General features: G+C 39.5%; 1 protein-coding gene across 4 annotated transcripts; it reads left to right on the top strand.

The window, feature by feature from the left end:
* Positions 1–3,491: 3,491 nt before the first annotated feature.
* Positions 3,492–50,141, top strand: NCOA7 (nuclear receptor coactivator 7). 4 transcript variants are annotated; one of them, XM_010707331.3, is made up of 14 exons: positions 3,492–3,741; positions 23,698–23,777; positions 24,637–24,744; positions 25,671–25,772; positions 26,858–26,983; positions 28,592–28,776; positions 30,214–31,247; positions 32,772–32,940; positions 41,223–41,370; positions 45,703–45,831; positions 45,955–46,107; positions 46,599–46,694; positions 47,408–47,481; positions 48,361–48,496. In XM_010707331.3, the coding sequence occupies exons 2-14, from the start codon at positions 23,739–23,741 to the stop codon at positions 48,494–48,496; spliced, it is 2,499 nt and encodes an 832-aa protein (XP_010705633.1). In that variant the 5' UTR covers positions 3,492–3,741; positions 23,698–23,738. The 4 variants fall into 4 exon arrangements, with proteins under 4 accessions (XP_010705633.1, XP_010705632.1, XP_010705634.1 ...); XM_010707330.3 differs by having other exon boundaries at positions 30,181–31,247; XM_010707332.3 differs by having other exon boundaries at positions 3,617–3,741; positions 30,181–30,833; positions 48,361–50,141.
* The last annotated feature ends 2,030 nt before the right edge of the window (positions 50,142–52,171 follow it).

Below are 52,171 nucleotides of genomic sequence, written 5' to 3'. Positions count from 1 at the left end.
TTCTTTCTCATAATGTAGAATAAAATAATTCAGCTGGAAAGGAGCTTCAGAGATCAAGTCCAACTGTTTGACCTCTAACCAAAAGTTTCACTGCATTATTGAGGGTGTTGTCTAAATGCTTCTCGAGCACTGACAGGCATGGGGCATCAACCAAATCTCTAGGAAGCCTGTTCCAGTGTTAGACTACCCTCATGGTAAGGAAATATCTCCAATGCCCATTCAACCCTCCTCTGCTGCACTCTGTGTTATTTCTGCCCTGCCATAGGTGACCTGGATCAAAGCCCAGCACCTCCTTCTGCTTCCCCTCCTCAGGGAGCTGCAGGGAGCAGTGAGGTTGCCTCTCAGCTTACTCTTCTCCACACTGGGCAGCCTAAGTGTTCTCAGCCTCTCCTCACAGGACACTGAATTTTAGTTGGGTTCAGAGAACTGTCCTTCAGAATGGAACAAGACCACTAGAAAACTTCTGAGATGGTTGAAAAAGGAAATAGCTTGATAAATGATATTCTTAAATTGATTATTTTCCATTTTGCCAGAAACGGTGGAAGATAACAGAGTTGGAAGGAGCAGATAAGACCTCCAGTCTCTAGCCTGATCAGGAGATGATGAGTTTGAAACCTTAGCATCAGCAGGAGGAATGAGCAGCTTGCTTGCCTTTCTGTGTTGTGGCCCTGGTGCTCTTTGTGGTTGGTTATTCACTAATACCAAATGAGTTCCCATTCAGCTGTTTGTTGGGCACTTCAATTGAGTTAGTGTTCAGCAGCCTTGCTGGGTGGTGCAGCTCAGTGTGAGTGACAAATGGGTGGAGGCTGAACAGTGTGCCATAAGGGGATGCAGTTTGGCTAAATGTGCAGCAGGCATCTCCATGCTGTTCACTGCCTTGTCTCTGCAGTGCTCTACCAATGCATGTTAATAATGAATTGCCTTGTGTATATGCAGGGCTTTATATTTGCTATTCTGACAGAGTGTACTTAGTAAAGTTAAAAAGCATAGTGAGTTTGAGGATGTTCTTATAGTGTTAAATGGCATTGCAAGTTTGTTTCAGTTCATTGGGATATTTTAGTCAAGATCTTGCGTGTGTGCGGAAGTAGTTTTGGCCCAACTTTAGAGACCTTTAAAAACAGTATTTTTTAAGTACAGAGCATTTCCTCAAGTGGAGTTGCTGCAACTCCAGCTTCTCAGATGAGCATTGTGGGTGCTTAGTCCTCATATGGTGTTTATTCTAGTGCCAAGATTACCTCTTTGAAAGCTCAGTGGTTACCTCAAAACAGAGAATTGGGCAGGAGTAGTCTAGGCATTACTGGAAAATGTGTTGTGTGTCCTGAGGACAGAGTAGGACTTAGGGAGCACCCAGATCATTAACTGAGGAGTGTGCTGGTGGCTTTGCCTATTCACAGCTACTGCAGGTTTTGTGATAAGCTCTTGGTGAGCTGCGCAGCCCGGGAGTTAGGCAAGGTTAAATGTTGTGATGAAGAGCATTAGTTGATGATGTTACCATTGGTCAGTCCTGTCTTTTTTCTGCCTTCCTCCTTCCTGTCACTAATGGACCAGGTCTTTCATAGCTCCTTTTTCTTCAAGTTGCCTAGGGCAACTTTGAAAACTCTAGTTAAAGTGTGCTTTAAGAGAAGTACTGATGAAGCTGTTGGAGTCACTGTGAGGACTATTGACCTCTAGAGAGGGTTGTGGGTATTTTCCTTCAAAAAAGGATTGTTTCCATTATAGCTGCTTTTCTGCTGGTTGGTTGGTTGTTTTGAAATAATGCATCCATACTACATTAAACTTACTTAACAAGATTGGTGATCAAAATGCATTAGAAATGTGAAACGGAAGGCTCTGGTGCAATGTGGATAGAAATGGAAATGCTGGTGGCTTACCAGTTCCAGCCTGTTAAAGCAGATGATTTGGATAGTCTGTGACAGGCACATATGCAGGAAGGTCATTGTGTCACTAGAGTAAAAAGTCAGGGACGTCTCATTTACAAGTCTGGAACCATGTTCAGTCAAAAAGTAAGGATATGCCATTTTAGTGAAGCAGGCTGCTTTATGAAGATACTCACCAGGGCTAAATATAGACATTATTATGTGCAGTCTGACTGTAGTGTTTTGCAGTTGTTACAGCAGCCTTTGATCAGGTTTGTGGCTTATTAGTTAAAAATAAGTTTCCTTTGCATACTCAAATTTTCTGAAATCCAAACAAAACATTTAATTTGTTATATAGATGTATTCACTTTTATCTTTTTAGAGATATGTGTAGGTTGTTTTTATATGCAGTCAAGACCTAGTCTGTAAAGCTTTATGCATATAAAATCTATTTTGCTGTGCAGAGCATGAACTACCACAATTGCTTTATGAGTCAGTGGGTGTGAATGAATGGGGGACCACTGCAGGGGCAGAACTCATCCTCACTGAGTTGGCTGCAGAGTGGAGATCTCCTGCTATGATACTGGGGAAGCATTTAAGAAGTATGTATGCAGATGAGTACAACAGACGCGAGGCTTTTGTGAGTCAATCTGTTCTTCACTGTAAAATGTTGGTTGCATGTGGTCTGAAAAACTGACCTTTGTAACCAAGAGGTCAGTGTAGGAGAGAGAAGTATCATTAGATCAATTTTTTGTTCTGTGCGATATATAAATATAAATTCTTAAATTAGTGGTACTTGGGGGCAATTCTTGTGACTCTGACTCTTGGGCCATAAAGTGAGCTTTGAAAGGTAAAGACGGTGACTTAGCAGAAAATGGTGTTAGGATTCCTGAAGCATATTTTTTACTTAGGCTGCTTTAAGGCTTCTAAAAAGAAAATGCTCTTGTTGTTATAGTGATAAGCTGACAGATTTATAGGCAGGCCATTAACATTTTTTGTCAGAAGAGCATAAAAATCTGGGAAGTGTTCCTGCACAAACAGTCTGTAGCCACATCAATCTTTTTGCTGAACAAGCAATGGGTGATGCTTGGGGGCACAAGGTGTCACAGGCTGTGCAAAAAGCAGATGTAGGTTAGCATGGGTAGAGAATGTTGGACAAAGTGGAAATAAATAACAAGTTTATGTCAAAACAAATAGCTTTCTATTATGCAGGAGCAGTTGACTGTGAAATTGTTGTGTTGTATGATAGTATATTAGGATCTGAGCCTTGATTTTTATCCTAAGTTTCATCTTGGAAACATGTTTCTGTTTTCAAAATTCATTATGTAGTGATTTAAAAACAAAACATTTGGATGTTTCTGTTTCTTTTATGGGGAAGAGGAACAAGGAAAACAATAGTAAAAACATTCTTTTTTTAATTATTATTGCTCTTGAGAAGATAATCTCAAGGTGATGGGTGATACAATGATTGAAGAATATGCCTTAGGATAATGTTAGGTACTGATGAGAAATCTGGTTTTTACAGGGTTTTAAGGAATTTTGATGTTGAATTAACTTTAAAAATCAAAAAAGAAAGTGAACTAACTGGTATCATCTTCATGTTGTTTTTTTTTTCTCCCCTTTATGTATAGTTTGAAAAAGAAAAGGCAAGCCAAACAAAACACTGAGACCATCTCTGCTAGTTCTCCTGGATCTCCTGTTTCCAAAACTCCAGCTGAGAAAGATGATGAAAGTAAAGTTATTTTGGAGCAAATCAGTTCCTCTGAAGACAATTGTAAATTTGTTGGGGAAAAGGAAACTGCTCCAGACAAAGAAAAGAGAAAAAAAAAATACAATCAACTGAAAGACATCAGGCGCACAGAACTTAAAAGATACTATAGTACTGGTGAGTTATGTTGATGTTAGTGTTTTTTAATGTTTGTTTTGATGGCTAGTTAATGTGCTTTTCTGATATTTTATAGAGTTTCCTTTAAGAGGTGATTGACTCTGCATATCCTTTCTGTAAAAACAAATAAGATTATGTAGCCCTGTATATCCTCTAATTTTATCCTTCGGTTTCTTTAAAACCATGTTGGTTTTTTTCGTTTGTCAAAAACACATTTCTTGTTTCTCTGTTCTAAAATACAGCGTTATAGGCAACTGTTAACTTCTTTGCAATTCTTTTTTTTGAGTTTTTCTTCTTTATGAAATTGAAGTTTATTTTTGGTAGGGTTATTTGTTTCATAAATGATGCACACTATTTAAGACTTCAGTCTCAATTCATACAATTTTATCTGCTCAAGTGTGAACAAGTAAGGAAATTAATGACATAATTTTAAACAAAATGTCAAAAGACCTATGTGGTTGAAAATTTATCATGTTCACGCCCTTCCCTTCCTCTGTGTAATCAGTACCTCAGTTAATTATTTATACCTTTTTTTGAAAAAAACATTTTTTTCTTGCAAGTAATTTAGTCAAAACTAAGCATAAATATATGTGAGAAGAGACATACAGATGTGTTTGTGTTTCTAGATTATAATTTGTTAAATACTCTAAGTAGTTCTATATTTAATTAATGAAATACTCCTTTCAAATTCTCTCTTGGTATTTTGAAGGAGCTCTTAAGTTAAGAGAAGTAGGTGTTTTTTGTGTTTGTGTGTCTTAGAGGAAACTGTAGATATCCTAGAAGCGGACTTCTTTCCTGCTCATGCAGTGTGAGTGAGCAGTTGACTTCTGAGGATTTCTATCTAGGAGAAGGAAATGAATCAGCAGTAAAAATACTGTTATGCATTGACTGGCACGTGTAAACTAGTCTGTGCTTGTCTTTTATGAGGCAATTGGGCCTTTCCAAAAGGATGGTAAGTCTTAAGTAACATTTCCTAGCAAGCACAAGAGTTTACAAGAGTCAGACCATAAATTTTGGCAGGCTTGAATTTAATAAGATGAATAATTTGGAAACTGAAAGAACACTTGTTTTGCTTTTTGTCTTACATTCTAGCCACACTGTTTTTGAGGTCAAATTAGGAGGAATTTTTCAGGAATGAATCTGTGAACTATTTCTGTTTTGTTGGTACATCATTTTTAAAAATGAAACAAAGCTTACAACTCTGGCACAGCAATGTATAAACTCTTGCTGTATTGCTAACAAAATGCTTCAGCTAAAAGCTGTTGGTTTGTCCAGGTCTGTGTAAGGTAGCTAGATTTAATTTTTCTGGTGTTTCAGGACTTCTGTGAAAACCTTTTGCTCCAGTTGGTGCTTGGTGTGGAGCAGTGGGGGATGGCATGCCTCTAGCAAGGGTCCTTCTGAACTGGTGAGGGAGAACAGGAAGCTCTGCAGATCTTGGCTGGTGATCCAGCAGTCAGTACAAGCTCAGGTTTTACTCATATTTGTTTTGTAAGCATTCTGATGTTCTGCATGGAGTGACATTGTGACTCAGTACACCAGTAGCTGTTGTGTGGATGGGCAGAGTTCTGCAGTGTTTTGAGAAATGCAAGAATTTAATTCTGCTGTTGAGCTGAGCACAGATCAGACTGACAAAAACCCACAGAGAGACTGCTTTGTTATTTTAGTGCCTGCTTTGTCATTCCTACAGACTTTTCCCCAGCTGGAGCATCAAAATTGTGGAAGTGAAACTTTAGAGAGAGGTGGAAGATTGTTGATTGTGAAATGAGTGTAATAGCTCTGTGTTTCCTGTTCAAGTCTCAAAATGCAGTAGTTTCACTTGAGACATTGGTTGCCATCTAATTAGTCTGCGTGTTACACTTACCTTCTTCTGCTGCAGCTGTACCTGTTAAGGAGTTTGCAGTCCTCAGGCACTTGTCCCCGCAGTTCTCTTAACAGCTTCTACCTTTGCTGTCCTGCTGTGCTGACTGAGCAGTTCCTGAGAGCTCTCCTGAAACCTGTAACAGCCTCTGTGGGAGTGGGATTATTTAAGTAGTTAGCCTTTGCCTGCATGTGGAAGATGACTAAAAAAAAATATCCATCTGGCTGGGCTGAGCTTTGTAGGAAGTATGAATTCAGCAGGTCCCTGGTGAAAGATGTTAGCTGTAGTGGTCAGAATCGTAGAATCACCAAGGTTGGAAAAGACCTCCAAGATCATCCATGCCAAATGTCCACTTATCACCAATATTTCCCACTAAACCATGTCCCTTAGTACAACATCTAAATGTTTCTTGAACACCTCCAGTGACAGTGACTTCACCACCTCCCTGGGCAGCCCGTTCCAGTGCCTGAGCACTCTTTCAGAAAAGTGTTTCCTAACATCCAACATGAATCTCCCCTGTTGCAATGTGAGGCTATTCCCTCTAGTCCTATCGACAGTTACGTGGGAAAAGAGGCTGACCACCAGCTCACTACAACCTCCTTTCAGGCAGTTGTATAGACAGCAATAAGGTCTCCCCTGAGCCTCTTCTTCTCCAGACTAAACAATCCCAGTTCTTTCTGCCACTCCTCACAAGACTTGCGCTCCAGACCTCTCTCCAGTTTTGTTGTCTTTCTCTGAACATGTTCCAGAACCTCAGTGTCTTTCTTTTAGTGCCAATCTCTAAAGACCAGTTTAGAAATGTTGATACACTTTCGTATGAAACTGGCTAAGAGAGACCCTCATGTCATATGCATATGTTTTTGTTATTTAATGTTATGGGTATAGATACCTCATTTTTTGTTCTTTCACATGATTTCTTTTGAGTTGTCACTTCCATGGTGTTTCAGACCAAAGGAATGTCTGTCTCATACCTACAGTTAACCATTTTTCTGGATTTGCTTTTTTTGTTGTTGTTTTTGTTTAGTAGTTGTTATTTTGCAATTTCTTGCTTTGGCTTAATGTCTAGAACTTTTTAAGAAAATCTGATATAAGACTTATTGTTTTTTTTTTTAATCCTTTCTGTACTTTACCAAAATGTATTAGGTGTAGCAACATTCTTATAGATTCTCATCTGCAGGTTGATATGATGAGGCATATGTGAGTTTTTTTTTGTGGCTTAATGGAGGTCCTTCCTTAATTGAAGTTTCCTTGAGCCCAGAAGGGTTGTGTTTCTTAGCGTAAGTGACTGAAGACCTCTGTTCTCTAAATAAATCTCCCTTCCATATTTTGCATGACTACAGGTGCTTCTTTCTTTATTTTTGATTGTGAAACAGGAAAGGGATATTATATCTCACAGTAATTTGTTTCTCATATACCATGCTGCCTCCTTAGAAGCCTGTGAATATGTTTGCTTTCATGAATTTGCGAACGTTAATGATGGCAACCTCACTCAAATGTGATTCTGCTGATTAGATAAATCCCTTTTCCCCAGAAGAATAGCTGTAGTGCAGTTTCTTTGAAGGCTGCAGAGAACAGGAGGTGATGGCACACTCTGCCCCACTCTGTAGAAAGAGAGTGTTTAAAGCAAAGAGATGTGTGGCTGGTGAAGTGTTGTCGTGTGGTGGTGTCTGTAGCCAGTGGGTGGCATCGCAGAGCCAAGGAGGAAGAAGATCATCCCGCAGAAGTGAGTCCTCCAGCATCTCTCCCCATCTCCTGGCATTGTGGTATTGATCACTTCTCTTGAGACATTGCTAAATGACTGAGCAGTTGCCAGTAAGAGATGATTTCTCCTGTGTAAGCTTATACTTTGTTTCTTTATTTGTACTTGCGTTGTTCTCCAATGACTGTATAATTTTACAACATATTTGTACCATTCAGTCTCCAAATGTCACACTATAAGATGTTGCTTTGTAGATATGCCCTTGTTGTCATGCCTTAAAACAACAGAGGCACCAATACTACTCCTCTTTCTGAGGACCAATGGAAGTATCGCTTTCTCCTTATTTCTGCTTCATCTCTTGACAATCAGCTTCCTAACATTGTTTTACTCTTTTGCTATCAATGCTGCAGTAATCTTCTAAGGAATGTATTTGTCTGGCACAGTGTAGTATTAGCTTAGGCACTCTGGCTGATCCTTCTTCCCAGGATGCTCTACACTTCTTGAGATAGCGTCAGTGATGTGCTTCTGCAGCTGCTTAGTTATCCATATTTTTGGGGGGAAGCCAGTTCTTTTGAAAGATATTGACTTCCTGAGCTTCAAGATATGAACTATTGTTTTTTATTTGCTTTGCTTTTTGTTTTGTTTTCCCTAAGTGTCAGAGGTTCTAAAACACTTTCAAAGCATGAGGGTGAATTTCAGGAACTCTGTGCTGCAACAGTAACAGCTTGGAAGCACTGATTCCTCCGCTCTAGAGCAGAACTTACATCTCAGGAACAGAGAGCACTCAGATGGACTGCTGTGCGACTAGAAAGCCAGGGTTTGTGTTGGGAATTATAAAAGCACATGAAGATGAGTGTTTGTGCTTTGCCACTGAAGGCTGTTGGGGGTGGGAGGGGAGGAGGAGAGTGACCTTGTCAAAACAGACAGCGTGACAGTGATGTAAGTTAGGACTGAGTTCACCCTTCTGAATTTTGTTCATATATTTACTCCATAAGAATATAACTTGCCTTTCTAGCAGTTGTGCTGTGTATTCCCAGATTCCACTGATTTTTGCTTGAAATTGTAAGCAGTTGGCATATGTGAGGAGTTGGTCACTATTCAAGAAAGCATCATAAAGAAGAACTTGGTTTAGACTGCTTGCCCCACATCACACATTTTTATCAGCAAACTAAAATCTAGTTCACTAGCTTATCATTGTGCCCTCTAGTCATAAATCCATCTTTTATTTTCATGTGCCATGCTGTCTCATTCAGTGAGTACCGCTCAGTTTCTGCAGTGTGTGGGAGATGACTCTAACAGAGCTTGATCCTATTGCATCTCTGATTTCTGGCCAAAGCAAGTAGGAATCCTAAATGCCGTGACAAGAGTCCCAAGAGGGAAAAATGGTACATGCCCATGTAATGAGACAGCATAGTATATGTTGAGAAGGAGGTGCCAAAGTATGTCCCCATAGTCCAGAGGCATACAATAAATTATTTTATGGTCCATCCTCCCTGGCATAACTTGAGCAGGGGTGATATGGGAGCAGCATGGTCCACGTGCAGTAACAAAACTTCTGAACCTTCTGAGTGGCTGGCCAAGAGCAGATGTTAGTCAATAAAACAGAGAGGATATAGCATTTTCATCACTTATAGATGTGGTGAGATTTACTTTGACTGGCACCAGATCAACAGAAGCAGCTCCTCTGGTACCAGCTGTACTTAATGTCACTTTCAGAGTTGAAAGCTATATGCGATGCAGTGAGAATCATTTTACAGTTTAAATTATTAAAAAGATGGAACACTTACTGAACCCACTTTGCACAGTGGTTTCTAATCATTAGGCTATTTGTTAAATGGGCTTAATCTGAAGTATATTTTGAGTTTGAGCTTGACACTTTATGTGTGTTGAGAGAACGAATGAACACAATTGTCATGTTTCTGGCAGAGATAATGAAGGGGTATGCTTCTGAATGGTAGTGAGGCCTTTACCTCTAGGACACACTGGATAGCAGGTGTTGGCTGCCCAAACTTGCTGGGCCTGCCCCAGCTGCCTGCGGCTCTATTGCTTGTGAAGACATAAGCCATAGGAGCTGCTCCGAATGTGCCTGCAGGGACATGTGGCAAGTCGGGCTGTGTGGGCAGTATGTCTTGTCCTGGGGAAAAAACTGGGCTCCCAAGTTCTTCCTTCAGTTCTTCCTGGAACAGCAGAAACTCTAGGAGGTGTCCAAAGCCTTTATTTATATTTCTGACTGATGGAGGGTGTTGGTATACAGAACCTGGTGCATGAGCTCCTTCAGGCCATGTGGTGTCAGCAGGGCTGCTCCCCCTTGTCTCTACATGGCCAGTCTGGGAGTGTGTTTGAATGCACTTGTAATCGTGGTGCTCATCTTGTAGTCTTTGGAAAGGTGTGAGGGGCTCATTCTTGGCGACTGCCCAACTTAAGCCTGGTGTCTTCAAGGTAGATGTTTAGTTTCTCCTCTTAAGCAACTTAATCTTCTCCATCAGAAGAGGGGTGGCCAGCAGGGACAGGGAGGTGATTGTCCCTCTCTACTCTGCCCTCGTGAGGCCCCATCTGGAGTACTGTGTCCAAGTCTGGAGCCCCCAGTACAAGAAAGACAGAGAGCTGTTGGAGAGGGTCCAGAGGAGAGCCACAAAGATGATCATGGGACTGTCCCACCTCCCCTACGAAGACAGGCTGAGGGAGAGGGGCTTGTTCAGCCTGGAGAAAAGAAGGCTGCAAGGTGACCTCATTGCAGCCTTCCAGTACCTAAAGAGAGCCTATAAACAAACAGGAGGGGAATCAACTCTGAAAGAGCAGATAACTGCAAGAACAAGGGGAAAATGGTTTGAAGTTGAGGGAGGGAAGATTTAGGTTGGATGTCAGGGGGAAGTTCTTTACAGAGAATGGTGAGGTGCTGGAACAGGCTGCCCAGAGAGGTTGTGGATGCCCCGTCCCTGGAGGTGTTCAAGGCCAAATTGGATGGGGCCCTGGGCAGCCTGGTCCAGTATTAAATGTGGAGGTTGGTGGCCCTGAATGTGGCAGAGGGGTTAGAGATTCATGAGCCTTGAGGTTCCTTCCAACCCTGGCCATTCTGTGATTCTGTAATCGTATTTTGCTTGAAACACACTATAGGAAGTTTACCTAAATACTCTGAGATGTAGAACTCCATCCATGTGTGCTGAGGGAGCTGGCGGAGGTCATTGCCAAACCGCTCTCCACCCTTTTTGAGAGGTCTTGGATAACAAGGGAGATCCCTGAAGACTGGAGGATAGCCAATGTCACTCCGGTCTTCAGAAAGCATGAACCCATGCTGACTACTCCTGATAACCTCCTTTTCTCCCCGTTATCTGGAGATGGTATCCAGCACAAGCTGTTCCATCACCTTTCCAGGGACAGAGGTGAGGCTGACAGGCCTATAATTACCCGGATCTTCCTTCTTGCCCTTTCTGAAGACTGGAGTGACATTGGCTATCCTCCAGTCTTCAGGGACCTCCCCTGTTATCCAAGACCTCTCAAAAATGATGGAGAGCGGTTCGGCAATGACCTCCGCCAGCTCCCTCAGCACACGTGGATGCACCCCATCAGGTCCCATGGACTTGTGGACCTTAGTACTGCCTAGGCGCTCACGCACGTCCTCTTTCCTGACTAACGGGAAGTCTCCCATTCCCCAGACACTCTCACTAACCTCCAGTGTGTGGGAAATCTGAGGGAGAGCCTTTTCACTGAAGACGGAAGTAAAGAAGGCATTCAGTATCTCTGCCTTCTCAGCATCCCCTGTTACCAGAACCCCTCCCTCACTTAGTAAGGGGCTCACCAATTCTCTCTAGTTTTTCTTTTGCTGTTAGCATACTTGAAGAAGCCTTTCTTATTATCCTTTATCAAGAATGCAACTTGGTTTGTATGGATCCTGAAGCTGTGCATGAGTGGTGATGGCCAGCATCAGACAGTAAAAGTACACTGAACCTTCTTTTTATGCATCCCCCAATTTCTTTAAATAATTGCTGAACCTTTTTACAACTCCCATTGTATTAGAAAACAGGAATTAGCTCTGATTATTGCTGTATCCCTTCCAGAGTCCGCCTAAGGCTGTGTGAGGTTGTGCTGCCCTTCCTGCTCCTGAGCTGAGTGGTCCTAGTCCCTGCACCCTGCTGACACCAGCCACCAGTCAGTGAGCTGCAAACAGAAATGCTTTGGCTGGGGCTGGCATCCAGCAGGTTCTATAAGCTGAGGGCTAGTATCAGTAATATGAGAAAGGAGAGGGCTGGGCAATCACTTTTTTGGCAGCTTCATCTTAGACCAGTTCAAGCTGCTTGTGAAGCTGTACCCAAGTCCATTACTGTTCCAGAGTGACTAATCTTAGGTTTCTTCAGGGAGGAGCTGTGCATTGAGTTTTTATCATTGCCAGGGTAAATACAGCAAAGAAAGTTAAGTCCCTTTGTGTGAAACGGTTTATTTTTAAGCATTGTTTTGTCTGACAAGTGTATTGGAAATAATAATTTTTTAAAAAAGTAGTGACTTGCGATTTAAATTTTATGTGGTTTTTTTTGGTTTTAGGTTTTGGTGGTTTGTTTGTTTGTTTGGAGGGAGATATGTTTGCTGAGTGATTCCTATTGAAAATTCTTGCCTTTTCTCATTCATATAATTTGTTTTTTAACTTAACCTGAATGAGTTCATCTAGCAGAGCCCTGACATGGCAGTAGGAATTTTTTTCTTCCCATACTTGGATTTTCCTCAGTAAATGAAAACAATTTAGAAAGTACATAAAAATTGGTGTCTGACTTCTATATATACACCAAGTAACAGAAAATCTGATACACCTTATTTATTTGATCTCAGGATATGAGTGGCTTTTTCTTGCAGTTCTCAGTAATACTGTATATTTCTGTAGTGTACTCAGAGATCAACATAATTCATCTACACAATGCAATTTGGTCTAGTTTGTGAGTTGAAGTCACAGAGACCTGCATGAATTGTACATCCTCACGTAAAAAATTTAGCCAAAAAAGCTCTTTCACATCCCATGAAAAATGGAGAATAAAAGGTATCCAATGGTGCCTGCTAACCATGGAATCACTTACTGGTATCTTTGTTGCTGTCTTTATTAAACTGAAAATGTAGAGAGTTTTTTCTTTGAAATCAGGGAAAAAGTTAGAACATGCATGTAGGGGATGCATATTTTTCAGAGGAAAAGTAGCTTGCTTTATTTATTTATTTATTCTCTCTCATTTGATTCATCTTGCTTGTTTTCAACGTGCAGACTTCTCTTTTAAGTCTGTGGTCACTGTTGCACTGCTGTAAGATGGCTAATACCCTGCTGTCTGGTAAATGGGGAAAACCACAAAATTCAGTTTTTCCTGCAGCTTTACCCAGCTTTATCAATGCCTCCAAGAGGACCTTTTTTCTGCATCACTACAAGAGGAGAGCAGGATGTTTTAGAGGCAGTGTCATTTTTGCAAGAGATTCATGTCCTTCCTATTCACATCCCTTTGTTCTCCCCCACTCTGTTTCACTTTCTTCCCTCTCACATCCTCAGTGGTGACTCCAGGCTTGTTTAAATGTTTAAACCTTGCCATTTAAAGATTAGACAGGTTGGGATGGAGTAAGAATTAACAGGATGTAGTGTAGGATGAGCAGAAACTAACACTAGGAAACTATTTACTTTTAAAATCACAATCCAAAAACTTAAGCACCCCCTAAAGTGAGGAATTTAAAACTTTTAGACGATGGGTGTCTCCAACTTGTACAGTGTTGCAATTTGATATAACATTCCTCAGATTAAAGCTTTGCAAATGAATGGGCTTGTGGTTTAGAGCACTCTATAAAATGTAAGAAAAGCTGATAAGAGCAAGATTAGACAAGTTATGCCTTTAGGACATGCAATGTAATGTAAGCCTTATGCTTACATTAGCATGGTATTAGTGAAGCTCCTCATTCTTTGCTATAAGAAATATCGTATAGTTTTTTGACACAGTAATTTTCATTTAATTCTTTGTAGAGACTAAATTGGTCAAGCTCTATTTTAAAACCAGTGAGGGCTGCTTTTCTTCATAACATCTGTTACTCCTTACTGCTCTCTTGTCAACCATCCTATTTGCTGCTAAAACTGATTTTATGCCATCTGATTCTTTCTTTCCTCGGTCTTTAGAAGTAATAAACTAGCTTTCTGTGTCTAAAATGGTTTTCTTTTTAAAATCTTCTTCCTTAAAGTGTCCCAGGATAGATTTAGATAACATCAACATGCTTGGTTACTATAGTTTTCTTAGACAATGGTTTTGTGAGTACAACTGAGTGAAGTGAACAATTTGATGTCTTGAAGTGTGAATTAATACCTCACTGCCACTGAAAAGGGAGGTCCTCTGCTTCCCAACCCTGCTCTGAACTACATTTTCTTCTCTCTCTGAACCATCACAATGATTTATCTGATTGCAAGGTAAAGAAGTCAATTCACTTGTCCAGCAGCAATAATAAAAGCTTTGCTTGTTTGTTTTAAGTAGCTGAATTGTCTTTTCTTTTCTCTGATAGCGAGAGTCCAAAGGTTTAAAAAAAAAAAAAAAAGCAGTGAGGGGAGAGAACTGCTTCTGTCCCTTAGTAGCCATTCATTTGGCTTATGAAACCATACCCCTGTGTTTGTCGTGTCAAAGAGCTGAGTGTCACTGCTAAATAATGTGAGATTGGAGTCCAGAGCAGAAGTCACACCTGTCTCTATGCTAAAACTTTTTTTCTGTTTCACGTTAGGTAAGGTATTGAACTGCTCATCTGGGCTACTGTATCACTGCTAAGATCAGTTGAGTAGCTGTGTGGTTTTTCATAGAATCATGGTTTGGGTTGGAAGGTACCTGTAAGATCATCTAGTTCCAACCCTCTACTATAGGCAGGGACACCTCTCACTAGACCAGATTGTTCAAAGTCCCATCCAGTCTGGTCTTGAATGCTCTCAGGGAGGGGCATTCACAACCTCACTGGGCAACCTGTTTTAATGTCTCACCACTCTCACAGTAAAGAGTTTCTTCCTAATATCCAGTCTAAACTGAACCTTATTCAGTTTAAAACCAGCTCCATGTGCTTCTTGTGTTGGGGAACACAGAACTGGGCATAGTATTCCAGGTGGGGTCTTACAAGAGTAGAGTAGAGGGACAGAATCAACTCACCTGACCTGCTTTCACCCCCAAGAGAGCTCTTTCACCCCCAAGAGAGCTCTTTCACCCCCAAGAGAGCTCTTTCACCCCCAAGACCCAATCCAAATGGTTCTTGATGTCTGATTCTTTCCCTTTCCTTTCAGGTGTTTGCTTATGGGGGAGTTTATACGTTAAAGAAGCTCTTTGCTTCTCTATGTAAGCAGTATTGACTTTGCTTTTGAGTTCAAGTTTTTGTATAGTAATTTTTACAGTTTACATGCTCTAAATACCATATTATTTAAGAGCTGTTTGTATTTTTCCCCCTTTTGTCTCAAGTATTCTCTTGTTGCATAGGGAAAATCACCCAGTTTTGGTTATTGATTCCTGTACTATTTTAATTCCACACTTTGTATGTATAGTTGCAGTATATCATTCCCACATTTATATTTGTTCAGCTCCTAAAAATATTTAAAAATATTAACCTGATTTACACTGTGAAGTAGGACCACCTCTGCAGGGGATTTTTGTCCCACTACCAGCCTTCAGTCTTGCACAAATCACAGAGAATCGCAGGTGTACAGTTTGTGTTGAATTTTAGACAACTGAACAGTCCTTTTTTTGTTTGCTTTCTTCTTATGGAAATCCTACACAAAATGAAGCAGTGATTTGTATTTCAGCATTTGTATTTCGGTTATATCTCCAAGAGTAAAACTGAAAATGGTTTAATAATCCACCTCTATCTCCTAGGTTTTTGCTCAGCCTTGATATGTATTTCAGCCTTGTATAAGGAAGTACTCTTTTGTGTCTATGAGAACTTTGTTAATGGAAGCTTTTTGCTTGTGGCATGGGAATTTGATTTAGAAGTGGTATGAGCTGTAATTGGCAGAAGTGTATTTTTTTTTTTTCTCTTACCTGTCTTATTGTCAGAGATGCTCAGGATAATTGTTTCTTCACATTGCCTACGGTCATTCAAAACTATTATGAAAACTAAACAGTTGTTTAAAAGCAGCCACAGCTGTCTCAAGCCTGAGGAAGGATGCAATCTTTGTTTTGAACCACAGATAAATGAAGTTTGCTAGTGTACCCGGTCTGTCTCAGATACTTAGGACACAGAAGATTTAAGGTGGTGTTTCCACTTGCACAAAGAAAAGTCTGTGTATCAACTTACTTATGGACAAAGATAGACAGATAGGATCATTGCGGCTGGGAAGCTGGGAAAACATTTTTCTCCTATCCAGCTGATATCATAACTTATTCTTAACTTGTACTTAGCAACGAAACCTGCTGTTTGCAAGATTTGAAAAGCGGAGTTGTGATCCCAAAGACTCCTCTTTTTTTTTTTTTCCCTGTATATATTAATCTGTCAGAAACCTTTTCTTCTTTTAAACTTCTTTACAGAAAGGGTTGTTAAGCACTGGAATAGGCTCCCCAGAGAGGTGGTTGAGTCACCATTCCTGGATGTGTTTCAAAACCATTTGGATGTGGTGCCCAGGCACATGATTTAATGGAGGGTTGTTAGTTAGGGTAGTATGGTTATGTTGTGGTTGGACTCGATGACCTTTAAGGACTTTTCCAACCTGAGCAATTCTATGATTCTACGACTTCTTACAACAGCTTTGCGTTGCTTATTTTTGACCATTATGGCTACAACAAGAACCCCACCACCCTTTCCTTATGTTCTCTGCTTCCTCCTTCTCCATGACACCTGATACTCACATTGCGAATGGGCTGCTTTGTGCCTGAAAACACTTGGTGAGAGCATTCCTGGGAGTCACTCCTCTCCACTTCTTAAGGATGAGTTGCACAGGAGCTGGATGCAGAAGCTGCCCCACCCACCAGGATCCACTGTTAGCCAGGGAGTGCTTGTACCATCTCCATCAACAAGGCATAAGCTTGCTTTCTCTGTGGGCTTTCTGCACTTTGGTAAACATCTCTATGACCTATTTATTAAGTAGTGATTCCTGCCCACAGAAGTTGCTTTTGTTTTCTGTCTGATATGAAGTTATCTGACCAGAATCCTTCCTATATCTTCAGACAACACCTACAGTGCCAGGAGCTTTCCACCATCCCTGCCTTTGCTGGGCACCCTCTGCACGCACTTGCTGCTCATAGCAGCTGCATCGTCTTAACTTTTTCCTTTCTTATGTTATAATATAATGCAACATAAAGATTCATCCAGTCTTCACTCTTCAGCATTTCTTTTCAGCTTCAACATATTTCAGCTATTGCCCTGTTGTTTTTCAGATGAGATTTAGAGCTGAAGCACTGGACTGCTGGCTGCATCTCGCTGTTTCTTTACAGTAATGTGCTAAATAATCACAGAATCACAGTGTGGCCAGGGTTGGAAGGGACCTCAAGAATCTCCAACCCCCCTGCCACATGCAGGGCCACCAACTTCCCCATTTAATACTAGCCCAGGCTGCCCAGGGCCCCATCCAACCTGGCCTTGAACACCTCCAGGGATGGGGTAACCTCTCTGGGCAGCCTGTTACAGCACCTCACCACTCTCTCTTTAAAGAACTTAAATCCTCTTGGCTATTGCAGCGTATAAACTAACTCTCTGAAATAGTTGTTTTTTTTCCCCTAGACTTCAGTGACCTTTTTCACTAGATCTTTCCTCCTCCTCTTGCTTTTCTAACAGTTTCTCATAAAGGAAACTTTTAATGCTGTGGTGTGCATCTTGCTATCTTAGCCATGGGAGCCACTTAGTTGCTGGGCACTTGCCAATCTGTGTGATGCTCTTGTACCTCCATGCTGTCCCTGCAGGGTTTGTGTGTCCTGCTGTGTCCCCCTCCGTTCTGCCTAATGTGAAAGTGCCAGCAAAAGAACAGCAGTGATGCCTCCCTGTGCCGCATCTCCTTTTGCTTTGCGTTTTAGCACAGCATGTTCCGATTGTAATCAACTGTTAAAATCTGTTATACGTGATATTGCTTTGTGCCCCTACAGTTTAAACTGGAGCACCTAAACCCACACTTTGTAAAGGAAGAAGCAGGCAACTTTAAGAGAAATTTAAGCTCCTTGAAAATATTTTCAGTTTTCCGTGTAGAAGCTGCAGTATATGAATATTGCATGAATCTCAATTATGAAGTGAATTCTTACTTAAATGTTGCTGAAAATATTAATTCCATTTATAGTAGAAGGAGTTACTGCCTTTGTTACATCAGTTATTGGAACAGATTGTGACTTTGTTTTGGGGTCCTCTGTTTTCTGGAGATCTCTTAATTTAAGACATACCTGAAAAATAGCTAGTGTTGAACTACAATCAACTGTTAATGAAAACAGGGAAAAATTATCAGGGCATGAGTATTTCAAAATAGACATGACTGGATTTTTATTGGTCTAGGAATTACCATTCTCCTGTGGCAGAAGTTTCAATAACTGAAAAGTACAGATGTGATCATGGTGAATGACAACAGATTTATTGTTCTAGATTTCAACAGCAGAGAAAGAGGAGCCAAATGTTAATATGATTCAGTAGAGTGAAAAATAGAGAGAAGTAAAGGTGAGGGCTTGGCATGAGGTTGTCAGAGAAGTGGAAGCAGAACTGAAGAACGGCAGCTCTTATGAAGCTGAGATTCACCTGCATTTGACAATAGCTGAAAGCAGGGCTTTGTTACGTGTAGTAATTTCAGTATCAATGCTGTTCAGCAGGATAGCTCAAGGATAATGAGAAGAAAATTGCTTGGAGAGACAAAGTGAAATCATCAGCTGCTCTATATACACAGCATTGCTCGATGTTATTAAAAAGTTGGTTTAGAAAGTAGAGATAAAAAAAAAAATTAGTTCAGATAAATTGATTTGTCTCCCCTCTTCATCGTCAACCGGTCCAAGCAAGGGCCTTCATATTCTTGAATTCTTTGCGTCTCTCTATAATGACTTAAGTGATACTTATTGTATTATGTCTCTGTCAAGATAGTTGGTATTGAGCCTCATTCACTGATAAGAGGAAGCTTTGGCTGCGTAATCTCTTAAGCAGTGTTCTGATTAGGTTACTCCAAGTGATATCTGTCCTCTTATGAGTTTATTGCCTTTTAGATTCTTGTGAGCTGCCTGCAAGTTTTCACTCCGTAGTGCTTGGTACTCAAGCTGTAAATAGTATAATTTTATTTCTTCATAGAGATGTAAGACTGGATTGTCCTAAAATGGTAGTGAAGTACTCAGAGATGTGGAAAAATATCTAGTATATTACGGTTTTAAGGAAACCCTTGTTATGTTATTGCATAAATTAATGACACCTTTACATCTTGAAAACTGCATGTAGTTTTTCTTCTTCCATCCAAAAAGGGCATATTAGAAAAAGAAAAAATCAAGAGACAGCCTTTGTGATGAGAGAAATAGGAAGGAGTGTGAAGTATGGTAGTATTCGTCAACCTAAAAAAAATGGCATTAAAAAGGGAGAATGTGTAGAAATCTGTGACGTGATATGCAGAAGGGGACTTAGGATGGTTTATTTGTTCATCTTTTAGATAATATAAATCAGGATGCTCAGTGAAAATCAATTTTAAATTTTAAGTAGAAAAAGGGAAGGACTGGTTTATGTAGTGCAAGATGGTATATTGTGGGGTTCACTGTCATAGGATCAGTGTGAGGGTCTCTGAAGTGCAGAGGGACTGGGCAGACTTGTGGATGCTGCTCCTTTACCTTGAGAAATCCATCATTTCTAGAAGCCTAGGAAACTGCTCAGAGAAAAGATTTCTGGTTGCATGCTGCTGAAGTCTTTGTTAAGACAGAGATTAATAAGTAAAATGGACTTTTGGTCCAACTGTATTGCCTCTATTCTCTTAGGCTACTGAGTTTATTTACCCAGTGTGGGAAGCAGTCAGTCCTTCAACTCTTTGTTTACTTCTGTATTTCTGATAGCATTACTGGACATCAGCTATCAGGCCAGTTCAGGTGTCATAACTGCTATGAAAGCTCCTCAAGCTGATTCTAGCCAGTTGCAGGTTAGTTCATAACAGCAGTGGAGATGGTACCTTGCACTGACACATCATATGCAGATAAAAGCAGCTCAGGATTCTGTTGATGCTTCTTGACCTACCCTCATATCTTTATACAGCTTTTTACATAGTTGCAGAGATGTAGTTCTCCTATCATGCATGTTCTGGATAATAAGCTGACTGACCTCTTACTCCTTCAATAGTTGCTTTCCAAATTATTGCTAGGTAACTTTTTTTTTTAAGGTCTCCTATAGGATTACAAAATGAAATATGAACAGACTGCTAGGAAACTGAGTCAGGTATAAATATATCAAGGGCAGAAAAATTTCCATTCCAAACCCATCGGTTTTTAATAGGCATGTATTTTCTTGCATGTTCTCACTCAGCATTCTTTTTCTCATTGCTGAGTAATTTTACTATTTTTGCATGATTCCTATTTTACACGTTTCCTGAAAAGATAGAGAGGTACAGTCCACCCACTCCACCCTTTTCCTTCAAATGCTATATGATTCCATTTGCATTAACACCTAGTCAGCTATCATATTTGTACAATGCCATGTTAAGTATATGTGTAATGCAGGAAACTTGCAGGGCAGAACTCTGAGTCACTTCACCACCAAGCAGATGCCCAAGTTCAAAAAGTAGCCAGTGGCTTGTATTTTAGTGCCTGTGAAGATATACATCTTCTCCATTTCTCTGCCTGAAAGAAATGTGATTACTGAAGATAAGCCTGACTAGCCTCTGTCATACCTGTGTGTGCTCTGAGTGTCTTTGGGACTACTGCCTTCAAACAGTCAAAAAAGCTGGTATCATGAAGAAGAAACTGGAAAGAATAAGAGAACTGGGAAAGTAATATATTGTTTTTCTACTTTCTTTGTCAGATTTTATTTTCTACTTTATAATTCTTCATGCAGAGTGTAGTTTGTGACCTTGGCCCCGCTAAGTGCACAGTAAATAGAGAGGGCAGTATTTGCCAGACTTAATGGATTCACTGGAATTATTTCTTCTGATAATCTGATTTATTTTTTTTTTTATAATTTCAAAACTTTACATGAAAAATCGAAAGCATCAAGTACTGAAGACTTTTCACCTTGGAAAATAATATGATGATGTTTGGTTAGGTGGTTACGATCAATGTAAGAATGGTATCCAGAATCCATTGTTTTTTGTTTTTTTTAAAGTTGTCAAATTGTGGTTTTGGAGAACAGGGGTACGCATATTATAATAGCTTCTTTTAGGCTATGCAGTTAAGAGTCTGTAGGTGAGAGATTAGCAGCTGTAGGCATCTTGCCTTCAGGAGGTAAGGTATGTAAGATATTTTTTCATGAGAGAGGAAGGACAGAAAGGAATAGCTTTTACTATTATTTTTGAGACAAAACTTGGCTCTCCGTAGCATCAGTCTCTTGATGGGTATGTGATATTGAAGTCATTTGCTTACTCCATTTCATATCTTTTCAAAGCATGCAGAGTACCTGTCTCCTGACTTGTGTCCTTCAAGGAAGAGTAGAATTGAACTTGTGGCAGCACAGGAGTCAGCTTTGCATTATTTCATCTAGGAAAAGCCACAATATAAACTAATAGTTTTAGGAAATGGTAATTGTTTTGATAGACAGTGAAAAATTGTGAAATTCCAACACTGTGAAGATGGGAGGAGGTGACATGACAATTCTTTAATCTTTACTTCAGCTAACAGCACGAACACTTCTTAGACTTTATAGAAACATTTAATGTTAAGAACCAGAATCTGTCAGATATACAAATTAATCCATCAGAGCTAAAGTAAATTAAGATACCGTGTGAAATATTCTCTTGTCATCTTGGAAAATTACTTAAATTAAGTGGTGCTTATAAAACTCTGAAAAAGATATCTAGGAAATAACCATTCCCAGTGTGCAAAGGAAAGGTTTTTTCAAGAAGTTCATAAATATATTCCAATTTTATATTTGTATATGCTGTTAATGTTTTAGCTGTAAAATTCAACATATATTTGTGCACATAGCTAGTAGACATGAAAGAAAAAGCAAGCCACTTAATGGTTGGGGTTCTTTAGGATGCATTGACCTTTACTGGAGAAAGAAGGGCTGCATTATATTTATTCTAAGCTCAGCTCATCTTTTGAACTCTTTCTGTCTTTAGTTTGTCTAAACTAAACTGTTTTGGATGTTCAATTATGTGTAAGTATCTAGATCACTTTACTGTAGTGCTTCACAGTTCTGTTGCAGACTCTACTAAACAAACAGACCCACAGTTCTGTCAGCCAAGAACTGGAGTGCATCATATGTCTCCTTGCAACAGTATTGTAGGTTATAACTTTTGACTGTATACTACATAATTTCCAAGCTGGAGTAGCTAATGCAGTTGAATGTACCTGAAAAGTAAGGTGTTGCAAGGGGAGTGAGGTGAGGGAGAGAGAAACCGTACTTTCTCAGGTAAGAAGCTGTAGAGTAGAAAGTTATCTGTATTGGCATACTTTTTTTGTGGTGTCCTTGTGCCACAGTGACTTAGTGGTTGCTGATGTCATCAGCTGTCAGTCATCTCTCCAGTCTTCCAAAGAGAAAGTCTTGGTATCAGCTAAACAGTTTTAGTTCCAAATAGCAATGGTTCTACTGGGAACTGCATTACTATTCTTCCCATTCACACACAAACTTAACTTCATGTTCAGCAGGTATAAATTCTGCCTCTTTCCCTCCATCTCTCCGGGCTACTTTATTTTTTTTCTTCCTCTAAGGTCTTGTTGATGCCTGTATAGTGAGTATTCATGCATGTTGTTTCAAACAAGAAAGAGTTTTTGAAAATGTATTAGAAAATGTGTCTACTTTTTCCATCTTATCTCTCTTGGCAAAAAATCAGCATCGTCCTAATGTTCCTTATCCTACCTCTGCCCTTCAGGCTACGTGTGCTATCCATGCATATTTAAACTGTGTATTTGATCCTTGTTTTCTGCCTCCTTGATGGGAAGATTTGTGTTGTTATCTCTAATATTGTTAACCACAGCACTTCTCATGTCAGTGTCCTGGGAAGACCATTGGTTGTGTCTGCAGTACTACGTGCAGGTATGCTCAGCTGAGCACATATTGCTTTGCGGGCCTCTGCAGGCTGAAGAAGGTCCCTGAGTGTGTGGCCTCAGTGTTTTGAAAGCACTGTGTTAGTCCCTGCACCAGTCTCAAGGTAGAAACCAGTTGCAGAAGGGCCAGGTGTGACCCACTTGTGGGCCCCTCCCTTCTTTCTGTGTACATTACAGTTGGTTATATTAGCCCTCTCCCTTCTTTTTACTACTGTCTGCCTCTCCTTCCTTGGAAATAGCAAAGGTTGCAACGCAGCCTGAATGCAAGCCAGGAGCCCTGCCTTGCTGTTCCTCATCCTTTCTCCCCTGGCCTTCTACCCAGTGCTGCTGATTTGCACAGCAGAGCATCCCCCAGGGGGGCAGTGTCCCCAGAGCCCTGCCACTTGGTCTTCTGGGCCTGGCTCTGCCTTCTCCCTTCTCCCACCCAGGCCAACCTGCAACACTGAGAGGCTGGGGGCACGCAGGGCAGCCATGCACAATCTCTCCACCTCTCGGCCTCGCTCCTGGAGCTGGGGCTGTGTACCAGCCTCACCCCCGCCAGGTAGGCAGACATGGGTCCTTGGTGCAGGGTGAGCCCATGAGGATGGAGCTCACTGGCTTTAGGCTGGGTGGGCAGTGAGTGGCTTCTCTGATCTTTGGTTTTGCTGTCCCTCTGCTATGGTAAGAGTGAAAAGGAGCAGCCCTGCTTGCGCTGCCAAGTACTGTGCATGCCTCTCTGGTTCTGCAAGGGGTTGTGCAGGTGCACTCAGTTTTCTGTGTGCTAGCTGGCAGAAAATGTCTGCTGAATAACCCTTAGGCTTATACTACTTAACACTTTATTTTACTACTTTATGCTCACCTGTTTTACAGGACTGCTGGAATACTTCAAGCTTCAGAGTTGGAAAATAGCATTTAATTATGAAGTACTAGTAGTGAAATGGTGGTTAACCAATATCTGTTGTGATCGTATTGGTGTAGTATCAGTGCATATCTTCATAAGCTGGTTTCTCTCTCTGCCAGCTTGTCACACAAAATGCTTATATCCGTTAACAGAATTGCACAGTAACCATGGAAGAGCATGGAGCAGCTTGGCATTGATACGCTATCATGTACAAAATTCTTTTAGAGTTCCTGAGTGATCACTAATTGTGCTGCACTTGATGAAGAGTTGCCTGCTTTGCAATGCCTGTTAATTAATAGATACTTTTGATGTGTCCTTTTCCATTTGCAGCTACAGTTTGCACATCCTGTAGATATCTTTTGAAACATGTTGATACACAAACATCTTAAAAGTAAATTATAATCTTTTTCCTCCTCTTTAGATGGCAATCAAAACAAAACCAATGAAAAGAAAGAGAAGAAGATGGTTTCTCAGAAGCCCCATGGTACCATAGAATATACTGTAAGTATTGCACTGTGGTTTGTTCATATCTGCTTTTTGAAAGTGGAATTGTTGTGGTTGACAGTGAGCCAGTGACATAAAGCAGAAAGCATGAAATGAATACTAAATGATATGTTTGTATGTATCTCAGTAGGATTTGTTCCAGTTATCATTGTGTGAGGAGAGCCGGGCTTGCATCCAGAACTGCTGTTCAGCCCAGGTGCTCTGCCTTTTCTCACAGCTGCCAGTCCTGTTTTTATTTCTGCAGTGTGACCCTGTAATAGGATAATTGGTTTTGTTACTTTGAAAAATACTTCCAGTGTTGCTCAGGGGCATCAAGCATGTGCTTGATCCTGAGATGACTGTGCAATCTTTCGCTAAGCTGGAGCACTGAAAGAGCAGTCTGCTGCTGTCACAGCTGGGAGAACTACCTTTTGTGTGGAAAGTCTCTGTGTGCCATCCAGGGCCCCTGAACAACACTTGCACTCGACCCACACCCAATGTCACTGTAGAAAGCTTGTGTCCTAGCTGGGAACAAAACAAGTGTCTGACTTAATAAGACTGCTGAAGGTGTAATGAGTTTTCCAGTGTGTGTCCCCTTTCTCCATTTGCCATTTAATTCTACTTAGGGTACTGCTGCTTTAAAGTTTTGTGACAAAACGAGTGGGGCATCTATAACATTTCCATTTTTTATCTATTGCATAGTGTGAGAGAGGTGTTTTTTTTTTGTATTGACTTTGGCTTATCATACGATCTGTTAAAAAGGGAGTGTGTTCTGTCATCAAATCTATTCCCTGCAAACAGTTTTAGATAGTTACAGTCCAGCTGTTACACTGTATGTGAGTGCCACTTTTATCTTAAGCTTCAACTCTTTCTTCAGGCTGGAAATCAGGACACCATAAACAGCATAGCATTAAAGTTTAACATCACCCCAAACAAGCTTGTGGAACTCAATAAGCTTTTCACACATACAATTGTTCCAGGCCAGGTAAATCTTTTATGTTTTATATATCTGAAATCTGATTATTTGCTATGCATCTGAGGCTTCTTATTGCTTTCTGCATATGTTTAGGTACCTAGATGCAAGGATAATGGACAGTAATTTAGATCTTTCAAATGGCAACTTTATGTGGAGCTGATGGGGAAGGGGGTGGGGGGGGAGTACTTTTATAATTGCTGTAACTGATGTCCATTATTTATCTGTTGTCACTAAAGCTTTAAGAGAACTCTGAAGCTCAAGAAGGGAATGGAGCTGTTGTAAGAGAATAGAATTTATGGAAAGGCTAGGTAAATTGTATTATATGATGCATTAAAGAATTAGAGAGTTAGATACAATCATTGAAATGGCTCTTTGCCATTATTTTGGAGATGAGTCAGTCTCCCATAAAGTGGGAAATAAATAGACTGCTTGTGAGAGAGTCAACTAAAAGAAATGCAAATGTGAAGACTAATACATGATTTCTGAAGAGCAAAACTCTGAAGTATCCTGATCTGCAGATGGGAAAACTGAGGCACAAAGAAATAGCAATATCAAAAAGACAGAAGCTGGGTTTAAGCGAAATGATTTTGTTTCTCAACATCTTACACCATTTTTCAGCTGCTAGTTTTGTGATTGTAATTGTAGCAGGAGAACATGGGATTATAGTTTTGGAGGGAAAAAAAAGGTCCTCTTTGCATGGGAAAATGTATTATTTTCTTGCTTGTTCTGCAAAATAAAACACTGACCTAGATTGTGTAACTAGACTGCACATACTCCATCACCACTCATGTGGAAAGATTCTAGAATTTGAAGTAGTTGAGTGTATTGCAATCATGGACAATCAATATTGAGTTGTCCTTCTCGTAGAATGTTGTATTTGTAGCGAATAATTTTTTAAAACCTGTCTTAATGTTTTTACATGTTTTTGTATTTAGATTCTCTTTGTACCAGAAACAAGTGTTGCCAGGCTGCCTTCTTTCAGTCCTGGTGCTCCCATTTCTCCTTCATCATCAGATGCTGAATATGATAAACTCCCTGTAAGTCAGATGTTGGCTCACACTAGTCTTATGTTCACAAAATGTTTTCTAAAACTGAGATTCGGGACTGTGTAAATAGCTGTTTTTTGAAGTTACAATTCTGACCTCGTGTAGTGTTATTAATTACTGTTATTAATTAGTGTTAAGTAATATTTTAATGTGCTGCGGTACAAATTTTACCGCTTTACAATAATCAAAATTAAGGGTTCTGTCTGAACAGAGAGATCAAGTACAAGATCACTTGGGCCTGGAGTATATCAGAGCAGTTGGAAATAGTGGGTGATTTCTAAAGAATAGAAAGTTGGATGTGGAGAAGTATTTACTGTTTCGCCCTGGAAATTTCTGTACAGCTCTGCAGTCTTTCCGCTCTGTTCTACAACCTTAATCCTGCATGAGGATTTCTTTGCATGAGAATAGTAATTTGCCAGAGCAGTCAATTTCTTGCTAGCAAGTGTACTATGGTTGTACACAAGACAAGACCACTGGATTTAATCTTTGTGAAAGGCCTTGGTGTAACTGAATGTTCATTTTACTTGGAAGGGTGGTTGTAATTAGTGTTTTCAGGGAATGAGCTGTTCATCTGCTGATAATAAAGCAATTAGACGTTTCAAATTCATAACTACTTAAGAGAGAAAATGGAGAGAAGTTTGGAGTGAATCATTGTGTTTAACTTTAGTCCTACTAATCTGTGCCTTCTGCATGGGAATCATACCAGTGCCAGTGGGATGCACTGTGTGTGTGGAAATCTTCGGCATGGATGGGGTAGCAGGACTTGGCCCTCTCTTAATGAGAGTACCTCATTAAAACACAGTAGACTTACTTGACTTGACATTTGAGTTTCTTGCCTGTTATTTGGAAGGATTTTTTGTAATGTAAGATTTTTCTTCCGTACCACATACTGCATTATGTGTGTGTATGTATCTACGCATGCATGATCACCAGTTTTCTTCCTTTTAAAATTAAAAAAAAAAAAAAAAAAGTTGGTTAAGCTTGTTTTTTTTTTTAATTATTTTTTTAGTTGCCTGAAGTTTAGAAGTAGATGATTTTGGTCCTGTTGCTCTGCACTAAGCTTTTTCTGTTTTAAGGATGCTGATTTGGCAAGAAAGGCCTTCAAACCAGTTGAGAGAGTCTTGTCTTCTACTTCAGAAGAGGATGAGCCTGTGGTTGTCAAATTTTTAAAAATGAATTGTCGTTACTTCACAGATGGTAAGGTATGTAGAACTTGGACTCTGGTGACTTTTTTTTTAAGATTCTTTGAATGCAAAATCTGTGTGATTAAGTAAAATTTTTGCAGCTATTACAATGACCATTTTATGGAGAAGCAGCTCTACTAACCACCTTCATTCCTTTATCATGCCTTGACCAGAAATATCTGCTTTAGAGTGTACTGTTAGACACAGAAAACTACTCTTCAGAGCTCAGACGAGTCAGGATTAGTTGTCCATTGCATCAAGTTGTGCAACAGCTTTGTAACAGATGAACACTTGCCAGTCTATCTTGTTTACAACTTTAAGCTAAATTTTAACTCTTTCCAGATCAGTGTTTCCGAATGTGACCAGGTTGATTCTGCACTTACAATATTAACCTTTTTATTAGAGTACAAGATCTTTTCTTTCTTTTCCTTAGAGCCATTCTTGTGACATGCGTGTTCTTGCTGGGATTGCAACTCTGAATTTTACAGTGGCCATTTTGGGAGAGAGGGCATAGTGTTTGTGAAGTATCTTGATCCTATTCTCAAGGTTGCAATAGTTTAGCTGTCTACTTTCTATACCTGCTGTTGTTGACTCCAATTTCAGATTGATGTGTCTGCATGTTTAAGTTTTCAGGTTCTCTGAAATTGATAATTCTGGCGGTTCTAACCTAATCCTACGACTTTTCTAAGAGTAGATTTGCATTTTTTACTTCTTTTTGCATGAAGTGGATGTGGACTGTATTTAATCACTCACAAATTTCTGTAGTCTCCTATTTTGTAGAAAGTAGTGGAGGACTACTTGATTTCTTACATGTAAATTAGGGCAATACTGTTGCATTGTTGTGTGATGCTTGCTGAGTGCAAAGGACACATACTGTTTTTTGGCCTTGGGACTGAAACAGCCATTTGCAGTCAGAGCAGTGGAATGTGTGACAGTTTGAAACATGGTCATGTGTCAGAGGTTGAATGCTGGATAGTAACTGATGCAGTCTTTTATCAAATCGGTGGCTAGGTCATGTTTTAGCGAATTAAATGCATCTTTCACAATTGTGCAAAATGTGCTTGGATCAGTAGTACCAGGAAAGAAGTGATTTAATAGTAAGTACTTATGTGTAGAAGCTTTCTGCATGTACCTTTCAGAATTCCAAATCAAGATGATTTGGAATTCAGCTTAGCACAGTAACCTTGACATATCCATGGTGAAGACTGCCTTCAGGTATGCTAGTTTCATATAAATACGTATGCTGTATGAGACTGGCTGTAGCTCAGATGAATTTGTTTGTTTTTAAAGTTCTCTACCCTGTTTTGTCCGAGGCTCATTAATTGTCTGTAACTCTAGATTGTAGCAGTCAACACTGAAAGTTGAATTGTTCAGATGTTCTTCCTTAACAGATCTGAACTTGAATGTCACTAAGAAATCTTTTTCTTTACTCTGCTTATGATGTCTGACTTGATGCAATTGGAAAAATGTTTTGTTATCAAGCATTGCATGACAGGGATATAAAAAAGGCGGGAGAGAGGTTTTTTGTTTGGCTGGCTTTTTTTTTTTTTAAGACTAGCAGTCAGAAGCCTTGTAAGTTATGATAAGTTAATTATATTTGGTATGCTCTTTGTTCTTCTACTTTAGGGTGTAGTTGGAGGAGTCATGATAGTAACTCCAAACAACATCATGTTTGATCCGCATAAATCTGATCCTCTGGTAATTGAGAACGGCTGTGAAGAATATGGGCTAATCTGCCCCATGGAGGAGGTTGTCTCTATAGCTCTCTACAATGACATCTCTCACATGAAAATTAAAGATGCATTGCCATCGTAAGGAGTGTTCTTTCCTGAACTTATTTTATTAAATTTTCCCTAACAGTCATGGAAGGGAGGTGGGGGGGAAGGTTTAATGCAGCAGAATAAGACAAACTGGGAGAAAAATGCCAACAAATGAATGATTCATGTATGTTCTTTTGTTTACTTCTTAGTAGACTTTAGTGGCAGTAAAGAGAAATGGGTTGTGAGTGTGAGAATGCCAGTGCAAAAGAGACCAGTTAAAAAATATTAATTAAAGCATTGGTGTTGTGCCATGATTGGGCTCTTGCACTGTCTGGTCTGTAGGAATATTTCAGCAGAATTGAAAAGAGTTAGACTTTTGAACCATTTGATATGTTATTGGAATTGTTCTGAGAGGGTTGGTTATAACTTTTGAAGATAACACCTTAACTGTCTCTTACAGGACTTGTAAAAATATTAATTTGTAGAATATTTCCAGTTCAGAACCAATTCAGAAGAGTTTTGGTAGTTCGCATTTGCAACACATAACAGACTTCTGGGCATGGAGAAGATATTAGTTTAATTTACATGTAGTGTAACCACTGCTTAATTTGTTCTAAGCAAAATTTTGTCCTCATGGGCAATATTTACTTCCTAACTGAAATTCATCTGTTTCTCCATTTTCTTAGTTTCAGTAAAATTTTCTAGATGTTTGTGTTATCTTCATTACCAGACGGCCTACTAATTAACTTCTGAGTGATGAAACTCTTCTATTCTCATTCACCTCAGATTTTATAGCAGTAAGATGAAGCTTATGCAGTTTGCTGTTGTCTGCTGGTTTTAAGAATTTTGCATTGTAAAATGTTTTAAATGTCTTGCATTAAAAATAAATCTGTGAGAGTCTGCATGCAAGTAGCATAACTTAGTGCTGGATAAAAGAAAAAAAAAAAAAAGAACTGTTGCCAGTTATGTTTGTGGAAAACATATTTAAACAGCATATATCTTATCTGCGATTTGCTTTCTTCTCAAAAATGCATTTTTACTGACTTGGGGAGCATGAAAAACATTGAACTACCAATGAACAGAGCCTGACAATTCTCAAGTGTGGAAAGTAATAATACTAGTATGATAAATGAAATTTCAGTAGCTAAATACATGTCCAGTTTTTTTGGTTACTGAGCTTCTGATAACTTGTACGTTTTTAGTATGTGTGCCATTTCTTCACCTGTGTCACATAGTCTGCAAAGTGTTCTTGTCATTTTAGTTTGGTATTTTCCTTTCCACATTTTTTTCTTTAAACTCATTCATTTCTACTAGTGTATATTTATTTTGGAGAAAGTAATTTTTAGTTGAGTTTCAAAACTTAAGTTGATATATTATTCATTTTTTTTCATTTTTTTTTTTCTGTTTCCATTTTGCTTTTAACATCCTATGTACATCCATCATTTTACCTGGCAGTGACATACCAAAGGATCTTTGTCCTCTGTACAGGCCAGGAGAATGGGAAGACCTTTCCTCTGAGAAAGATATCAATCCTTTCAGCAAATTCAAGTCCCTTAGCAAGGAGAAGAGGCAACAGAATGGTGATTCACCCAATGTTCCAGGTGCCAAACAGATAAATCCTTCAGATAAAGAAAAGTCTGTTGATTTTGAAGTTCTTCAGTCATCTGAGAGTATGGGCTCAATTAAATCAAAGTCACTGGAGTTTTATAATAATATCACTGCCACTGAACATTTGGAAAAGTTTGCTGCACATCCACGTGTCAAGGAGCCTTCTGAAGAAAAAAATGTTTCAGACATCAGAACCAAAGAGGACTCCTTTTCAGGAGGAGGAGGGGATGATTTCATTGATCTGGAAAAGGTGCCATCTCCTGTGGATAGAGGGTTGGACAGGAAAATCTCATTAATGGAAGGCTTGTTGGCTGACCCCAGGGAATTGGGGAGAACGAAGCAGCAGGTAACCAAACCCACTACAGAAGTCCAGGAGCACTTCACAGTTGATTCCTTGGAAAAAAAGGACAGTGTTGACCCTAAAGCTGATTTAGACTTAGAGCTATGTGAAAAACAAGATGTTATTCCAGAAGTAAACAAATGTGTCAGTTCCCCAACAGGTAAGGTGGAGACTGCATTGGACACTAAGAAAGAGCTAGAGAAAGATAAACTTATAGAATTTTATCTCAATAAAGATGGGAGTGGGTCTCAGTCATCTGAAGACTTGCACAAGGCTGCAATCCAGGAAGGTGAAAACAATAAAGCAGTTGGTATAGACCTTACACTTAGCTGTTCAAAGTCCCAAGCTGATGAAGTCCATACAGTTAAAAGTATGGAGCTTGATTCCTGCTGTGTTGGAAGGAAAGCACCTTCATTAGAAAGCAGCGCAGCAGCAGCAGAGGAAAAGGATCTCAAAGAGTCTCTGGACTCTTCATTAGTACCAGCTATAGACAAGACCTGTCAAGAAACACAGTTAGACAATCAATCAGAGGTCAGACTGTGGCTGCTGCAGAAAATTCAAGTGCCAATTGAAGGTAGGTCTCTGGTTATCCTTGTTTCCTCTGAGACTCGGACAGCATTATGACGGTAACCTTTGCATTGATATGCTTCTGCTCTGCATTTCCTCTTTGTATATATAATGCTTGGTCTCTTTTTTTTTACTGTTGTATATTATAATTTTATATTTTATGATATTTAGAAGAAAAAAATGTACCTTCAGGCTCCCTAAGTTTCTAGTTTAATAAGTAGCTTATGTGCTCGTTCCATATTCAGTGATTACTGTTTATATAGGCCTCATGTCATGTAAGCTTTGCTGCTGTTTATTGGCTTTACGAACAGTAAAATGTCATCCAGTTGGAATATTGACAAGGACACATCATGACATAGGAACTGTCACTGCTTATCAATAACTTCTGCTTCAGTGAAATTAGTCAATGTATTTCTAATAGAATCTAAAGTATTGCATTGTTACAAAGTAATCTTGACACAGTATCTTTCTGGTATCTTTGCTATGGAAGCCTCTAGGGAAGTGATAAATAGGATATATGTATGGTCTTACTGATCTTTTTGTTTTAATTAGTGATTAGTTTATTGTGAATAAAATTCGAGAAACAAAATGAAATCTTACTTTAAGTAGCATATTCACAGATTGCTATTTCTACTGCTACTCAGGACCTCTGAGCGTGAGTCCATCCCAGAGTTTTAGTTTAATGAGCTAATGGGCATAATTCCTTGATTCGTATGAGACAGCGGAGGACAATTCAAGTGGAAGTCTTTATTTTAAAAACAGTTGCTCTTAAAATAATTTTTCTTTTCTCTGTGTCTCAGTAGTTGTACTTGGTGATTGTTCTCATCACCAAAAAACAACAGAAGATGGCTGTATGTATATTCCTAAAATGGCTGTAACAACTTCAGTGTGGTTGAGGTTATTATTTAATAAACAACTTTTTTTTTTTTTATTGGCAATTTAAGGAATTTAAGCAACTATTACACTTTACCTGTCCCATGCAGACAAAAGATTTTGATATGGCTATGTCACCATTATGGCTGAAGATCTGATTGGGCTTGGTGTGTGTGAAGTTCCACTCTGGTGGGATTGGTTTCCTGGACTCATTCAAACACTGGGATAGGAACGAGGGATCTAGCCAGAGACAAGCCAGCAACTGCATTACCCTTTGCCTGTGGTGAGGTTTGTTGGGCTGGTTATGGTGACAGAGGTAGTCAAGATCTTCTCTTCTGCTGTTCCCCCTTCCTTGCTTCATGTCACAGTTTATACCCAGTCCAATCATCTTAATGATTTAATTTACAGTGCTACTGTACTCAGCTCTACAACTGAGGAGGATATGGTCCTGATAAAATGGAAATAAATGACCACAATTTAGAATGAGCAAGGATTTATTAAAGCAGTTTGGCTATTAAATGACATGTTAGGTTTAATTCAATGTATGATAATTTGTAGTCGTCTTTTGTACAATGTTATCCATCTCTGTGCCTATATTTATCAATTGCAGTAATTGTACTGTCTTGTAAACAGCTCATCTCTTCTGTCTCTTGTTCAGATATGCTTCCTTCAAAAGAGGAGAAGAGCAAGACTCCTCCAATGTTTCTGTGCATTAAAGTAGGCAAACCCATGAGAAAGTCTTTTGTGTCTCAGAGCACCACCGTGTCTCAACAGTACAGTAAAAAGATAAAGCAACCAGAGTACTGGTTTGCTGTTCCCCGGGAAAGGTAAGCTGCAGCATGAAGTATGAAAACATATCTGTCTCTTAATTTTTTAAGGTGTAGTGCTTTCTGGAGTTGAATTTGACTTTCCCTTTGTGGTCTAAGGTATAAAATGCAGCAAGAATGCTGAAACGAGGAGGGGAGGTATCCTCATTTTATTGTATGCCAGAGATATAAAGGAATGTGCAGTTCCCGGGGAGAAAGAGGGCATTGAGTGCCATGTGAAGGTTGGAAAGTGTAGTATACATGCTCAAGATAAAAGCACTTGGGGATCATCTGGGGAGTGAGGAAATGGGGAACAGTGGAGCAGTTGCAAGTGTCAAGGAATGCACTGAAGTGCCAGTGTTTAAAAAAATAGGTACTTCATGTGAGCAAAGGACATAGAAGTTTCTCTCTTTTCCACTCTAACTAAATGGGTGTGACATCCCTTTGTGACAAAATCCACTTAAATGCTCTATGTGCCCTTATGTAAAACAAGTAGTACCGTAGGAAAAAAAGAAGTTAAGGCCTGTGATCTTCCATATAGATCATTTTTCCTTGACTATGGGGAATCAAATTGCTAATCTTCCTCTAGCTAGAAAGAAGATGGTTCAGCAGACCTGAGAGCTGCTCTAACAGAGGGAAATCAGTGATCATACTTTTAGTGAATTAGATGCTAGGAAGAAAGAATCTGAATTTGAGATATGCAGTCAATTTTTCTTTTTAAATAATTTTTCTGAATATTTTCAGATTTGTAGCATGTGTATTAATTTAAGTGTTTATTTCATATATATTAGAAATGAGTGTTGTAAGCAGACTGGTAGTGTGGAAGTTGCTGACATAGGGAGGAGGGGGAGAGGTTTAATCCAGCTGGAATGTGGCCATCAGGAGTGTTGCTGAAGGTAGCTTTGGGCTTGCTTGCTATCTGCTGTTACTCAGTTCCTTAGGGATTTCAGAAGTGTGGGTTTAGAAAATTCTAGTTTGGATTGTGAGTAACTACTTCAAGGAGTTGAAGGGATACTGTAATATAATATAAGGTCAGTTATTGCTTTGGAAATAGTTTGTCTAATGTTGAAAGCTGGACTAATGTAATCTTTTATCCTCTGTAACAGCTAAATCTTAAACTTCTTAACACACTTTGAAAATGGCATCTCTATTTGTCATTTTATAAGCAGAAATTTTCAGGTTATCAAGGGGATCTAATTCATATATAAACATTGATAATTGGTTTATACTTCAGTCTTCAGAATAGTAAAAGTCATTTCTGGAGTAAGTTATTGCAGTATTTGGCCACGTTGGCTGAAAAGACAAATCTTTACTGTCACACCTGCTGCTTGGATCTGCAAAAATAGTGGTGAAAGCATTAAGAATGAGTCATTCTTGTGCTTTTTATACGTGACTGTTTTAACACCACATCGGTGCTTAAAAGGTTGCACTGAACTTGGGTCAAAAATTAAGAGATTCACTCCGTTGTTTTAATGCAGGAGATACATTTGCCTAACAAGTTAGTGTTTTCTTTAAAGTCTCAGATGCATCCTAAAGCAAAATAGGGCTTCCTGTTCACTCATGGCACGGCTTGTGCTAGTATTACATAGTGTGTACTTGGTGTTGTATCTTGAGAGAATCATGGAGAATAGATCATTTTGAACAGATCTGCAATGTATTTTTGATACAACATATCAAAATAACGTAATAAATTAAATACAATTCTGTATGCAGAGTACAGTTATGTATAAGAATATCACAAAATTCCTTTCTTGTCTTATTGGCCTTGAAGCAACATAAATAAAACATTTTCTGTTTACCATGTCACTGTAGCTTGTGCAGTGTCTTCGTATTTTGTAGGAATTAAAAAAAAAAAAGTGTGAAGAAACTAGTGTGCATATCAGTAACCACTGCTTAAGTTAAATCTTCTGGTTTTCATTTTATTGTGTTTTTCTGTGACCTCTTACTGTTTGCTGTTAAAATAACTTCTGTAATCAGTTGTGAAAATGGCTCCATTTTCACCCTGAGCCCCATAATCTGCTGTTCCCAGCAGAGTTGCTGCTCCTTGTGTAAACAGTCTGTGGCTTTCGTGTCCTTGCCAGGCTTTGGTAAAGCTGTGTGGTTAGGGGTGAGGGACACACAAGGTAATTGTGTTGGTTTGCTTTTCTTTGTGTTTTATGAGAGCCTCTGGAGACATTAATACACAGAAAAACGTTAGGCTGGTATCCTCTGTAAAGGGTGCTAGAAAATCTTAAATCTTGTTTTTCTTTTGCCTGCTGTTCTAGTTCTACTCTGATATGTGGCTTCACAGGGCACTGAGAGCAGTCCAGTGTCACTCATGACCCTGAGCAACACCGCTGCATTAATCAGTGACTCTGGGACTGCTCTTTGCAGTTTTGCTTAATCACAGAGGCATTTGCCTTAGCACGTAATGTAGGAGATGGAAATCTCTAGTTGCCTTACATAAAGATTACCTAGACTCGGGCAGCTTCTCATCACTTTAACTGTTCCTCTGAGCATGGAGGCACTCACTTGTGCTTTTGGACAGTAATGAGGAGATCGATTCTTTTGCTGAGAAGTCCTGCAATGGGTGTAGCTTATGGCGTTAGAGGGTAAGTGTGGGTGCTCTTATGTTTTATTTAAATTGGTATTTAAATGGAATGTCGATTTTTGTAGCTTACTAGATTTTAAGCAGCAGTGGCAGGTGAGTAATTTGGTAACTGAAAGATTTCCTCAAGCTCTTCCAAAGGAATACGTATTGTGCTGGGACAAAGATAGCTACATGGGATTTCTTCCTTTACAAACTTCCATCCTTACAAATGATTTCCTCATTTTAGCATTGTAAAGCTCCTCAGGCAAGTAGTAAGTCTTTTAAATCATATTAGAATCGTTTGAGTTGGAAGAGACCCTGAAAAGTCATCTAGTCCAGCTCCCCTGTAATGAACAGGGACAGCTATAGCTAGATCGGGGTGCTCAGTCCCAGACCTTGAATGTCTCCAGGGGCGGGTCATCCACCACATCTCTGAGCAGCCTGTTCCAGCACCTCACGACCCTTCTTATGGGGGGAAAAAAAGTCTTCCTTCTATCCAGCCTAAATTTATCCTCTTTAAGCTTGAAGCCATTTCCCCTTGTCCTGTTGCCACACTCTGCTGAAGAGTCTGTCCCCTTCTTTCCTACAGCCTCCCTTTAAATACTGAAAGGCAGCTATCGGGTCTCCCCAAAGCCTTCTCTTCTCCAGGCCGAGAAGCCCCCGCTCTCTCAGCCTGTCCTTGCAGGAGAGGTGTTCCATCCCTTGGATCATTTTTGTGGTCCTCCTCTCGACGTGCTCCAACAGGTCTGTGTCTCTCCTGTACTGAGGACTCCACATCTGGATGCAGTACTCCAGGTGAGGCCTCACCAGTGCAGAGTAGAGGAACAGGATCACCTCTCTCAACCTGCTGGCCGCACTTGTTTTGTTACAGCCCAGGATACTGTTGCCTTTCTGGGCTGCAGGGGCACATTGCTGGCTCTTGTTCAGCTTCCCCTCCGTAAGTACCCTCAGGTCTTTTTCAGCAGGGCTGCACTCTATGCTTTCATCTTCCAGCTTGTATTAGTAGTGTGAGTTGCAACAACCCAGGTGCAAGACCTTGCAATTGGAGGGTTTGAGCCTCACTTCATTTTTTGAAAATTCATTTTTTGTCTTAGCTTCCTGCCTCCTTTATTTTTATAGTTTGTCTTTTTATGTTATATTGCAAATCTTATGGAAGCCTAAGCATATAGTAGTACTACCTGTCTAATCTCTGTCACCAAAACAAGGATCTCATCTAAACTGTTTAATTGTGAGATTCCCATTCTGATTAATGAAGGGATATTTCAGCTATTCCATTATATTGAGGACATTGCAATAACATTTCACTACCACTCTTCTTGTACAGTTTTATTCACTTAATGCTAGTTTTCTTCCAGTCTTTGAGAGCTGCCCCGGTATTTTAGGTTTTACTGAAGTCGTCATTACTTACTCAGACTTAATTCCCAGCTCTCAAAGCTTTTAGACATAAACTGCATGTATAGGGATAACTTAAAACCAACTCACTGAAATATCTTCTCTTTAATATAGTTCTTAGCTACTATACAAACATGGAGTATTTAATCTTTGTTATTGAAAAACTTTCAAATAGTAGTTGTTTAGGTATAAAATAGAAATATTTATTGAGCGATTTTCCTCTTTCAAATGACTACTGGTAACTTAATACATTACTCTTATTAAGGAGAATGGCCAATACAAATTTTAGGAATCAGGCTGCTCCGTGAAGTGCTTAAAAATCTCTAGTACTTCTAGATTTGCTGTCTTGATTTTGAGTTATGTTCTTTACTCTCTAAAATGAGTTTTCTGCTGAGTTCATATTCTTCACTCTAAACTTTTTGTTTTACATTTGTTCCTATATGTATTCAATACTACAAATATATTTGTTGGTGGCCCTGCATGTGACAGGGGAGTTGGAGATTCATGATCCTTGAGGTCCCTTCCAACCCTGGCCATTCTGTGATTCTGTAAGATTATTCAGTTTCCTTTTAACTTATCTCCAGCCAAGGGTGTTTTTTCCCCATTTTTTTCCCCCCTTTCTTTAATTGGTGTTTCATTTTTCATTTTTTATTTGATTTCCTGGACTTTTTTTTTTAATTAACTTCAGGTTACTGCTGTTGGTCCTTTCCAAATAGTTTGCTTTATTGATTTTTTCTTTTTTTTTTTTTCTGTTAGTACATGATACAATCATAAGCATGTGATCACCAAAACAGCTACTGACATCTGGGGATACATTCTTTTGCAGCTGTCAGGTTGGCTGTAAGAGAGTTTCTCAAGCAATGATATTTCAATCTACACGTTGTTTTCAGTTCTTTTTGGCCATAATGTCATTTTATGAACAGAGAAGGGATGCTCTGCATCCCCTTTCAGAATTACCTCACTTCAGCAGTGTATTTTATGTTGCTGCTTCTTAAATCTGGAGTGTCTGGATTTACTTAGCATTTGCCCATGTGGAGGAAAACTTATTTATAGATTACTTAAAGAAACTGAGCTTATACAGGACCACGGGGCCTGACAGGAAATGCTCTGAGTATACTAAGGCAGCTGGTTGATATTATTGCAAGACTGCTTTCTGTCTTCCTTTGAAAGGTAATGATAATTGGAAAAGATTCCTAGTAACTGGAAAGATAATTAGTGCAACTACCTTCATAAAAATCAAGAAGAATCTCTGGGAGCGTGGGCCAGTTGGCTTCACTTCAGCCCCTGGGGCTATTATGATGCAGGGCCTGATGAAAGCCATTTCCAGGCATGTGGAGGTCAAGAAGTGATCAGAAACAGCTGTTATAAATTTGCCAAAGACAAACCATGTAGCTTTTCTGTTTGAGACATTAAGCTTTGTGAACAAAGAGATAACGAGGTGTTGTTAATCATGCCCTCAGTAAGGGTTTCACTACAGTCTGATATGGTATCGTTACAATTAAACTAGAGAAAAGAAGTCTAGACAGGTGAAAAATTGGACTGTTCTACTCGTAGTTGATAGCTAGTCTAAATAGTAATCAAGTATGAGTGGTATTCCTTAGCAATTGATCCCGTTTAATGTCTGCATCCTTGATGAAGACAAGGGGATAGAATGCATCCTTGCCACTTTGGAGGGTGACACCAAATCTGGGGAGTGTTCGTACATTGGAGAGCAGAGCCGCCGTTCAGAGGGACCACTGCAGGTGCAGTGGGCTGACAGAAATGTCTGGAAGTTCAAATGCAAGGTTGTATGCTCAGAGAACAGCCTCTCTGAGAATCTGGAGACAGATGACCTGGGGAGTGGTTCTACAGAAAAGGAGATGAAGAAATTGAGAACAAACTCAACATAAATCAGCCAGTATTTTCTTTGAGGTAATAAATGCTTTACTTCTTGCTGGCCCACGTAATGGAAGAACATGGTAAGCAATTTGGAAGTGATTATTCTCTTTTTTAAGATTGATCCAGACCCTTTGCAGATGACATGCTGCATACATCGGGGGGAAATTCTGATTAGATGCAAGAGGGGGAAAAAAAAATACATGACATTGTTTGTATGTGGAGGAAATTGCACAGAGAGGCTGTGGAATTATCTGTTGGAGATTTTCAATGCTGCAAATGGACAAGACTGAGCAGTCTGCACAAACTTTGGAATTAGCTCTACTTTGAGCAGAAGGTAGACGAGATGTTCTCCAAGGGTGCCTTACGACTTAAATTTGTTTGTGTGGCTGAGATAAAGAGCATATTGCTCTCTTCTGCCCATCTACATGAAAGTACTTTCAGATTGGTCTTGGCCAGATAACAGCAGTTTCTAGTATTACTTTTCTTATGTAGGGATTTGTAGGAATTAAGTAGGTTAGTTTTACAGACTAGGCCTACTGCACATAAAACACACAGTGCTTGAGCTAAAAGTCTCTTTCAATTAAAACTCAAATTAGTTAGTGAGAAGATTATCATACTGCTCTTTCTGAAGCATCTGTGAAGCAAGCTGAGAGGAATGGGGCATACTGTGTCAGCTATTGATGTGGGAAAAATGCAATTAGGGGAAAAGATCTTATCTAAAATTAGATGAGGCAACTTTCAGAAATGTTCACAGTTAGATCTATGCAAGCTTGTAAGCAGTCACATGGCTTCTCACAAAGAAGGGGGAGCCCTTAACACTGTGGAGTGTGACCCTCTTTAGCCTCTTCCAGGAATTACTGGCTAGAGTAATCCTGAAGGCTGATTCATTGTGCATTACTACCTTGATCTCTCTCTCTCGCTGCAGAGTTATGAAAAACAGCTGATTTTTTTTAACTTTTTATATTGATGTTAGCTTTGTTGCTTATTTGTGGCAACAGGAGGCTGTTGATGCCATAGAAAGTAGCGCTGGGTAGAACTGCATGTTGTATTCTTTTAAAATGTTTCACAGATACAGTTCTTTTGATAACAAAAAACTTAAATTCAGCTGTGTCATCTAGTAGCCATACACTATGGAAATGTTTTGTGAATATGCAAAGAAGAGACAAAACTAATTTGTTCCTTTTTTCATAATTGGGACATGAAGCAGAAAAGTCAACATTTTATACTTTCTGGGGGTAGTGGAAATTGGAGCCAAATTTCTTGAGGTCTAAGTGAGTCAAGCCCCACAAATATTTTACTTTAACTGGGAATTAATGTGGCTATCATGAGCAGACAACAATTTTAGGACTATCAGTTTCTGCAGTTACAACTGACAGCAGACAGTAGCTATTACTGGTAGAAACATAGAACAAAAAAACATAGACTCAGTTGTAAAAATCTGTGGAATTATATCTATGAACAGAATCCAAAAGTGCGAGAATCCAGGTGTTTTAAGGTGATTCATATTATGATAATTTTGCATATACTGGAAATGCAAGTAACATGATGTATAAAGTGAAGGTATCTAGGTCTCACTAGGATTTTAATTCTTTTGTATTGATCAAGGAATTGCCAGAGGAATCTCTCTGGTGAATAACTGAAGAAAGATTCAGTGTCCTAAGTACTTATTATCTGTCTGTCTGCCCTCTTTAATTAGGGTTTGATTTCTGCTGTCCATTCAGTTTCTTGGACAGTGGGTTCACTAACATACTCCTGTTTGGTTTTGTGTACGTTCATTTTAATTTTGATCTTCAGAACTATCTGGATTAAAGGAATATACTACATTATTTCATTATAATTTTTTGCCTCTATTCGTTATGGATATTGTCAAACAACATCTCTTTAAAGAAAATGTACTTATGCTGCTGATATCATTGACAAAGCTGTCGGTAACTGCTCCTTTCCATTATTGTGACAGGGTGAAGAATTCGTTTGTGATTAGTCTCTGTAAATTTTAGAGGGCAGCTAGAAATGCCGTGTAGAATTTGTTAGTGATGCTTAATGGCTTGTTTTACTTAGAAGGTCAAACTAATTGAAAAGAGATGGTAGTGTTTTTCTTTTTCTTCCTTTCTCTTGGAATTAACTTCTGTGAAGCGTGTTTCTAATACCAAACAGTTGGTGGTTTTAATATGAATTGCATGGGACTAGATGAGCTGCTTAGTCTTTCCATAATGCTTTGTTTGTGTGTATAGCAAAAGGAGAAAAAATGTATGACAGGGAGGGAAAGCAGAGAAACCTTGAAGTACTTCATGCTACTGGGTGGAAAGAGCTACTGCTGTGTGTGGTGTGTGAGAGTGGAAGTACGAGAGTACCCAGTGCATGTGGTTATCCTCTCTTTGTTCCCGGATGAAATCTCTGTACTACATGATACTGTCATATTCATGAGTCACTGAAAAACGGTTGTTTCTTCCTTTCCTGTTTACAGGGTGGATCACTTGTACACGTTTTTTGTTCAGTGGTCACCAGAAATATATGGGAAAGATGCCAAAGAGCAAGGTTTTGTTGTGGTAGAAAAGGAGGAGCTTGACATGATAGACAACTTCTTCAGTGAGCCCACTACTAAAAGCTGGGAGGTGGGTGCTTTCTGCCACTTTATGAACTATCTATGTATCAATTGTGCATGCCCTGTTAAGAGTCTCAGCACTCGCTCTTTTGACAATTTTTACATTTCTTTTTATAATGTCTTCTGCTTCACATAGGAACTCTTCCAAGACTTGCAGCGGTCACATAAATGTACTCATCTTCTTTCACTATTTCTTTCTTTTCTTCCCAGAAACTGCAGGCAAACAGCTAAATAGTTTTCTGATTTGCCACCGGTACATACTATGCACGTATTTTGGCAAATGTGATGTTAGCCTTTTGCAAAACTATACAGCTGTATGTTGTCAGCATTGCTAAATTTATACTGTATTTATATACTATTAATAAATTCTCCCAAAAGCACATGTACCTGTGAACACCAGCACAGACTCTTATACACTCACTGAAATGGATTAGTATGAGATACTGTCATACCAGACAGATCTTCGCTTCTCAGTTGCACGTAGAATTTTAAATGGTAGTTGTAAGATGGATAGGTTTTATAGTCAGACTTGTTCATCCAGGGACTTTTGCAGTCTGTTTTAACTACCTGGTGTTCCTGTCTTTATTATCTGTGTCTCATGCATATCAAAACTAGTTTCTAAGGAAAATAAATTTACGTGCTTTTTTCCTAATTATATTTATGAATCGTGAAGCACTTGTTGTATTGTGATATGTGATAAATTAACAAATAGATAATTTCCTGACTGGGAAGTAACTTAGTTGTGATCGTTTGTCTTAAACTTGTTAAAAAAAAAATAATAATTCTACTGCCCTGTTTTTTAAACATTTCTACTTTCAAAGTGAAGTATGTTCAGAATTAGAGCTTGGGAATGGAACTTGTCATTTGAAATGTCGAAAAATTACCTCTGATTGCAAATAGCTTTTATTTTTAAAGTTTTGTTGTCTCATGATGCTGGTGCTTTGTGAACTGCAGCATAAGGGGGAAAGGGAAAAAAAAAAGGTTTTCAGTCTCTGTTTTTCTCAAAGCTGAGTGCAGTCCTATATTACATTTCATTTCATTCTTCAGTTGCTATTTGCATTTTCCCAAATCCAAAATGAAGGAGTAGGACCAATGATCCAAAGAACAGAGGTGGGAAAGATCCAGCCACGCTGAGAACTTCTCTCTTTATTTTGTTTAAATATGTACTGGGAGAAGAATTAGCTGGAAACAGTTTTAAGGTGTGTCTCTTTTGTTTGTAATATATTCAAGCTTCACAGATTTAAAGTGGGTCTGCCAGGAAATATCCATTGAAAGTCCAAATTTGGATATGACTGTTGTGAAACTACCACTCTCCCTTTTGGGGAAACAGAAACTGAAATTGTGGAGAAGCATATAAGCAATTTTATCAAAGCGTGTCATGGGGAGAGGCTGTCTGTCACGCTTGTGGGCAGGAACTCTTGCCACTGGAGCACTGAAGTACAGTAGATATAAGTTAATTTAATAGATGATGAAAAGGCAAAAGATGCCACTGAATATTCAGATTCTTTACTGTGCCAAACCTGACCAGGAGGAACCTTTTGTGAAGGTATGTTGAACTGTGTTCCTATTTGAACAACATGGATCTGATACAGTACTACTTCTGTGCTGGTGAAAAGTACCCTCTTCTCAGATGAATATTAAAACAAAGTATTTCCACCTCAGGTAGCTTGTTTTCTCTTTCCCATAACATCTCTGAAAAATACTGCAGATACAGTTTCTGTAGCTGTTGATTCTTTTCATTTGTTTTTGGTTTTGTGTGGTTTGTAAATATCTGATTTGACATCTGTTCTTCTTTTTTTTTTTTTTCCAATTTTTGAAACTGAAGCTTCTTCAAATATATGATTCAATTCAGTGGAAAGAGCAGCATTTATAGACTAGGTATCTGGAGTGAAGATGCTTTTAGAGTGGGTTTGAAGTTTACTGCAATGTTAGTAGTTTTTCCTGCGGTTGCCTATGTCTGCAAGTTTGGTTGTATTTTGCTACAGATGCCTGCTGGTGGTAGATTTATTTGGTACTTCTCCCCTCTTCCCCTCCCTGGAAAGCCTAAAGAATAACATTTATAATAGGAGTTCAGGTACTTCTGCTTTATGATAAAACAGATGTTCATTCAGGATAAAAAAAATTTATATTAATAATAATGGCCTGGGTAGGGAAGAAAAACGTTTAAGAGGTAGAAAAAGAGCAGGGATAAAAGCATAAAGAACATTTTCCTTTAACAGATTGAGGAGGAGGGAGTTGTTTTGAGTCTTTCATTTATTTATTTTTAAATTGGTTTAATTTTGCAGTTCAAACCCTCACTGAAACTGGACACATGAAAGAATGTCTAACAGAATTTCCTCCAGTCTCTGGATCCCTCTGAGCCTGGGCTGTTGTAAGGTCAGGGTGAGCTGCACTTGAGTACCACTGGCAGAAATATCTGTACTGCCTGGCTTTGCTGGGGCACAGAGCATTCATACTGCAGGCTGGATTTTTGCCCTGCCCCCCACTGCAGGTACTGGAGCATGAGTTTTCCTGGCTCCCTACTTAAGGTGCTGCTGTCAGCACTGCTCCAGGTGCCTGTGGATGGACATGGGGTGGATGGGAGCGAGCACAGCAGAGACCTTGCTCCTCTCCCACTGGAGATGCTGGCATGACTGGCATCACTAGGGCTTTATCCTTCACACAGAGAGCTCCTCACGAGTTCTGGTTTTTATGGAAAGTTCCTTCTTCACTTTGTGGTGGAGCTAAACCTCCACTTAGAGTCTGTTCAGTAAATTTCTTGCCTGTGCGGCAGGCGTGTACAGGACCTCCAGGTGTTTTTGACTGCTGATGGCTCCTGCAAGTTGAAGCAGCAGTTATGAAAGTGTTGGGGAGTTGTTCAAACTCAACCAGTGCATTCTGTGAAAGACATTCAGAAGCTGCATTTGTAGGAGGGTGTGTGGAAGCTGTGCAGAGTGCTGTGCAGTAACATTTTGAGATTGCTCTTCTGAGATAAGACTGCTGTGGCATTAAGCTCATAGAAAGATGTTGATTTAAAGCTTCCTAGCTTTTGTAGCTTGGCCTCTTTAGCTTCCCTTTTCTTTCTCATCAGCCCTATCTCTAAGCCCTTGCTGCTGTTTCCTGTTTGCCGTGGTGGCATAGAGCCCTAAACCCAACTACAGCCCTGCTGCTGTGTTCAGTGTGCCTCCTCTCACCTCACCTGCCTGAGCCCAGAGGTATACTGAAGAGTCTGCAGCTTCCCTCCAGCCTTGCGCCTCATTTTGGCTCCTATTGCCTGGCCAGGCTGCACGTGGCTCAGAGCATATCCTCTACCTCTCTTGGCATACTGTAGGCTGCTGAGAACCTCTATAGATGGGTGTTAAATATATGGACTTGCATTCTCACTTTGTTTTCAGCTTTTTCAGAAAAGGAAGTGTGACCTACCTGTAGTTGTTGGAGAGAAGTCTATGCTTCATTTGACAAGAATTCAAATTCAAATCTGAAGTATAAGTATTGGCTCACCTTTTAAAATATTGTATGTTCTCCATAGAAATTCTTCAGAAAATGAATAAACAGAAGTTTTCAGAGAGTAATTTGTCTTTTCTGATAGTGGGCATTTTCAAGAACTTGCATAAACTGAGTGCTCAAATTCTTAGTGCGTCTCTTTCATGATACAGCTGCAAAATCTGTTTCAGTTGATTTACATTTGTAGTTTTGTTATATTGTTTCTGTTTGAGTTTGCATATACAAAAGCAAAAAGCATCAGTAACAAAACAACACCTCCCCCCTGCCACACACACACACACACACACCACGCAGAAGGAAGGGATTGTTTTAGAAAAGAGAAGTGAAGCTTTGAACCTTTTCATTGCGTTATCACCTAAGAAAATAATACACTAATTATAGTATATGATATTATAAAAATAGTATATATATATATATAACCTTACTACATGAGGGAAATGAAGAAGCTTGTGCCTACCTCCTTTAAATTCCCGTAAAGTGAAGCTGTGCGTAGGATGGCATGGAAATAAGTCAGTGTGCTTTTACCTTTTGACTCAAGACCATGCATATCTGAGAATGACCATGTGATGTCACCTGCTCACATCAGTATTTATTAATTCCAAAGGATCCAACAATAGTGGAAGGCCATGGGGGTTTGAAGACATTTGGACCGTGCTGTCCATGCTGTCTCAGACCTCGCCATTTGAAAATTACCCAATTAGTGGGCTGCCTTTGCTTTGATGTAACCATTCCATACGGTGGTTTTGCTTCATGCTGTACGGCTGCTGATGACTATACTGCTTTAAATGAATTTGCTTCCATAGAGGACTGGCAGCATAAGAACTGTGCTTTAGGTTTGACATTTGTTCTCTTGCTTCAGATCATTACTGTAGAAGAAGCAAAACGGCGGAAGAGTGTTTGCAGTTACTATGGAGAAGAAGACGATGATGATGCTTTACCTGTCTTAAAGCATCACAGTGCACTTCTGGAAAATATGCACATAGAGCAGGTATGACTGAAAAAAGAGAAAAAAAGTCTAGTTTCCTTATTAGTTCTGCTAAGTGTGGGGTGTTCTGCTACCTGTGATGTAACTGGTTGAATGCCTAACCATTTATCCCTGTTCACTGCCCAGCTTGCCCGGCGTTTGCCTGCAAGAGTGCAGGGCTACCCGTGGCAGCTCGCATATAGCACTCTGGAGCACGGGACTAGCCTGAAGACTCTGTACCGCAAATCGGCATCTCTGGACAGTCCAGTTCTCCTTGTCATCAAGGATATGGACAACGAGGTGAGGAGCATTTGTTGTGCAGGGGCTGGACTGAAAATAAACGTGTCATTAGGAAATGCTAATCATACTGCGAAGTGATATCATACCACAATAAAACATTGCTGATTTCTTTTATTCTATTTATATTTTGTACTGCTTAAAGTAAATTTACAGGCAGAAAAGTACGTATGCACTAATAGAAATAAAACTACATATTTTCATAATTACAGTGAGTGCTCCTTTTTACATTGGCCATGGAAGTTGCAAATAAACACCTTCGTGGTGGTGTACTTAGTGCTCAGCAGCTCCTGGAGTCATCGTTCCTGTTGCTGTTTTGCTTTATGTTAAAAGACAGAAAAGATTTGTAGGAATACTTGCTCAGCTGGCGTATTTCACCAGTTGGTTCTTTTAACATGAAATACCAGCTCAGAAAGTATTTTGAAAAATCTTTTTTGTTTCCTCTTGAATTTTATTCTGTTCTCAAAAATAGTTTAATCCTTTTATTCTAACAGATTTTTGGAGCATATGCTACACATCCCTTCAGGTTTAGTGACCATTACTATGGCACTGGTGAAACATTCCTCTACACGTTCAGTCCAAATTTCAAGGTAAGATGGTGTTCTCTTCCTCATATAAGATTTTTGGATTCCACTTCTGAAACATTTATGAGAAAACTTTATGGCGACTGTATTTTTGGGGGGAGCTGGGAGGAAAGATTGGATCTAGATAGTCTTTAAGGTCTCCTGCGACCTAAGGCATTCTGTGAGTTTAGAAGATGCTCCAGCTGTTGGTGAATGCAGCTGATAATTTGTCTCAGTGAACACTTTAAACAAAAAAGGCTATATTTGAGTTATTTGAAGTGAGGGTAAGCAGTGATTCAAGTTTCAAGTTGACTGAGGGAGGGAAGCAAGGAATAGTAAGGAGAAAACTATCAAAGGCTCACCTTCGAAGTTAGTGAATGTCAAGAGTAGGATCACAATGACATCAAATTAGAGACAAAAGTGCCACTGGAAAATCCCTCAATGTCCATAGCTTGTGTATTTTTCAATATTGAATGTACTGGCCTTTTTCTTTTCTGAATGCCTGCTGATTTAAAGATGTGAGCAGAATTGTGAAAATGACTAGGACGCCTTGTTCCTGATTTTAAATATGTACTGTTCCTTTTGTTTCTAACTGCTGCCTCTTCCTCCTTGCCAATCAAAAAGAAAATAAAAACAAAATATGACTACACCAAAAAATACCTGCTAAAAGTCAGTCCTTGCTAATTTTGTAGTGCTAGAATCCTCACAGTCCATGTAGCTTTGTTCTTCTTCAACCTCAGGTATTCAAATGGAGTGGGGAGAATACCTACTTCATCAACGGAGACATGACCTCTCTGGAGCTTGGAGGTGGAGGGTAAGTGAACGTTCGCTTCTTTTTCAAGTAGTCTAGCTAACTTTTTTCTTTTTCTTAAGGAGAATAAGGACCATGGTAGTTGCAGGAAAAACTAATGCTGAAATTTTAGTAAACTGTGTAGGACAGATATCTCAGCAGTCTGATTTCTGTTACAGACCTAGAGCAATTTCCATCACTTAAAGATAGCAACTGCTATTGGGCAAGTAATCTTTAGTGGATGGGGGAGGTTGGAAAAACAGATGTTTGGGATAGATACACTTCTCATTGCTGAAGAGGTTTGCTGCTGGAAGATAATCTGTAATGGCAGTTTTGCCATCAACTTCTAGTGTTTCTCACATGGCGCTTTTAAACTGTCATTATTCTGTTGCTCTGAAGAGCTAGGATACAGATAGTGCTTAATCAGGTCCTAAATTTCAAAAGTCAGTGGATATGAAATCGGGGGCTAAGACTGTGCAACTAACTGAAGCTGACAGCAGGCTGCCGTGTGCAATATCTGGCCATGGTTTGCATTGGGGATGCATAAACATATCTTCTCCTAAACTGGAAGGGACCATGTCTAGAGCAGGGAAAGGTCCCTGCTGTCTGGGCTGCTCTGCAGCAGCTGGACTCCAGCCATGTTGGGGAGGCTGCTCACCGGCAGCAACTGGAGCTGATGGCACTGAAGTCAAGCACATAAGGCACTGTATGTGCACGCTCATGCTTGCGCTCTGCTGCGATTTGCCTGTATGAACAAAAGCAAGCTTATTTGCAAGTGCTTTGCCAGGGTTAAGCCTTCATGTTCAATCCCATCTGTTCTCAGAATTGCCTGCTTTTCTCCATAGCACTCCTCTACAGCCTCTGGTTAAATATAACCTGACATTTGATGTGTATTTTTTTTAGTGGACGATTCGGCTTATGGTTAGATGCAGACCTGTATCATGGACGAAGCAACTCCTGCAGCACCTTCAATAATGACATCTTATCTAAGAAAGAAGATTTCATAATACAGGATGTAGAAGTATGGACATTTGAATGAAGTACTTACTGACTGCCTTAAGGACAGGATCCATTAGGCACTCAAAAGCTAAATAAAAGGTGCAGGCTGCCTCACAATGTTACACGCTTTTTTTTTCCCTCAAGTCATACCAGAGCATGACTACGCAAAAAATAACCAAGGAAAAAACAGCTGGTTTTCAGAGGCAGAAGGAGGTGGAACAATACAAGATCAGTCAGATTTTTTTTTACTCCTTTCTTCTATGCTCCTCCATTGAAGATATGATGCTTATGAAAACATCGATGGTGTATAAATTGAAAACTTTTTCTGTAACTGTGGAAAAAAAAAAATTTCTGTGGGAAAACTATATCTGTCTTGTACATTCCATATATATTTATGTTCAGTGTACAAATGCTAACCAAAAATAAAAAGTTACTTCACCAAAACCTACAGCATACTGTTTGCCATGGAAAAGAATCATAAGTAGGTGTACACAGCACTTAAGGGAACATGTTTTTAAATACTTTTTATTTATTGTTACTGTATAGCAGACTTTTTTGTAAATGCATTAGCTGAGGTTTTTTTCTTTTTAATATTTCGGATCTTAATTTGGTAAATAATTACTATTTAGGTAGGTTTCTTATGCATCGGCATTGATTTTGAATCAATTTATTTGATTTCTGAAGTTAATTTTTATTTTATTTGTAAATGAGGTTTGGTTTTCATTTAACTCAGATGAGAGGGTTTATTTTCTGGCAGAAACACTTGAGTGCATAATTCTGGTTTTCTCTGAGATGAGAGAAAAGGTGGTTAGCACTTCTCATTAACAGGAATGTAAGCAGAGTTAATAGATTATTATTTTGGCAGTGTGTGGAGACACTGGGCAGAATGCCACCTGGTGTAGGCTGTATGAGTGCTGGTGCAGTCAGCAGAATTGGGACAGCATACTCTGAGCATCTGTCCTAGTGCTATTTGACTGTTTACAAGGGGTGTTTCTAAGAGATGATTGTTTCCTGTATCATCACCAAATTATTCAAAATAAATCACCCACTGTGCTTTTTCTGAGCATTTCTTTACATATTGAATAACTGCTTTGTTAAGGGAAACACAGTCTGAAGATTTGGAGAACAATGCTGTTTCTTTAACAGGCTGGGCCATATTAGTGTAGTATTTGTTTTCTTAGCAGTTAATATTATTTCCTTCCTTATGACTTGAAGCAACAGGCTGGATTAGGATTTGATTGACAAATAAATACTCTTCCTTGTTTTGTGTTTTTTTTTTCATGAAATAGTCAATCAGATAATTTTCCTATCAACATTTAAAATACCACATTACAATATTCGGCTAAATTCTAACCAGATCACTGCCATGAAAATGTCAGCAAGTAGAAAAAGTGTGACAGAAGACCACCAGTCTTGCTGTTTTCTGAAGAATTTTGCTTTCCAGTTAAGCTATGGTTTTGTTCACACAATCACCGTCCTGCCATTAGTACTGAATGTGGGATTGTCCCAAGAAAGACAGGTTTTAGAAATGGTGGTGTGTTTCCATGCATTAAACAGTATAGTCTAGTTTTGAAATATTAGTGAGTAATACAACTCAATTTAGTTACTGCTCTTCCCATTTTTAATATATTCATAATAAAACAAGAAGCCAATTTTTTTTTTTCAAAAGCATTAATAAATCTTAATCCTGCATATAAATTTCACAATCTAACACCAGTGCTATACACAGTAAGCCTGTAACATGCTGCACGTAAGCTTTTCACGCTTCCCATCTATGCGGTCTACTACAGCCATAAATAGATTTATTGGTAATGCGCTGTGAAGTATTTTCCAGGTTACTGATAGCATAATGCTTTGAAGGCACCAGGAGTATGCAGTACCGTTTGCTCTTCTGATGGTGGCAGACCACTTACTAGTTCAAAAATAAAAAATCTACAACCCCAAAGCCAAGTTCAACATTTTATACTCGTTTCACCATTGCTACCTACGACTTAGTTCATTATATTATACTTGTTAGAGCATATCTAAACGCTGTGTTCTATATCCAAGCAGTGTTGTTCAATCAAATTCTGTGACCCTTGAAACTATGAATATTGAATATATGTAATGCAGTGCTATCACAATATTTTCAATAAAGGAATTTATGCATTCAGAAACTTGCTGCAGATCCTTTTCTTCTTATTCACAGCTTTTAGTACATTTTTAAAGTGAAGGCATATGGCTTGTGAACATCACTGCTGTATGGACCATCTTCGTATTGCTGAAGTCTTTGTTTTTTTCTTTCCAAGTGAGACAAAAGCAAAAAACCACCTGAAAGCACTTGGTTCTCAGCTTTTTTAACGTATGCATTTATTAGGTAAAGAAAATTAGCATTAGGAAAAAATAAACGATGTACATATTAATATAGCAAGTATGCTTTTGAACATTTCTTTGAACATTACATTGAGTGCAATGGTTGTAGAATTTTTATAGTATATAAGTTAACAGGAAAATTATAGTCACTAGCAATTTTGCTCCTATAGCCATAACTATTTTAGAAAGAGCTTGTTTTTGTAACATGGAGCATATATATACCTTAGGGGATAACAGTTTTTTCTTTGGGACTGTATAGAAATGCTGGTTCACAGTAGGGCTGCTAAGTGTCCTGTGAGGCGCTGGTGGTTGGTGCTGGTTTGCAGTTCTTGCACTGGACTTTTTGTGCAAAGCTGGCTTTAGAGCCAGGTAAAAAACAGCTGTTTCCCAAATAATCTTTGCATGTAAACCTTAAGATGTAGGGATCCTGGAGGCCTCTCTCTCTCTACGGAGAGGTGGTGACACACTGGAACAGGTTGCCCAAGGAGGTTGTGGATGCCCCATCCCTGGAGGAATTCAAGGCCAGGCTGCATGTGGCTCTGGGCAGCCTGGTCTAGTGGTTGGCAACCCTGCACATAGCAGGGGGGTTGAAACTAGATGAACATTGTGCTCCTTTTCAACCCAAGACTATACACAGTGACCTGAAAGGAAGTTGTGGCAAGGTGGGGGTCAGCCTCTTCTCCCAGGTAACAGTGATAATATGAGAGGGAATGCCTCAAGTTGCGCCAGAGAGTGTTCAGGTTGGATAGATATAAGGACAAATTTCTTCTCAGAAAGAGTATATGGGCATTGGAACAGACTGCCCAGGGTGGTGGTGGTGGTCACCATGCCTGGGGGTATCTAAGGATAGATGCAGTACTAAGGGACATGGTTTAATGAGCAATATTTGTGGTAGGCAGATAATCACAATAGATGATCTTAGAGATCTTTTCCGACCTTAATGATAGTGCGACTGATTCTAAGTGCCTGCTGGCACTGAGGTACCTCCTGGCCTCTAAGCACGGGCTGAGGCGTGTGGGACAGTGTGAGCAAGCTGAGAAAACGCTTCTAAAGCCAAAGGTTAACTACCATTGAGGCATAGCATCTTTCAGTTTTGATTTAAACGAGGTCAGAGCGTGTTCAGTTTATTTCCAGTTTGCGCCAGAAAACTTATGCTGAACAGAGGCGGTGGTTTGCTTCAGAGCCTCGACCGAATGGAGTGCTTTACACAGCTAGGGTCACCCGCGGGTGCCATACGCAAGTGTAAGGGCACGTAAACCCGGCCCGTGTCAGACAGCCCCTGAACGACCAGCGCTCACTCGCTGCAGCCCTCCGCGCCTGGCGGGGGCGCGTACGAGGCCCAGTCCCGCGCGCCTCAGGCCGC

The sequence above is a fragment of the Meleagris gallopavo genome, chromosome 2, assembly GCF_000146605.3.
Source record: "Meleagris gallopavo isolate NT-WF06-2002-E0010 breed Aviagen turkey brand Nicholas breeding stock chromosome 2, Turkey_5.1, whole genome shotgun sequence".
Classification (NCBI taxonomy): domain Eukaryota; kingdom Metazoa; phylum Chordata; class Aves; order Galliformes; family Phasianidae; genus Meleagris; species Meleagris gallopavo.
The sequence above is the reverse complement of the archived record's forward strand: the minus strand, read 5'-3'. Positions and strand labels throughout refer to the sequence as shown.

Excerpts from the sequence above, each read along its gene's own strand:
- NCOA7 (XM_010707330.3), top strand. The coding sequence starts at position 23,739 with ATGGTTTCTCAGAAGCCCCATGGTACCATAGAATATACT. Across the intron at positions 24,745-25,670 it reads ATACAATTGTTCCAGGCCAG|ATTCTCTTTGTACCAGAAAC; the intron begins GTAAATCTTTTA and ends TTTTGTATTTAG. Across the intron at positions 46,695-47,407 it reads CGTTCAGTCCAAATTTCAAG|GTATTCAAATGGAGTGGGGA; the intron begins GTAAGATGGTGT and ends CTTCAACCTCAG.